The 69,507-nt window shown below is 49.4% G+C and overlaps 3 protein-coding genes across 6 annotated transcripts; all 3 read left to right on the top strand.

The window, feature by feature from the left end:
• Positions 1 to 1,572: 1,572 nt before the first annotated feature.
• Positions 1,573 to 24,257, top strand: LOC138112999 (cystathionine beta-synthase-like protein). 4 transcript variants are annotated; one of them, XM_069021017.1, is made up of 18 exons: positions 1,573 to 1,720; positions 7,318 to 7,448; positions 8,186 to 8,367; positions 8,610 to 8,716; positions 9,461 to 9,595; positions 12,113 to 12,192; positions 12,643 to 12,777; positions 13,297 to 13,366; positions 14,934 to 15,025; positions 15,856 to 15,981; positions 16,688 to 16,772; positions 16,969 to 17,074; positions 17,846 to 17,920; positions 18,626 to 18,760; positions 19,690 to 19,798; positions 20,106 to 20,135; positions 22,348 to 22,432; positions 23,726 to 24,257. In XM_069021017.1, exons 2-18 carry the CDS (start codon positions 7,407 to 7,409, stop codon positions 23,833 to 23,835), a joined length of 1,704 nt encoding a protein of 567 aa, XP_068877118.1. In that variant the 5' UTR covers positions 1,573 to 1,720; positions 7,318 to 7,406; the 3' UTR covers positions 23,836 to 24,257. The 4 variants fall into 4 exon arrangements, with proteins under 4 accessions (XP_068877118.1, XP_068876955.1, XP_068876872.1 ...); XM_069020854.1 differs by having other exon boundaries at positions 8,183 to 8,367; XM_069020771.1 differs by having other exon boundaries at positions 8,156 to 8,367.
• Positions 24,258 to 32,921: 8,664 nt separating this feature from the next.
• LOC138112952 (cystathionine beta-synthase-like) lies at positions 32,922 to 55,843 on the top strand. Its single transcript, XM_069020640.1, is given in 18 exon segments — positions 32,922 to 33,018; positions 33,769 to 34,381; positions 34,384 to 34,418; positions 36,384 to 36,529; positions 39,317 to 39,423; positions 41,383 to 41,517; positions 42,564 to 42,643; positions 43,845 to 43,976; positions 44,910 to 44,979; positions 46,507 to 46,598; positions 47,855 to 47,980; positions 48,964 to 49,048; positions 50,617 to 50,722; positions 51,253 to 51,324; positions 52,510 to 52,644; positions 53,189 to 53,297; positions 53,662 to 53,746; positions 55,573 to 55,843. Coding segments are annotated over 17 exon segments (1,755 nt in total). The 5' UTR covers positions 32,922 to 33,018; positions 33,769 to 34,239; the 3' UTR covers positions 55,671 to 55,843.
• A 3,039-nt stretch (positions 55,844 to 58,882) lies between these two features.
• On the top strand, positions 58,883 to 61,195 carry LOC138104479 (fibulin-2-like). The gene is made up of 2 exons (XM_069003779.1): positions 58,883 to 58,939; positions 60,685 to 61,195. The coding sequence occupies exon 2, from the start codon at positions 60,689 to 60,691 to the stop codon at positions 61,193 to 61,195; it is 507 nt and encodes a 168-aa protein (XP_068859880.1). The 5' UTR covers positions 58,883 to 58,939; positions 60,685 to 60,688.
• The last annotated feature ends 8,312 nt before the right edge of the window (positions 61,196 to 69,507 follow it).

The raw sequence follows: 69,507 nt of genomic DNA, 5'->3' as shown, positions 1-69,507 counted from the left end.
GAGTAACTCATTGTCAACTTCTCAGACACCATCAGAATGGCCTTAGGCTGAAGAGGGGTAGGTCTGAATAGATATTAGGAAGAAATTTTTCCCTGTGAGGGTGGTGAGGATGTGGCACAGGTTTCCTGAAGGTGTGGATGCCCCATTCCTGGACGTGTTCAAGGCCAAGCTGGATGGGATTTAGAGCAACCTGGGATAGGGGAAGGTGTCCATGCCCATGGCAGGGGAGTGGAACGAGATGAGCTTTAAGGTCCCTTCCGACCCAAACCATTCCATGATTCACCAGGCCTTGGGATGCCTTGGGATGGGCATTTTTAGGGCTACCTGCACCTCTCTCCCCTGTTGCTGACCTGGGCAAGCTGAGATGCCTGGGCAATGCCTGCGCAACCCCAAGGCCCTTTTAGGGGGAGCAGCTGACTGCTGCCCCAGCATGAAGCCCCTCACAGACCCCTCAGATGCAGTGGGTATTTGCCCCCCCAACCAGACAAGCAGCCCCTACCACAGGAGGCCACTGGCAGCCACATGTGTGTCCCCACTATGGCCACTGCCCATGGGGACATGAGTAAAACACCTTCAAAGGTGCCCCGGCAGAGCCCTTTCTCCAGGGTCACAGGATCAATTAGGTTGGAAAATACCTCTGAGATCATTGAGTCCAGCCTTTGACTGAACACCACCACATCAACCAGACCATGGCACTGAGTGACACATCCAGTCTCTTCAGGGGTGGTGACTCCACCACGCCCCCGGGGCAGACCATTCCAATGCCTAATCCCCTATTCTGTGAAGAACTTCTTCCTAATGTCCAGCCTAAACCTCCCCTGGTGCAGCTTGAGGCCATTTTCTCTTGTCCTCTTGCTGTTTGCCTGTGAGAAGAGGCTGATTCCCACTTGGCTACAACCTCCTCTCAGGTAGTTGTAGACAGTGATAAGGTCATCCCTGAGCCTCCTTTTTTCCAGGCTAAACACCCCCATCTCCCTCAGCCTCTCCAGAGTCTTCAACAGCTCCGTTACCCTTCTCTGGACACGCTTCTTGAATGTCCTCCCTGAACCGAGGCGACCAGAACTGGACACAGTGTCTGAAGGCCCTGTGGGTAAACCCTGGGTGTTCCCTCGGGTTTCCCTCAGCGATCCGGCCGGACATCGCCGGACATCGCCGGACATCGCCGGACATCCCCGGACATCGCCGGACATCGCCGGACATCGACAGACATTGCCGGACATTGCTGGACATCGCCGGACATCGCCGGACATTGCCGGACATCGCCGGACATCCCCGGACATCGCCGGACATCGCCGGACATCGCCAGACATCGCCGGACATCGACAGACATCGCCGGACATCGCCGGACATCGCCGAACATTGCCGGACATCGCCGAACATTGCCGGACATCGCCGGACATCCCCGGGCGCTCCGGCCCCGGGGCCGCGCACCGCGCTCCCATTGGCTGGCTCGGAGTCGCCAACGCCCCCGCGCTGACCAATCAGCGCTCGCCGCGCCGCTCCCGCCCCCCGGGGGCCGGGGCGGGGCCGGGGCGGGGCCGGCGGCTCGCGGCTCCTCTTAAACCCCGCGCGTCCTGCGCATCTTCATCCTCCTTCTGCTCCTCACCATCCTCACCATCCTCACCATCCTCACAATCCTCACAATCCTCACAGTCCTCACAGTCACCGCCCCCACCATCCCCACAGCGGCGGTGTCCTGGGCAGCGTCCGGATCGCGCAGGTGAGGTGGAGACCGTAGCGGAGGGGAGGGCGGGGGCCGCCGCATCCTGATGGCCGCAGGTTGCATCATCCACGGGAGCGGGATGTAGCGGGGGGGGGAGAGGGCTGGGGCCGGCCGTGCCCCACATCCCAGAGGGCATGGAGGATGGAGGGCTGCGGACTGGAGCCGATTGCCCGCAGAGACCGTGGAGTCTCCCTTGGTGAAGATATTCCAGAACCGTCTGGATGCGATCCCGTGCCACGTGCTCCGGGATGGCTCTGCTTGCGCAGATGCCGTTTCGACCAGATGCCGTACGGTCTCTTCCCTCCTGACCCATTCTGTGACTGGTGGTGCCACACAGCTGGGCTTCTGTTTTGGTTCTGTAGTGAAGGGAAAAGTCGGCTGCGGATAAGGGGAGCCCCGGAGCCGGCCCTGGGAGGTGCTGGCTCTGCTGGGGATGCCCAGGACGGGCCGGAGGGTGCCTGGGAGCGCCACCTCTGAGCCCAGAGGAGAGATGGGCTCTCTGCTTTTCGTACAGGTTCACCAGATGACTTTGTTCCTTTCGGGTTTCTTTTGGGATTTGGCACCGGCTCTCCAGCTGGTCTTGGCTTGTTGCCCATTGTTCTCGTGGGTGCCATGAGGTTCACCTGCAAGGTTTTTATTTGCAAGTCTGGCTAATGCACTGGACCATGAGGCTTATTTTTTACATTTGGTTTCATATACTACCCCTCCCCAATTAGGAAGGATCTGAAGTTGACTAGGACCTGAGGGCGCTCTTCAGTAGCAGTGTAAATAATGCTCCCGGTGTCCTGAACCAGCCACAACTTGAAAGACGAGTGATTCCTCTCCTGTTCCTGGTTGAGTATCTAGCCTGCTGTGTGTCTCTGTAATCCTAAATCCTTTGACCATGGAGGTTTTGGAGTGCTGGGCCCTGTTCCAGTGAAGTTGCTCACGCTGTTTGCCCTTGCCACGAGTCTGTGCTGATTTGAGGTGTGGGAGCCCCATGTTCTGCCAGGCTTGTGCTGTGGAAAGGCAGAAAAACACAGAGCACCGAGACAGGTGAAACCTGGGGATCTTATGTGAGAGAGGAGAGGAGTTTCCTGGGAAACTGGGACCTGCTCAGAACCTGGTGTTTCTTGGCAGGGGAATGGCTGTAGTGAGATCACCGCTGCTGAAGTGTGGTTTCGGTGCCAGTGCAGGCCCAGCATTGGGGCATTTGCACTCAGCATCCTTTTCCATGCCAGCTGGTGGCTCTTAGTATCCTGCCATACCCTCTGTGTGTGAGTTACCCAGCTTTCCTGAAGCCAGACTGTGCTTCTAACGAGGGTGGTGGCAGCCAGGGTCATGAGGGGCCTGTGGGCTCAGGGACATCACTGACCTGGTGCTGGCAGCATGGCAGCCTGCCAGGGTGGCTGGCGTGGGCTGGCCTCTGGCTACTGGCCTGTGGCCTGTGTGTGAGCAGTGCCGTGCTTGTGGCTGCTCTGGGGATCCTGCTAAAAGCTCCCTGGGTGCAGCCAGAGTGGCAGCTGGTCTTTCCCACAAAGCATGCACCAGCCAAAAAGCTGCTTTCGTGCCCAGCTCTCTGCCAGCCTTTATCAGAGGTCCCTGGGCTAACAGAAGCTGTGAAGCCTTGCAGGAGGCACCATAACGCTGGGCAAGGGGAGCTGTGCTTCTGCCTGTCAGAAGTTGAGAGCCGAGCTCCAGCTCCCTCTTTTTGTCATGCTGGTCAACTTGTTTAATCCGTGAGCCTCTGTCACCCTACCTGGAATCCACCTCTCCCTGTGCTTGGTGGGCTGGGCAGATCCAGAGCACTGTCCTGGCTGCAGTGTTGGTCCATCTCTGTGTGCTAAGAAGGGGGAGCTAGAAGCAGGGAAAGAAATACTTTGAAAGCTTCGGATTGCAACAGGTGAAAATGCAGAGAAAGCATTCTCCAGTCTTTTCTCTAATGCTGCTGTGCTCCTGAAGACATCAGTCTTCACTCAGAAGACTTTTCAGGTCAAGTCTAGACAGGGTTGGAGTGAACTTGGGAAATGGAGCCGTCAGAAGACACCTGTGTGAGGCACAGCTTCCCTTCCATGGGGGCACAGCAAACTGACCACTTGCCTGTTCTCCCTGGCTGATTTCTGAAGTAACAGTTGCCACAGCAGTGGGAGTTGCTTTGCTGCCAGAGTTTAATCTTTGCACTGTTACAGAGGTGGGGGCACTGAAGAACTGCCCCTTTCCTGTCAGGAAGTTCTGAGTGTGCCAGTCTGGCTTTTAAAGAGTGAGCATTGAGAGGATGTGCTTGTGCTCATCTGCTCTGTAGGAGAAAATGGAAATAACACTTTGGATTCTTGAAGGATCTCTTTCTAGAGCCAGATGTTAATTCATTCCCCTGTTACTTCAGGTCATTTGATATCTCCTGACACAGGAGAGATGGCTGCTCCTGAGGAAGGAGCAAGGACACACTCAGAAAAACCACAGAAGCAAAACAACCCAAATGTTTGACTCGCCCCTGAATCTGTTATAGCTGTGGTGTTCCCAAATGGGATGGGAACTGCTGCTTCTGGTTATCTACAAAGATCCTACAGCTCTGTAAGAACCTGTGGGTGAGCAGAACAACTCTTCTGCAGTGGTTTGTTTGTGGCTGCTTAACGTCATCAAGTTTCCCTTTCTCAGGCTGCAGCATGATGGAATTCTGTATCTCATCTCTCGCTGAGCAGTCACCCCTGGGGGCATCTCCCTCTGATTCAGCTCTTACAGCTGCCTTTGAGACAGCTTCGTCTGTGCTCCAGGCCAGACTCCAGTTAATTTGGTTGTTGCACACTGGGATGTTTAAATAGTACAGTACATTAGTGCTGATATTGTACACTGTAAACAGCCACGGAGACTGCAGCTCCTGACTCATCCGTGCAGTGAGTTCAGCTCAGGCTGCTTGGGGATTAATTTCACTCACTGGCCTTCAGTCCTGCTCTCTAGGAGCTGAGAAATAGTTTGGGTCTTGGGTTCCCTGTGGAGATGGCTCCAGGGATGTGAGCCTTGCCCACGAGACTTTCTGGATCTCGCACCTCTGAGTCCCTCTCCCCTGCATGACTTAGGCTTAAGTGCCTTTGTAAATTGTCCTTCTGATTAATTTTTTGTTTGTTTGTTTGTTTGTTTGCCCTGTGTGATCTGCAAATATAATGGCAGGAACTAGTCAGGCTTTTCTAGTTAGACTCTACCCACACTCCCAACTAGTTCTGGGAGTGTTCTCCTTTACAGGAAAATTACATTCAGGCTGGCAGGATTTCTTTCCTAACAATGGGCAGCTCTTCCTGCAGCTTATCTCCCTCAGCCTCTTCTGAGCAGCGTTCAGCTGCAGTTACAGCAGCAGAGTTGCCATCTTCCTGTCCTGTCTCTCCAGTCTTCATTCCCACAAAAAAAGGCTATTTTGGGTCTGTAGGCAGGATCAGGATGGGGATTTGGATATCCTAGACCACCTCTGCCTCCTGTTTTGCTGAGGTTGTGTCATCTAGGGCTGTAAGCAATGAATTATGTTGCTTAAGGTTAGTATTTGGTCACAGGATTTTTGTTGGCATTGCTTGTGTTTAGCTTTTTGTCCCTCTCCTCGTTTTTGTTCAGAGTTGAAGCCCCATTATTGAAGCTTTGATCAAACATCAAGTGCTGCTATTCTAAAAATATGAGAGAATCTCACAGCTTATTTGAAGTCAATAAATACAGCTTTTCCTCAGTTTCTGCTGTTCAAGAAGAGATGGGAGTTGCTGTTAGTAAATTATTAATTTTTTTTGCCTTACAGTAAAGGAGATGAGATGCTATTGCCTTGCCTTCTCCAGAGGGAATCCTCCAAAAGGCAGCTTTTTAGAGCCACGTTAATTTCTTTCCTGCCATCAATACAAGGAACGAGTACTGAAAACCTCTTAAATTTTTTTTCTGCAATGAATTATTCCTTCTTTTGTCTCAGGTTTTGGACACTCTTGAAAGACACTGAGAGCTGGTGTTTTAAAGCTTTTAGAGGTTTTGTTCTCCTATTTTATGATAACTTGGAACAAAGTCTGCTGTTTCCTGTCTCTAAGCCCTTGCTGCTTTCCTCCTGCATTTTGAAATGATTTGATCCTTTGGCAGCAAGGCCCCCTTTTCAGCTGGACTTTGTCAATATTGTCAGTGTTACCTGTGGCAGAGGCAGTGTCTGTGTCCAGTGTTTCATGCCAGCTGTCTGAGGGACCATGTACCTCATAGGAAACCTTGAAACTCCTCCAGTATTTTTCCTTTAACCAAAAAAAATCCCCACTGATACTCTGAACTGTGAACCAGGAACCTCCCAGAAAGAGAAATGAGGGCTGGGTTTGCTCTGGAGCTGGAAGCAAGCTGATTTCTGGTAGCAAAGACTGGTTGGTGTTAGATTCTGTGTATTCAGGGGATCTTTGCTTTTTTAGACTGGTGTGTCTCAGTCTAACCCTGGTCAGTAGTCTGTGACAGGTTATAGTCCACCTTGGCTCTTGGGCATGTATTAACCTGATTGAATAGAATTGTATCATTTTGGTGGCATGGAAATCTTTGTATCTTGAAGGAAAATTATTTCAAGTCTTAGTCTGGAAAGTTGATCCTTTCAGAGTTCTTTTTTTCCCCCAAGGAGAGCAATTTAAGTGCTTTAGGTATTTTCTTTAAACCAGCATGCAGGAAGGGCATTGGTGTGCCTGAGGCAGCAGTGGTCAGTGGTCCGTGTTAACTTGCAGGATCAAATACTGAAGGTCACTGATGCTATGATTCAGAGTTTTCCCAGTTTTCTCACCAGACCATCAGCTCTGTGAGACCCAAGTGTGTGTTTTGTGTGCATCTGTCAGGAGGATGAGGCCAAGGACCCTTTCCAGCATAATTCAGTAATGGAAAGAGCTGAACCTTGCTGCAAAACAGTGGTGAAGAAAACAAATATTAGGGAAAAAAACCCCCCCATGCTTTCCAAAACTTCAGCCAGATTTTTGTCTTTAATAGAAAGGAAGGAGACAGGCTCTGTGAACAACTGGTAGGAGAAGTGAACTTACTGTTTTGTATTTACTAATTTCTGGGGCAAAAAGCTGCTAGAAGCATGAACTGTTTGCTGTGTGTGTTATATCCAGCATCACTGTAGCTGTGCATGCAACACTAATTAATTTTGGGTAGGAACTTGTGAGATTTTGTTCTCCTCGAGGGTGGAGAGGCCTCTGTTCCTGGATAAAGCCTTTCCTAAAGTTGTGTACAGGGTTTTTTGGGGACAGCACCAAAGCCCTTTTGCCCTTTGTGTCTCTAGGACTGTATTTCCTGTGAACTGAAGTATTTCCTATTACTTCTTGTGGCTTTCAAGCTTCTGGAGTTGCAGAAGGTCCGATAAAAGATGTTTTGTGCTTACTTTTCTGGCTCTGAGCTGTGGAGGACGTGGCAGAGGGAAGATTAGGTAATGCAGGAAGGACGGGGTCAGGGGACCCTCCATCAACCTTGCACAATACCTCTGCTGCATGTTTTATTTTTAATCCTGTTTATACAAGTTGTCTTCACTTTTGCAGCTCCTTTTTTTTCCCCCTGTGAAAAAGATGTGTGTGGCTTTGCCCCTGAGACAGGGTTTCCTGACAGGTGTTTTTTTTTGTTCTAACTTGCACGATCTGCAGCTCTGAAGGGGATTCCAGTCTCGTGAGCCGCAGTACTTGTTCTCCTGAAGAAAGTCCAGTTTCCTGTGCCACCACCTCCACCAAAAACCATGGAGAAGTTTGTCTCAGAAAGGCCTGTTCCTCTGTCTAAGGTACTCCCGGGTCTTTGGGGAATACTGGTTGCCCATCTTTGCATCACCAGGATTTGGGAGAGCCCTGTCTGTTTCCAGGGAGATTTCTAGGTTGTTTCGCTGAAATTCTGTGGAGGCAAGGGATTAATAAATAAAAATAAATAAAACAAACTGAAGGGATTAATCCTGGGAGCACTGGAGTGAAAGTGCAGGCCGAGCAAGGGGAGGAACTTCCAGAAGCTCTTTGGCTGGAGAACTTTTCACAGAAGGGCCAAGACCAGGTTTCAAGGCCAGGCTGGATGGGGCTCTGAGGTGTTGTTGAAATCTTTCTGGAAGAGTTCTCCCTGACCACCAGTAGCAATGCAGAGTCTTCTGGCACATCTAATTAGTCACCAAGCAGTCTTACTGCATTCCAGTCTTCTTGGAATGGGGAGATTTTGTTTCAGAGAGCTTTTGGTGTGGGAGGGGTGTCTCCCATGAGAATAGTCCTGGATTTTTGGTATCTGTGGAGGCTTGTTGCACTGAGCACATGTGTTTAAATTATCTCTGTGCAGGGCACTGTGGTGAGCTTTTGCTCCCAAACTTGCACTGCAAGATTCTCGTGTTGGTGATAAGGATTTGGCAAACCAAGATGATGCTGAAACACTTTGCCATCCTCACAGTACTATGGAAACATCAACTCCTTTATTTTTATTTTTTCCTCTTCTCTTCCTTCTCCCTCCCCCAAGAATGAAATCCTTACTCTTCCTTCCCAGAAGAAGCCAGATACAAACTCATGCCCTCATGCACCTGCCAAGTATTTTGTCTCTGGTGGGGTGGACTCCGAGAACTGCAAGGCCAATGAGAAGGAAAGGCAGTGGATCCGCCCTGATACACCCAGCAAATGCACCTGGAAGCTTGGGAAACCCCTCTCTGCCTCCCCCCATCACCATGCCACCCTGTAAGTGTTATTTTATTTGCTGTTTTTCAGCACGAATCCAGGTCTGATTAATCCTTGCTTTAGATCAAGGACTTGATGTTGTGAGTTTGTAACCAGTGGATATTCTTTTAAACTGAAATAACTAAAATAACCAGCCTGCTAAAGGAGAAAGCTGGTTGAAATAAAAAGCACCAGAAATGCTGTGTGGTTGTTGTTGTGTGACCCTTCTGTGGATACTCTGGCTTTGTTTGTGTTTGTACCAGGCCAGAGCCTCCGAAGATCCTGCCAAACATCCTGAATAAAGTTGGCAACACACCTTTGGTGCGGATCAACAAGATTGGGAAGCACTTTGGGCTCAAGTGTGAACTCTGTGAGTTGCTGCAGGCAGAGAACAAGCTAACTAACACTGTTTCAGAAGCTTGGGCAGCTCTGGTTAGTAATGTTATATAACCTGGCCACAGGAGTGCAGGTAATTGACAAGAAATGGTGAGAAAAAAATCCTGGCATTCATTGGCAGATTTTCAGGTTTTTAGGATTTGGTTATCTAAAACATCTGTCACCTTGTACCTCATGAGAACAATTTCTGCAGCTTTTCCCTTTTTTTTCCGAGAAAGCAAAATGTTTTTCATAGAAAATAATTTTTTAAATGTAAAGAAGTTGTGTGAAGTTTTGGACTGCTTCTCCTATTCAGAGTATTCAGCAGTGTGTGCACAATGCAGCTCTGCAGTTATCACTAAGGATAACTGAAAATGATTAAAGGGGTGAAACTGTCAGTGAATAATTTTTTTGTTTGTTTGGGGTTTTAAACCCAACCATACTGGAGGCATCTGGAGCTGTGGTCAGAGTCCTGAAAGGTGGTGTCCAACACCACTGAAGGGATTAATGCTGGGAGTACTGGAGTGAAAGTGCAGGCTGAGCATGGGGAGAAACTTCCAATTTGATCAAACGTTTTTTGGCCTGAGAACTTACCAGGAGAGGGGCAAGACCAGGTTCAAATCCAGGCTGGATGGGGCTGGGAGCAACCTGGTCTGGTGGAAGGTGTCCGTGCCCATGGCAGGGGTGGAGCTGGATGAGCTTTGAAGCCCCTTCCAGCCCTGGTGGTTTGTGTTTGCAGTGGCCAAGTGTGAGTACTTCAACGCCGGGGGCAGCGTGAAGGACCGCATCAGCCTCAGGATGGTGGAGGATGCTGAGAGGGCTGGGATCCTGAAGCCTGGGGACACCATCATAGAGCCAACCTCTGGGAACACAGGTAGGGGATGGAGAGACTCAGGAGAGTGTGGGGGCAGTGCTGTGGTGGTTCTCCTGGAAAAGGCAGGTTGGAGATCGGAGCCTGTGCCAGGAGGAAAGGGGATCTCTCCGTGCCTGCAGGGAGCAGTGCCTCTCCCATCTCACACAAGGAACAATTCTGCAGTGTCCTCTGCTGACCAGAGAAGCTGGGAAGACGTTATCCTAAATTACAGAGCCTCTTTGCTTTGAAAGAGGTGCTAGGCCAGACTCACTAGAGTCCTTAGGAATTCAAGTCTGACTGAAATTTTTGTGGAAAAAAGCACCCAAAAGACTGGTGTGGATCTGGGTCTTCCTCTTTTTTCTGTTGGGGGAGTCCCATGGTCCTTCTGTCAGGTGAGGTGGGCCTGGTTTTAGGAGCAGCCATGCTGGTGCAGCTGAGATGGGGGATGAGCTCCATCCCCACAGCACTGCCTGACAGAGCCCCTGGATTGTCAGCAGGTTCCACCTGGGTCCACATTTCCTCCTTGGAGGGCTGGAGGAAGAACAGTCCCCGTAAGTCAGGGCAGAGCATCTGATGATCTGAGCAGTCTGGAGCTCCTGTGTCAAAGCTGTTGTAGTTGTGTTAAGCTGCTCTGCCAGTGGGGAGTCAAACACACCTGGAATGTTCCCCCTTGAGCCAAATATAAAACACATAACACAGTTAAATATAAATAGTTACATATAACATACACTGCCTCCTCTGAGGAGGTTCATGGGGTGGGCTACAAGCTGCCCTCCTGCTTGATGTGTTCTGGAGAGGTGTCTGATCCTGTTCCTAAACTCTTTCCTGGGTTTCCACCCACTGCTGCTTCCTGATAGACACAGACCAGGCAGATCTTTATTTTGTTCTTTGTTACTGGAGGGACTGGGGTGATGAGCTGCTCTGTGACCAGTTCCCCAGCTTGCAGCAGAAAACTAGGAAGTCACATCTGTTGCTGTTTGCTCAGCAGTTGCTGGGGGGATGGATCAGGGGATTCTAGGGGCATTCAGGGCAGCTGAAGCCTTTGGACCTCCTGCCTGAACAATAGCTTGGAGTGGAAAATATCCATGTGTGTTTCATTCCTCCTGTGTCCAAGGTCATACCATGACATCCCCCTCTCTGGGTCAGTACCTGATAAATGATTCTCCTTGCCACAGAATCCAAAAAGACAGAAGTGAACGAGATACAGGACAATAACTTCTGAAAGCTGATTTTTTTTTTTTTTTGGTCATATAAGAGCAAAGATCAGAGCACATAGCAACCTGAGAGAATTGGCTTTTGTTCTCTACTGCTCAGAGCTTACTGAGTATGTTGAATGTGAGAGCTAATGTGTTATATCTTTATCCTCTCTCAGCCAAAGTCCTGTTTTGATGTTTGCTGCATTTCCAGGTCAGTAGCAGAAAGTACAAAGTATTAGAGTTCAGGTCTCAAAATCCTTTCTTCATCACAACCATAGGGAAGATCTGGATGACTTCTCTTCAGCCTTTGGCTTCAATGAGGCTGTTGCTGTCTTATTTATTTTGGTATTTGGGCATCCATATTTATCTATAATATACTAAGAAAAGTTGTTTCCCTTCCTAATATATTAAACACTACTTGAATTGTTTGAGGTGTGAGTTATGCTTCTCCTACAGGAACAGTTAAAGATTATTAGGGTGGTGGTTTTTTTCTCCCCTAGACAATCCACATAAAAATATACAAACAGAGCCAGCTTTGAACAGTCAAGTCTCTGTGTAGTTGAGCTGCGTGTGTTGGTCCTGTGCTGGTGCCTAGAACAGCAGGGGAGCTGCAGCCTGACCTCACACACCTCTCAGCCAACCTGATCAGCTCAGCCTGTCCAGCAGAAAGGTGATCTGATAGCAGGTGTAAGCTTCTCTTCCACACTTCTCAGCTCAGCTTTTCAGGAGCAGGAAGTGACCAGCTGGAAGGCAGGAATCAGGCTGGAGGTGCAGATTTTCAGAGTAGAAATGAGATGTCTGTCTCCAACAGCCAGGGTGCTCCACTGTGGTAGCAAGCTGACACAGTGCATTAGAACCTCAACCACAAACAGCATCTAAATAATTTCTTTTTAGACAGGACTTAGTTTCAGCACATTGCAAATAGGGATTTATGCAGAAGTGAGTCAATAGAGGCTCTACAGATCTTTTGACAGAATCAAAGTAATTCCTCCAGTCTCCTCCGGCTTAAAGCACATTCCTTTCCCAAGTTACTTCTGGAAAAATGAAGTGGGTGAGACAGGAGGAAGGTGATGTGCCTGTGGTAAAGCCAGCAGTTTGCACATGCCAAGTTTCCCCACCCTTGGCTAAACTTTCTCTTTGCTGTGAACCTCAGACGAGTATCAGCATCTGTAAACCCAGTTCTCCCCAACAGGCAGAAACATTCCCTTTGCCACCCCTCTGGAGACACTCTATTCAAGCCTCTGGTGAAAATGTGATGAAAGCCAGGGCGTGCCAAAGCTGGCACTGTGGGTTTTGTGCTGTGCTGCTGCTCACTGAGGGCTCTGCGTGCCTTTGCTTGCAGGGATCGGGCTGGCCTTGGCGGCGGCAGTGAAGGGTTACCGCTGCATCATCGTCATGCCAGAGAAGATGAGCATGGAGAAGGTCAGAGCTGCCTCTGTTTTCAAGAATTTAAAAGTAAACATGTTTGCACTCGCAGAGTTCCTGGTGCAGATGGGTGCTGGGGCTTCAGCAACAAAGGTGCAGGCTCTTGGCCAGGCAAAACTCTGCCAAGGAGCTGTTGCCAGTGCTCGCAGAAATCCAGGCTAGCTAGCCATGGATAGAAAATGGCTTTAAGACCCATCCCCACAGTACTGCCACTTTGAAAACTCCCATAACTGTTTTAAATACAGATGTCAAGACAACCTGAGGTTTGCCTGGCGCACCGAAGTGGTTACCTGTGCCCTGTGTTAGCTGTTAGCTGCTGGGCAGAGGGTGAAGGAAGGCAGGGCTGAAGCTTTGAATGTTCTGCAAATATTCTGGGCTCGGGGCTGAGTGTGAAGGGAGCCTGTTGAGGGGGTTTTGGAGTTTTGTGACCACCTTTATTTGCTGCAGGTGGATGTCCTGAGAGCTCTGGGTGCTGAGATTGTGAGGACCCCAACTACTGCCAGATTTGATTCTCCTGAATCTCACGTAGGAGTGGCCTGGAGGCTGAAGAATGAAATCCCCAACGCACACATCCTAGACCAGGTAAGAGCCAAGGTGTCAGAAGTGCAGGTGCGGCATGGAGGAGTCTCTGTAGTGTCCTGGGATGTCTGTTCAGCACTCTCCATGTGTCTCTGGAGGAAAAGATGCCCCAAATCTGGAGCTGGAGCTGAGCAATCGCTGGACTGTAGGAAAGGAAGTTTTTACAGTCACTAGAGAGCAGCAACGAGCTGGTGTTTGCCAGAACTACAACACTTATGGTGTCTATTTCCACTGAGCTGGCAATCCTGTGAGAAAGAATGGACACAGGGGTCATGTTGCTAAGAGTAGCTGTCCCACAGACAGGACTGATTTTGGCACGGGAGGGTGCTGGCACCTTCGGACTGCGCTTAGATTAGGTCACTTATGGGGCCTGGCTCCAGATAATACACAATGCAACAGTCAGCAAAGAGTATGTTTAGGTGTTCTGGGGCTTGGGGATTGTTTGAAATGTTTCTGAACTGCCTCAAAATGTGATTTTTGTATTTCTGGTCTACTTCATGGCTGATCTGTCTTTCAATTTAGTACCGCAATGCCAGCAACCCCCTGACTCACTATGACACCACAGCTGAGGAGATCCTGCAGCAGTGTGATGGTAGGTCTGCTCTGCTGCTAAACCCCCCTTCAACAAGCTCCTGGTAGTGCCCTGTTGTTCTGTGCTTGGGGAATGAGAGCTGGGCTGGATGAGAAATGCAGAGATTTTGATAAAGCCAACCCCATACATATCCTGTGTGTCATTAGAGAATTACCATATTTCAGTAGTCACAGTCGTGATTTTTTTTTTCCCATTAAAGAAGAATTCTTTGGTTTTTAGATTCCCCTGCTTGTGATGAGATGGAGAAAGCAGTGCTTAAGTGACCTTAGAAAAAGCTTCATAGGTAGACTGGCATGGAATAGGGTCATTCTTCTCTGATCACAGATAGAGAAATAGCTGGTTTAACATTCCCAGAGCAAGCACTCCAATACACTGGAAGCATCTTCACTTTGGAGTCCCCAGGGGCACAAACTGCTCTGTGTCACAGCTGTCACCAGCAGGACCCTCTGGCACTGCAGGGCTCTCTTCAGTGTTGGCTCTGGGCAGCTGAGCACCAGAAGGGGCTGAGCTGTGGCAGCAGAGCTTCAGCTGGGCTCATTCCTCAGCTCAGGAGCTGGTTTGAGAGCTGTTGGAGACATTCCATGTGATGCTGCAGCCACGTGGGCATTTCCATAGGGGATAGAAGGGATTCATACAGAAGGCTGCAGACCTGCCCTATTAAGCAGTACATTTTCTGATTGGACCCCTGATAAGAAATGCAGCTATTAAATTCATTCTCATTGAGGTGAAGACCATGTGAAAGGTTCTCTTCCCTCCTAAATCGCTAGCTTTTCAGAGGATTTGGCTTGTCTTTCTGTGCCAAACTTAAGAGTTAAAGTGAGTACACTTTTACAAGCTGCCATCCCACAGACTGAGAGTCCAGATGAGTTCCAGATTTAGGCTTCTTATTTCTATTTACTTCCCCTGACAGGCCAGGCACTGTTCAGCTACCCCTGTTTGGTGGGGTGTTATTCTTTTGGCTGGTAGGCAATTGATTTTGTGTGTGAATTGATGACCTTTTAAAAACCGATTCTTTTTTTTTTTTAATTAACAAAGCTGTCGTGTGGATGCACCAGAGAAGCTGTAGGTGGTGACAGAGGGATGAACTGTCACATCCACACTCAAACAGTCCTTTTCACATGAAAATGAGGGAGTAGTTGTGTTAGCATTTCTCTCCAGGGATGCCTATCCCATGCTCTTGGCACTCACTCAGTTAATTAACAAACATAATGGGCTGCTCAGTTTAACTTAGAGAATGAATTGTCTGTATCAGCAAATACAGTAACAGGAAAACTGCAGCTGTCAGCTCTGTGGCCACCTCCAGCTGTGTCCAAAGTGCCACAGACTGGTGCCTTGCCAGGCCTCTGGGTGGACATTTCAAAACCCTTGTTGGAGAAAATGATGATTGAGCAAATGCAGTTTCAAGGTAGGTCTCACAACAGCTCCTGGGAAGCAAAGAGCCCTGTTGTGCCCTTTTCAGCCACCCTTGTGCATTTCTGTTGAAGGAAGTCCATCCTTAGGTGTAAGTGAGCTTTCAATCCATCATTCTGTTGGAGATTTCACACTTCTCTCCCACCCCCTTAAACAGGAAAGGTGGACATGGTGGTGGCCACGGCTGGCACAGGAGGTACCATCACTGGCATCTCCAGGAAGCTGAAGGAGAAGTGTCCAGGATGCAAAGTAAGTGACAAGCCCACTGCTTTTCTCTTTAGTGTCTCCTCAAACTGCCCCACTTGGCACATCCCGCTCCTTGTAAGCCTGCCCTGGGTCTCTGTGGGAAGCTCTTGGGTGTTCTCAATCAGTTAGAATGTCGTTCTGGCTGCAGAGAGGGTTTCAGAGTGTCTGACATCATCGTGCTCTGCTCCCACTGGTGACCAGAGTTCAGGTTTGGCTCAGCAGATGAGCAATGACCCTCAGATGCTTCCATGGGGTGTCTGGGAAACTTCCTTCTCTGGTGTGTGCTCTGCAGCCTTGAGTTTCCTCCCTGGCTGTGCCTTCCCCAACTGCTCTGGAGCTGCTGAGGTTCTGCCCAGTGGAATTGTCTCTGCACACACCAGCCTGTGTGTTTTCCTGTGTGATGTGATAGATTTCCTCACAGAACTTGTGATCCTGCTTCAATCATGAGTGTTTTCCTATGCAGGCATGGAGTGATAAGGAAAATAAAACTGATCTGCTTGCACTTTACACAAAATGAGTTGTCTGTAATGATGACATGTGAATGAGGACAGCCCTGTCTCAGGGAAGCCCTGTTTTCTGTTAAACCAAGTAAAACTCATGTAGAACAAGTGGTCCACAGCCTGAGGAGATGGGATGGGTTTCCAAGGGGTCAGAAGCAGCAAAGCATTTTGCTCCTAGGGGAGGTGAATGTTGCCAGGAGGAAATCAACAGGAGACCAGGTTGCTGTCACTTGGCTGTGTGCTACCAGCATCTGTGACAAAGCCAGTGCTCACAGGGGCTGTGCTCTCCAAAGCTGTGTGTCTCGGTGGCCTGAGTGGAAACTGCTTCTCCAGATTATAGGTGTGGATCCTGAAGGCTCCATCCTCGCTGAACCAGAAGAACTGAACAAGACTGACAGGACAATGTATGAAGTGGAAGGAATTGGATATGATTTTGTCCCCACAGTGTTGGATAGATCTGTAAGTCACACTGCTTGGTTTACTGCCCTTTGCCCTCTGCTGGGATGCAGGAGTGAGGTTAAAGGCAGAGGAAAAACTTGGGAAAGTATTTCTTTGAGCTGAAATGGAAGGGCTAGCAGGCAGAACTATTCCATTCCTGTTCTTTCCATCAGCAAAAACAGCCCTTGAAAGGCTTCTGAACTGGCTGCATTTGTTTTACAGTGCCAGGTCAAAATGCTGCAAGTCGGTAACGTTTTCCTAGAACACACACTTATGCTTAAAAAAACCCCAAAACACACCCGAAAAAACCAATCATGAAACACACACAATAAAAACAAACAAACAAAAAACCCAACAACTAAGCAATAAAGAAATCCCCTCCAACAAAGCATCCCAACCCGTTGTGGACAAAGTGGTGTGACTGCGTCCTGAGCAGATCCTGTGTCCCTGGGAAGCCCTCCAAGAGGGGAGGAAGCTGATGCTGTCTGAGGCTGACTCACAGCAGCCTGCTCTCACAGCAGGGTGCCAATAAGGAGCCCCTTGTGCTGATGTGATCATCTTACCTTGGCAAAAAACCCCACTTGGCATTTGGAGGAGGATGGAAACCCAGGCTCACCAGGGCAGCTGTTCCCTCAAAGAGCTGGGGCTGAATTCACACTGGTTGTGTGGTTGCCCTGTCCCTCCTCATTCAAACAGAGCTTTGTTTGTGTCTCCTGCCCCTCCCCAGACTGTGGACCAGTGGTACAAGAGCAATGATGAGGAGTCGTTTGCGTTAGCACGGATGCTGATCCGCGAGGAGGGACTGCTGTGTGGTAAGAGCAGGCGGGACCCCTCTGGCTTTCTCTGAGTAGTCCTTGGGTGGCTGAAGCCTTGTGCAGATCACAGAGACCTCGTTCCACTTCAGAACTTGTCTTCCTTGCTCTGGGCTCCTCTGTTCTCCCTGCTCCTCTCTTTTGATCGTTGTCATTTTGGGGTTTTACAGTTTGGCCCCTGTGTGTGTTGTGGCAGGTGGCAGCTCGGGCAGTGCCATGTCTGTAGCTGTGAAGGCAGCCAAGGAGCTGAAGGAGGGTCAGCGCTGTGTTGTCATCTTACCTGACTCCATCAGGAACTACATGTAAGGACCTGCTGGTTTTCCCTCTGGGAAAGGGGTGAGGCAGACCCTCAGACCTCCTTACAGACCTCCTTGTAACACCCAGGTATCCCAGCAAGGAATGTCTTTGGGGCACAAGTTCTGAGCTATCTAAAAAGCATCTGACATGGAGCAGGGATGATCTTTTCCCTTTTAAAGTTGAGCTCTGATTTCAGTAGATAATCATCAGTGGTTAGCATCTTTCACAGCAAAGGCTTTGCATTCACTGTGTCATTTGTGGGGGATCACTGGTTATCCCAGTTCCTGGAAGGGTCCCTGTGCCCAAACAGCAGGACCCAGCACTCCTGCAGCCCAGCAGCCACGCTCAGGGTGAGTTTGCAGGTGGCAGCCCCCAGGCTTTGAGCTGTGCTGAGAAGTTTTTCTCCAACCACACTGAAACATATCCCAAAACATGGTATTTTTAGCTGAGTTTCCTGACTTCTGCTGCGTCCAGCTCAATATTAGACAGACAGAAGCTGCAGACAGACCTTGCCTGGCACATCCCCATTCCAGGCTTTGTCTCTATCGTATTCCAAGGGGCTGATGGAGTTGGAGCTTTGTTTCCTATGGGATTCCTTTTTCTTCCCATGAGCATTTCTTCCCCATGTCCCTGGCTGGTAAGCTTGGATGGCAAATGATGGCTATTTCCAGCTACACTTTAGCTGTTGGCAACAGTGAGCTGTGAACAGTTGCCTCTGTTTGCTGTCAGATGTTCAGCCCCTGCTAATGAGATTTTCACTTCCTGGTGCTCTGCAGGTCCAAGTTCTTGAGTGACAAATGGATGATTCAGAAAGGATTCATGAAAGAAGAAGACCTTGGCAGCAAACCTTGGTAAGCCTGTCAGATCCATTTGGATCTCCATGAGTTTACTCAATCGAGTTTATGGCAGTTGCTAATTTAAAGCTCATTTCAATTTACATTTCTTCTTTGATTTAGCTGATCTTCCATGCTATTGTCTTGATGTATAATTGCAGCTATTAATCAAATCTGCTCTAATTAGCTGACATCCTTCCTTGAGTTGTATGGCAGCAGAAGAAAACTTAGTACTTAAAGATTGTTTTTTTTAATGAAGAGCGTTATATCTGAAATAAAAGAAAAGGTAGTCTGCAAAGAATCCTTTCAAAATCAGAGTTCCTGAGTGCAAAGCACTGCAAGTCTACATAGGTGGGAGGGAATCTTCCCTAAATTGTTGCCTGTAATGACTGTAAATAGGTCTTCGAGTAGGAGCACAAAATTTCTGTGTAAGATATAAATAATGGAATTGAGGTTAGTGCTCTCCAGTAACTATCTGTAATCACAGAAAGCAGATGAAATGAGGAAAAGGGTTGTGATTTTCAAGCCTTCTCACACTTCAGTGACTTTCTGATATTGGGGATAAAACTTGAGAGCCCCGAAGCTTTATTGACTCTGACTGAATCCTGACTCTTCCTTGCAGCCTTTTGTCATTCCTGTGGTGCTGGAGGCCACTGTGCATGGAGGACTGGTTCTGTTCTCTCCAAAAGACTTGCATGGGTTTGTTTTTCATTCCATCCCCAGGTGGTGGAACATCAGTATTCAGGAGCTGAGCCTCTCTGCCCCCCTGACCGTGCTTCCAACTGTTACCTGTGCAAAGACTGTGGAAATCCTCCGGGAGAAGGGATTCGACCAGGTACCAGTTGTTGATGAATCTGGGTATGTCCACATATATCACTCTTCATCCATATGTATCACTTCCCTTGCCAGCTCTTCGGGGATGTCTTTTAAAAGCTTGCTGGAAGTATAATTGCCTTCTCCCTGATCCTTTTTCATTTATTAACGCAGCTCGGAAATGTTGCCTTGAACACACCAATGCTGGACTGTGTGTTTTCATCAGATTGTCCTGCCCTTCACACAATTCTAATGATTATTTTGATGTGCTTACTCAGTGTGTCTCTGCAGGATAATTTGATTTCTTTTAATAATAATACCAGTTTAACGTAACAAAGCAAAAATTCCTATTTCAAACAGCCAACCCTGAATGTGCCCACCTCTATCAGAGCTTTCACAGAGTTTCTTCAGCACACTGTGTTACAGGGCAGTGCTGCAGTGACCCCTAGAAACCAGGGTGTCCCCAGCAAGCTGGGATGTGCCTTACCACCCTGCAGGTCTCCTGCAGACAGGCTGAGTATTGAAGAGTTGCTCAGTTGTGCCGACCTGAGGGATGAATTGTTGTAGATCCTCGTAGGAAAAAGGGAGGTGAGCCAAACTGGGGTGAGCTTGTCTCTGGCTGTCACACCTTTCAAAAGGACAGATCAGAGTGGGGAAAAAGTTTGTGCTTTCCAAAAGCTCTCTGAGACTGCAGGTAGCCCTCTCCAGTTGCAAGGAGCAGAGATACAAAGAGCCTGGTGCTCAGAAGGACCCGCAGCACCTGCTGCCTTGTGTGTGTGTCTCCAGGACCTCTGAGAACTGTACTCTGTCTCCTGCAGACACACAGAACCCAAGTGTCCCATGGATAATGCTGCATTATTGCCATGAAGTAGCTGAACTGACTCCTGCAGGCTGGCTGACAGTGGGTGCTTTGTTCTACAGGAACACCTGAGGCTTTTGTGTTGTTTATCCCTACCTTCTCTCTCCTTCCCCAGGGTGATTCTGGGCATGGTTACCCTGGGTAACATGCTTTCCTCACTGCTTGTTGGAAAAGTTAAGCCTTTTGATGAAGTCAGAAAAGTAATCTACAAGCAATTCCAACAGGTAGGCAGGTATATTCTGCAGCGCCTGGTTCTCTGCTTGCAAGAACTAGAGTAAGTGTGCTAACACTACACAGGCTGGGTGAGCTTTACCTGGGCTGTTACTGAGCACAGAATTTTCTTTTAAAAAAACATGAAATGCTTGACTTCGTTTTCACTAGGCTTTAAGTTTCAACACTGCCCCAAAGTGGAGTAACTGCTGTGTTCTGGAAGTGTGTGTAATGCTTCTGCTCAACCTGTGAGCCACCCTGAGGCTGAGCAAGGGTGCTGGTTCCTTATGGACAAATGTAAATTTATTTTTTCCTCCCCAGACAGACAATCCAGCATCGTGGGGAAATGTGGTGCGTAACACAAACACTTAGTTCACGTTCTCCCTCACTTGGACACCTCGAGAGTTTCTGGGGCTGGTGGTGTGTGATGGTTTCTGTGGCTGCTCTGGTGCCAATTCTCTGCACTTCTGAGGTTGTGGCTCTTGCCATGGGCAGCTTGAAGGCTTCTTCAGTAAAGAACAGCTTAACCATTTCTTTTCACTTTATTTCTGATATTTTCTTGGTGGAGGTTGGAAGGGGAGTGGCACAAGCTGTGGTGCTGCTGACATGTTAACTAAAAGTGGTTATTTTTCCATTTGAATTGATGGGTTAGTGGAGAAACATGGTGGAATGCACATAACCTCAGAAGTATTGTGGATTTTGCTTTTTTTACTACTTTAGTCAAGGGGATTTGGCTTGTTCATGAGCAAAATTGGGAAAATGAATCATCTGTGTCACCAAAATGACTTCTGATAGCCTACATGGGATACCACAGCTGCATCAAATAAGAGGCTTAGCCTGTAAACCAGGGCAGAGGTACATTTTGGAAAGATGGATCTTTTGGCTTTTTTAGGTTGCTCAGAGAGGTTGTGGATTTCCCATCCCTGGAAGTGTTCAAGGCCAGGCTGGATGGGGCTCTGAACAACCTGGGACAGTGGAAGGTGTCCCTGCCCATGGCAGGGGGGTGGAACTGGGTGATCCTTAGGGTCCCTTCCACCCCAAACCATTCTGTGATTGTAAAACATGGGCAGCCTGCTTTGATAGGATCCCTGCAATTATTTTGGGACAGTCTCTTAGAATGGAAGCAGAGTGGTTATAGATTTTTTGAAAGTCCCTGGTACCATTGTGCTCTGGGGACTTGAAACACCAGTCAGAGGATAATTTGCCAACCCAAACAAGTGCTAGTGGAGGGAAGAGCTGTCCTCGTGGAGTCAGATGTTAGTTCCAGTGGTTTGGGTTCCCAGTCATGTGCAGTGTAGTACCTTGTGCATAGACTCATTGCTTTAAAGAATTAATAAGCTTAAAAAAAAAAGCCTAAGTGTGAGAAAACCTGTAGGCAAAATGTTTAAGGAGCTTGAATGAGCAGTAGGGAGACAGGTGAAAACTCCATGGGGGTTCTGTTAAATTTCCACTGAGCATCTCTAGGCATGTTTATGTCTTCATGGTTGTCCCAGTGCTGCTAAAGGCTGCTTGTCCTGGTTGTCCATAACCTGCCCAGTCCCTGAAAGCAGATTTGGGACTGGTGGGTGACTCCATGTGGCAGCAGATCCAGATTTCCCACCTCCTTCCTTTCCTGGCCCACAAGTTTAAGGATTGGTTCCTCACTCTGCACTACAGCTGGTCCCTTAAACACAGGCTGCTGGGAATCCTCTGACTCCCAGTATGGAAACAGAGTTCTGTGTTCCAGTGGAGCCCAACTGTTCATGCCATGGCATTTATTTCTCACAGAGTAAAGGCTTTTCGAATCTGCAGTGCAAGACTCTTCTTTAGTGTGAATTCCTTTAATAAAAGTATGGCAGAGGCTGGGTGTTGGGGAGAGTCACCTGGTTAATGGAGCTGTGGCTGCTTCTTCATATGTTAAATTATGTTTGAACAGTTTTAGACATTTTTTAAAATAATTGCAGTAGGTGATTGCTGAAGTGTTTTGCAAGTATCTGTTTTTTTGCAGAATTAACACAGGGTGCTTTCTTGTTCAGTCTTAGCAAACTTCACAAAAGATGAATTCTTAAATCCCATTTCCTTGATTTGCACCCAAATCCAGTGTTAGCTGAGCAATCTTTCACCCTTGGTTTTGTTTTTGGCTTGTTTAGTTTTTTTCTGCCTTTGCAGATCATACTCCTTTCCCCAGTGCTTTGCAGCCTGATTCACTCACTTTTTCACAATCCTTTTGGAATAAAAATCACCAAATATGAAGAGTTTTATGGTAACTTCTTTTGTTGAGACACATGGAACACTTGAGACCTTTTTTGATTCTTAGCATTTTTCAGATTTTCATTATATTCATTATATTTACAGAGTCAGAATGAATAACTTCATGTAGTGCTTCATTTTCTTGAAAATTAGAAACAAAGGAAACAGATCTTTTAAGTTGGCCTTAATTTGTTGGTGTTTTCTAACGCTTCAGGTGGTAGCAGCACACAAATGCTGATGTATTGATTTTAGTTCTGCATGAAGTGTGTGGGGATTATTGACCACTAAACATAGAAAGGACTGTTTTATTTGAGTTTTGTAACTCTCTCCTCAGATTAACCTGAAAGACAACTTGGGGAAACTCTCTCACATCCTGGAAATAGACCACTTTGCTCTGGTGGTTCATGAACAGATTCAATGTGAGTACAAAGTACTGCACCTTGTGAGAGCAAATTTGTGAGTGGTAACAAGAAGCAAGGGGAGTGTGAATGAGTAAATGAGCTCTGCAGTAGCAAAATCCTTTCTGTGTCAGACTATGTGCTACTCATTTTCATCCCTGGAAGTGTCCAAGGCCAGGCTGGACAGGGCTTGGAGCAACCTGGTCTACTGGAAGGTGTCCCTGCCTGTGGCAGGGGTTGGAATGGGATGATTTTTAAGATCCCTTCCAACCCAAGCCATTCTGTGATTAATTAGACTAAATAAATCTTCAAATCTGGGGTATATCACTCTTATATGTGAATAGTATTTCGTCCTGTTTCATCTTCCTTGCAGCAGACAGCTTGCAAAGTTACAAACACTGAGAAACAAGAGTCAAAACTATATTAAGTTGTGCCAGATAAATTTATCTTTAGCTTCTCAACTACAACTGGAAGAAGAAGAGCCATCAGATTTGGGGCTGCCTGATAATCTCCATAAGGATGTGCTCTTGGCTCTGAGCTAACTATTTATAAACCTAGAATCTCACTGGAAGCTTGCAGTGGAACAGAGATGGGTAAATAAAAAGCCCATGACAGTCCAGCTGACTGAAAAAACTGATTATAGAAGTAGACTAAATATCTCAGTACAGGCAGACTTTAGGAACAAGGAATTTAGACAATAAATAAAGGGCCAGAGGTCACGTTGCCACTTGAGTCCCAGGTCAAGGCTTAGGCTCACAATGAGAAAATCACTTGAACCTGTGCTCTCAATGCAGCACAGACTAAATGGATAGTAATTTTTTTGGATATAAATGGGGTATTGAGGTTTTTATACTGATTCTGTATTTGACAGGGATGCAGGAAGATAACCATCTTCCTGTGTCACATTTCCTCCTCAAAATGTGGTTCCATTGGGCTGTCCAAGTAGCTCCTGCTTCCAATGGGGTAATGCCACCTGCAGCTGTTTCAAGTAATTAATGTTTGAGGAAAATACACTTTATGGCAGAGGGCCTGGTTTGAATTTTTGTGTCAAGAAAAATAAATGCAGCAGACTCTTATCCTTCCTTCCATAATGTCTCAGTGTCCCTTTTGATGAGGAGCCTTTCTGAGCTGAAAATCCTTGTCACTTCCTCTGGGACTCTTGGCCAAGCTGCCTTTTGTGTTTCCCCTCTGTGTGCCAGGATCATGGAGCTGGGATGGCTCAGCCCCCACTTTTACAAACACTGCCACTGAAACCAAGCAGAAGGGGGTGTGTTTGTGCCTCCTGAAGGCAGAGCTGCCTTTTTCTCTGTGCAGATCACACGGATGGCTCCTCCAGCAAGCGGCAGATGGTGTTTGGCATCGTGACAGCCATCGACCTCCTGAACTTTGTAACCGCACGGGAGCGGGAGAGGAAATCCAGCTAAAGCCAAGCAGCAACGTGGAGCTTCTTCAACATTTTCCAATCTCCAACAAAGAATCAGGTTTATGTCTTAAGTAGAATGTGGTTTTTTTTGTTGGGTTTTTGTTTTTTTTGTTTTTTTTTTTAAATTCTGAAAATAAGCAGTTAGCTATCCTGGTGTCAGCTATCCAGCCAGTGTGTCCTGCTGTATTGCACAGCTGCTGGGACTTGTTTCTTAATCAGGTTAAGCAATATTTCTTGTCAAGACAATTTATTTTTTTACCTATATATATATATATATATGTATGTGTAAAAAATATTGCCTAAATTAACTGGTGTGTTCCTTATTTGTTATGTCTAAAGGCTGGCTTTCCAAAACGTTTCAGATTCATAAAATGTCTTGAAATAAAGAGTTACTGAAGCAGAGGCCCAAGAGAGCTCTGGAAAGTTCTGGATGGTCCCCCCCCCCCCCCCCCATTCAAGGGTGTTAAGTTAGATATTACCTGTGTGGAGACAAAATTGGGACTGGGGCATGGGGAGAAGAAAGGAGGGTTTCCCTTTTGGTGGCATCAGTGTAAAACAAGGAAAATCCTGAGGGATGGAGCTGAGAATTGCTCCAGCCATCTGCTCTGAGGAAAGCTAGTTTGAGTAGAAGCATGGCAGTGAAGTGACAAACATAAAGCAGTGACAGTGTTTTACACAGAGCACCAGCTTTCCCTGCCTTGACAGACCTATTTTTTTTTCCCAATCCTGTTAAGTAAGCACAAATGGAAAGATTTAAAAGGTAAGATCAAGCTCCTTGCCTGAAGGTTTTTTAAAATGATGCTGTTTCATCTATTACCTTCCTCTTCTCTCCCCACCCTCTTATTTATCTCAGAGTGCCTTTTTTTGGGTGCCTGTTTTAGAAGAGCCAAAGATAATCTGTCAAGAGCTGTAAATTCCAAGTCTCACTCAGGTACTCCTACCCTGAGAAAAGCCCTGCACTGGCCACCCCTTTGGATTAGGGTTATTGCTGAAGGAAAGTGACTCATCCTTACCTTACACTGTGGTTTACCAGTAAATTCATACACTGCTTTAAGATTTAAGACAACTTTTCCCAAGGCTCTGGAAAAAAAACTACTATGAAGTCTAAAAATATACAACTTCAATAATAATAATTGAAAGGTTCTAAAGGGTGATTGATGGTTTGGTTTTTCGTTTTTTTTTTTTAGTTTTTTTCCCATTTTGCTGTTCAGTGATTTCTCTCTCACTGTTGCCCCTCACTGCAGGAGCAACCCCAGCTTGGGTGCTCTGACCAGTGGAAAGGTGAACCTCTGTGAGTGCCAGATGTGTGCACCTGTGTGTTAAAACCCTCTGTTCAAATCTGTGGTAGCTTTTCTAGGCTGAACAGCTCTGTCCTACCTCAGTTGCTGCTTGGCAGAGCCTCCTAACTCATCTTTCAAACTGTATTTCTGAGCTGCTTCACAAGGTCATAAATGACTTCGCACAGTTAAGGGCAGGGTCCTTGATCCTGGTGCTTTTGACATCCTTGATGCTTCTTTGTGTCAGGAGTCTGTGAATGGTCAGTTGTACCCCTTGAGACATCAGTATTCCAGCTAAACTTCTAAACCCCTTTTCCAGTTACTTCAAATACTACTGTCAGATACTCTTCCATATCTTAATTTACAGGGAAAGCAGACTTCTTTCTTTGATTTACTTATTTTTACTACATCCTTTGATCCCCACACGTGCAAAAGGACCCATGTACTTCACTAGATGCTATGACCTGAAGTGTTTTCTGCCCTTGCAGATGTCACTGCTGCTAGGTTTTGGCATTACTGCTGCCTTTGAATATTTACTTTACTGGCTTTTATCTGATTTTTACTTTTTCCCCCTTTGCCATCTGGCCTTTGCTGACAGTAGCAGGGAGGGAGGTGCTTGAGTAGCTGAGGTTTGTCCTTTTCCCCTGTAAAAGCTCCGTGTCCTGACCTAACAGAATTCAGCAGGAAATACAAAAATGGTAGAAGGAGGTTCCCAAAGCTGCTTTCCAGAGCAGCACAAGAGAGGAGTTAAAGGTGGGGCAGCAAATTAGTCAGTTACAAAGAAGTGTGAGGCTTTTAATCTGTTTTTCTGGTACACTGTTCATACTAATCCCTGTTGTGCCATGAAAACTGGCAGCATTGTGGACTGAGACATAGGGGGTGGTTAGAAATGGTGGGGAAGAGGGGATGGGAGTCTAAAGCATTCCAAGTAAGTCAAAGGATCCAAAGAAATCACCTGCTCCCCTGTGGTTTGGGAAGAACAGGAGCAGTCTCCTATTCTGTGCTGGCACAGGGAGGAGAAGACAGCCACCAGCCCCTCTTATTCACAGCAGCACTGTGGTGAGACCAGAGGAATTGGGTAAACAAATGGAGTTGCTGCACAGCTGAAAAACTTTCCAGAGCTCTTTCCCGTGGCAGGGATGCAGGCAGCAAAGAGAAGGGGACAGGGAATCCAGAAGGGCTGAAGTTCCTCTGCAAAAGCTTGTAAGTGTGATGCTTTCTTTGCATGTCTGAGGACCTCACTGCTGGTCCTGGTTAGTTGTGGTAGGGCTGATTAAAACCGGGCTTATCTTGTTTCAAATGCTCTGAAGACCAAGAAGGACACTGCAGTTTGTTCAGTCCTTTACCTGAGCTCGAAGGCCAGAGTCTGAACAGAGCTGTATTTTTTTCTCTGAAGTGGGTGCCTGCATCTTCTGTTTACCTGTGCTGCTTATGCAAGCGGTGACTAAACCTGAAACCTATTTTGCACATGGATATTTTTATCAACAATTTATGCTGTATTTGTCACTGTCAGAGATTATCAGTCCTAATGTTAGCTCTGCAAAAATACTTTTTATTTGCTCACCTGAAGGCAACTATTCAGTGAAAGCTGTACAATATTTTGCAAGCAGTTACCAGGCAATGACTTAAGGATCATTTTCACATTGTCGTGTCCAGTGTTATTTCCCATTTCTTGTACAAGCTGTGGCTGACTCCAGAACTCTGGCTAGCAGGGATTCCTCTAAGCAGCTACACCAGTCTCATCTGCCCACCAAGCTCATTTCTGAAAACTTCTGTTTGCTCTTACAAATCGCACACAAGGCTCACTGTCAGGAGCTTGCTGATACTGCCCCTGTCATCCAACAGCTTTTCTTACTGTGTAGTGTCAACTAAGGGAAAGGGAAGACTTCTTATGCTTCAAGGAGTTGGGAAAAACCAACACTATGAGCTGTATTTATTGCACAGATGTTCACAAATGTACAATATGAAGAGTTCAATAAAAGCTGTTTGATTTCAGAATGGCTCTGGGTTGTTTTTTTTAATGCCAGGTCAAGTTTATAAGTGTGTGTTACACAAAGAAATTTGTGCAGAAGACCCCTCGCTCTCAGTGTGTGGCCTGTGAGACTGCAGTTCTTTCCATGTCTCCAGAGAGAGGCCAGTCCTGCCAGCATGAGCCCCTTGCTCTCATGCCAGGTGCTCAGGTACCTCCCCACACACACAGTGCTCTGTCCTCAGCTTCCTCTCCTTACCCCTGATCCAGCAGCAGGGGGTGACTTTATCTTGCACATCCTTCTCATGTGATACCTGAAATGCTGCCATTGCTGGCAGCAAGTGCAGATCCCTGCCTTTGCTTTCCCTTTTGGCAGTTCACTCAGAGGGGGAAAAAGGGATCCTACTGTCACAGCCCCAGGGGCAGAAGGCCAGCATCACTCCCGGGCATGGAGAGACCATTGCAGCAAAAGGCCAAAGGCTGCCCAGGCACAGAGAGCTGCAGGAAGTGTGAAGGATCAAGTTCCACCTTCCAGCAGGCTGAACACGGAGCTGGACAGCCTCAGAACTATCCTGGTGAGGTACATCAGGCTCTAAACCAGGCCCCTGCATTCAGCAGGTGCAGCCATTGAGAGATCAGGGCTCCTCAGCACCTTGTTAGCAGCAGCCTCCAGGCTGGGGCTGAGAGCAGGGCACTGCCCACACCCCGTTTTTGCAAGACCTCCTGACAGCTGAGTCACAGCCTAATGACAGCCCTGGGACCGAGCTGTCCCCAGCTGAGGAGCTGCCCCTCCTCGCGGGTCACCAGCAGGAAAATTACTGGGTACAATCAGCTGTGCTGGCTCTGCAGATAAAGGGAGGACTTCAGTCCAGAAAGCTGCCTTATGAAAGCAATAAATTCCCTTTGGGGAAGGAAAAAAATAAAAAATAAACACAACCACCAACCCACACTCATGTTGCTGATGGAAGTGCTGCTACCTTTTGTCACGTGCTGGAGGATGGTGGGTGAGGGTAGAGCCCACAGAATCTGACGTGGAGGGCAGGAGGAGCAGCCAACTCACCTGCCCCCACCCTGTCTTATGGAAAAATCCACCTCTAGTTAGAGGAAAAGCCAAGTGCTGTGTATACAGTGCAGGTTTCACTGCTATTTCAGGAGCTAAAAACACGCCATAGCTTCTCTCCCACCTGCTGAATCCCAGGCTTGGGGTGGCCAGCTGGGTTTGTGTGCCCAAACAAACAGGGCACGGGGGCTGTGGGCACCACCTGTGCCTGTAGTCCCTGTCACAGACACTGCATGTCCCTGGGGAAGCTGGAGAGCAGGCAATGTGCTGACTGATCCACAGCAAGACCCTCTTGGACACAGCAGGACACAGGAATGAGCTGATCTGCCCCATGGGATAAGCAGAGCAGGTCTGACCTGTGAAGGGTGGGAAACCCAGCGTGTTTGGAGTTGTTTGTGCCTTGGGTTCCTTCCTGTGTCCTGCCAGGAAAAGCCAGCAGGTCTGCACTGCCCTGGATGTCTCTGGAGCATCGCTCTCGCCACAGCCACCAGCAGCAGATGCACCATCAAAGGAGGCTCATCACATGCACAGCAAACTCCGTGGGTTGTACAAAGAAATGGTGACCTCTCCTGAAAGAGGTGGGTGTGAATGGCTGCTCCAAAGCAGTGACAAAAATGTAACTTTTCTAACCCATTCCTGCCTTGGCCTGTGACAGCTGGAATCATGTTTCAGCGGGCATCACTTTGCACTGCAGTAAGAATTCTACACTAAGTGTGCTTATCAGGTAAAAAAAAAACATGTTTAACAGCAAGTGACAGCCTCCTTTTCTCCCAGTTTACCCACATTATTCAGATAGCAGGCACCATCACCAGTATTCCAACTCACAGTCCCATACAGCTCAACCAGTGGCAGTTTTAACCTCATGCCCTCACAGCAAGATGGTTTTTCTCTGATGGCCAAAAATAAGCCAAGAACCAAGGAAAACCTGAATTATTTGCTAGGCCTTCCCAAAACATTGCTAACCCTTCTCCTGACATCCTCTCAAGCCCTGATGTGGAGCTTCAACTGCTTTGATAAAGCTGTTTTGAATATTAATTACATAGGAGGGAAAAACGTGGATTTCTTAGCCCTTGGTACAGCAGAATCAGGAACATTTTAATACAAGATTGTCTCCTCTAGGAGAAAAATTCACTGAGGAGGGATGACTGTGGTGATGGAAGGTCTCTCCTTGCAAGTGCCCAGCAGTAAAACCTGAGTGCTGCATCCCCACAGAATTACAGGATGCTTTGCGTTGGAAGGAACATTAAAGACCATCTTGTTCCAAACTCCTGCCTTGGGCAGGGACACCTTCCACTATCCCAGGTTTACCAAAGCCCCGTCCAACCTGGCCTTGGACACTTCCAGGGATGGGGCATCCACAGCTTCTCTGGGCAGCCTGTGCCAGGGCCTCACCACCCTCACAGGGAAGATGAGGTGAGTACTATTAAACTACCTCTGCAAGGAGTATTTTTGACACTGTTTTAAAAGCAGAGTCCCTCTCCCTGTGCATGAACTTTTGTGTCTCACCTTCTTGTGAAAGCTCAGAGCCATCCCAGTGTTCTCAGTCGTCTCTCCCCATTTTTTTGTCCAGCTGATTGCTCTCTCCTGTTGTTGCTTCCCAGCCTGGAAATGGTGATGTTTAGCCAGTGGAATCCTGCAGGTTAAATGCTGCAAGGCAGCTCTTCAGATAGAGGATGGGGCAGTGCAAGCCTGCTGGGGAATGGGCACCTGTGCCCTGTGCTGCTGTGTGTTTTTTAAACTTAGTAACACCAGCACTGCAGAACAGCAAGGTAAAATTAGATTTTATTATGTGTACAGGCTGTGAAATACCTGGTATTCCTGTGTGGGTGGAAGCATGACAAAGATGCCAGTGCAGACCCCAGCCATTCCCCTGCAGCCCAGCTCCTCCTCTGTGCTTAACCCAGGCACAGGCAAAGCAGGAAAACCCATGCCAAAATACCTGCTGTGCTCACCTGCTGGGGCAAAACCAGCTGTGTGCGTGACTGTGGGGCTGGGGATGCCAAAGAGCCCGACTGCACAGCAGCTCTGGGGATGGTGGTGGTGGGAAAATGTCATGGTTTAACCCCAGCCAGCAACTCAGCCCCACACAGCCATTCACTGTGGGATGAGGGAGAGACTCAGGAGGGTAAAACTGAGAAAACTCGTGGGCTGAGTTAAAGCAACAGGTAAAGCACCAGCTGTGTGCACAAGCAAAGCAAAACACGGAGTTCATTCCCCACTCCCCATGGCAGGCAGCTGTTCAGCCACCCCCCAGGACAGCAGGGCTCCACCACACCTCATGGTGACTCGGGAAGGCAAACACCATCATTCCTTCCTTCTCCCACACCTTTACATGCTGAGCACGGTGCCACATGGTCTGGAATATCCCTTGGGTCAGTTGGGGTCAGCTGTTCCTTGCAAATCCTCCAGCATGCCCAGCCCCCTGTCTGGTGGGGTGCATGTTCTTCTCCACGAGCCACACCACCTCCAGAGATGTCCCTGTTCCACCACGGCCTTACCCCTGGCTGCAGTTCCTCCAGGGCTGGACCTGCGCTGTGGTGGGCTCGAGCATGGCCACAAACTCTGAGGTGCTCCAGGGTGACCTCGTGCACAGCCACTGATCCCCTAGGTGCACCAAAAAGTCCCACACTGGGCACCAAAAAGACCTCTCATGGTTTAAACCCAGCCAGCAACTAAGCCTGAGCATTCTGGTCAGATGCAGTGAGCAGCTTTTACTTTGCCCCCCAAAAAGGGGAATTCTTTGTTTCAAAGTCCCCAAACTTACCATCTAAACCTTTTTTTTTTTCCTTTGAAGTATTTAATTTAAAAATGTATTTCTTTAAAGGAAGCATTTTATTTCAAAATTGTCTTCTGTCCCTCCATTAACCATCTAAATATTGTTTCCTTTCAGGTTGAAAAGATCCCCCTTCCTTGCAGTTTGGTCACTGAAGGGAAGAATCTTATTTTTGAGCACACGCTGCTGCAGGAGACAACCAGGAAGGGGTGGTTGGGTTATTCTGTAACTGCAATGCCCAGAAAACACAATTCTTGCTGGGGTTGGGGTTATTTGCAGCCTCTCCACAAGGGACCTGCATGTTCTCTGTCACATCAGATAGCCCACAAGAGTTTTCTGCGATGGATTACCTCTGGCAATGTTTTCCAGAGAGTTCATTTATTGCAAAAAGACCAAAGGTAAAGTCATCCCTGTGCTAATACCTACACCAGTCTTGTCTTCAAAAGTTTAATTCCAAAATAAGCATTCTGACAAGGCTTATTCTTGCCTGATCACCTCAGCAGTGGTGAAGTTTTTCCTTCACCCCTGTATTTTGGAGGAGCACAGCCCCAGCCCAGGCCAGGCGGCTCTGTGTGCTGCCCTGGCTCTGGGGAGGAGTGGGGAAAGGAGGGGCTGAAATTCTCATGGGCTCTTCCTTTTCAAGCAAAATCTGCATCCAGGTAATTTCCTGATCCCCAGCTGGTGCTCGGGAATCACCCTGGAGCAGAAGCTGTTCAGTGCTCTCAGCCAATTTAACAGTAAAGCAGTTTCATGAGAAGCTGGAGGCAGAGGTTTAGGCTGGAGGTGGCGCAGAGACTAATCCTAGGATCCCAGAGGACACAGAAAGTCCCCACCAGGCAGCACCTAATGCAATATGTCATTTCTGTCACCACCTGTGCCTGATTCAGCAAGGCCCATGCTGACACAGATGAGCTGGGTTTAAATTCCAGCACAAGACACAAAACCAGAACAGCAGCGGAATTCTAAAACCAGCACCAAATTGCTGGGGGAAGGGTTCAGAGCACTCCAGAAGATAAGTACTAATTAAAACAAACGATAAATTGCTTATCTTTTTTTTATACCCCAGTCACCTCCCCTCGCAGAGCAATCAGGTGCTGGGCACAGTGAGGTGTGGGGCAGGACCCAATCGCGTCCCTCCCGGAGCTCACGGGTGTCCACTGCCACCAGCAGATATAAACTGGGGCTGGGGCTCAGCTCAGGCACTCCGCTGACAGGTTGCAGGGGTGAGTATTGGCTTCTCTATTATCTCCTGGCAGACTCCTTGGGAAATGGGGACCCTCGGTGTCGTGGGGAGACTTGGAATTGGGCAGCCCCTGCAAAGACTGACTCTGACCTGGGGAGTAGCTGCGCTTTCAGGAAGTCCTGAATAAATCAGGCAAGCAGCAGGGAGGATTTGGCTTCACACTACGAGGTCAGTGGGGTGGTGGAGAGGGTCTTCTGGAGAGCTTGTACAGCTCCATCCTTGGAGGTTTTCAAGATCTAAGGAGGACAAAGCCCTGAGCAGCCTGGGCTGAACTTAGTGGTGCCTCAGCTCTGAGCAGGAGGCTGGACTGGGACCTCCCGAGGTCCCTTCCAGCCTGGGTCACTCCACCATTCTGTTAAACTGATGTTACATTTGTCTTGCTCAGTGACAGCAACGCCATTTCTTTAGAAAAAAACAAGAAAAAGGCATTTTGCTTCTAATGGGGAGAGCTGGCATGTACCTCTTTCTGCCTTGCTGAGTTCATCTAATTTTTCCCTCAGTTTACTTAATGAGCGTCTTGATTTTCTTCCCCTTGAAGTTATCAGAGCAGTCTGATAACCTGATAACTGCAATCTCCTATCTGCAAAGTGCTCTGTAAACATTAGCCTGTGCTCCTTGCCATGTATTTTCCTCAAGTGGCAGCAGCTGGGTGTTATCATTCCCAGTCTCTTGGCCTGCTTCCCAGCTCCAGTGGAGATTTCCATTTATCCTTTGCCCAGTCTTGTGCCCTCTCAAGATTCTCCATTCAGCAGCAGGTAACGGGGCTGTGGCAGGACACCTGCAGTGGGTCAGGTGTGTTTGGTGGCTGACCAGATCTTACCTGAGGCTTCAGCCAGGGACTGGGAGGAGTATTGGGACACAGGTAAGAGTTTTGGTGATCCACAGAGGATGTATCCATCCTTTGGTGCCCTTTCAGGCTATCTGCCATCTCATTTTGGGGGTTCTACACTTCAGGCAATTTTTAAGGTTACTTTCAGAGCCCCTGTGTGGGGTTTTGGACATATATGAATGTAAATATGAATCCAGACTCTGGGCACAGATATGCAGTGATTTGAGAGTGTTTTGCAAGTGGAAGGAGGACATCCATGCCATTCCTGCAGCACCAGGAATTACCCAGCCCTTGAGGAGAAACATGAGGAATTCTCCAGCAGAGACGAACATAGATGTTGACCTAGTCAAGGGTCAGCTCTTGTTTCTTTGTTCTCTGGGTGTCTGGCAAATAGGTCTGTAATTGCTTTGGGTGAGAGAACAAATGAACACCCCATTCTTGACTTCATTTTGCATCAGATGTCAGGGAAACTGAACACGGGGAGGAGAATGCAACCTTATTTTAGAAGGTGGGGAGCCATGAAGCCCTCCTGCACCAGGGCTGGAGGGGAGAGGGGGCTTGCGTGGTGAGGCCCTGCAGCCCCAATAATTTCACCCTCCTCCCTGTCTCTTTTCACCCCATCATGATTACAGTAGAGATGGGTATCACCAGGAAAAGGGGGGGGAAAAAATACACTCATAAAATCTATTTTGCCAGCATTTTGGGTGGTACCTGGTGGCCTCAGTTGTGAAAGCATGCTGACCACCTCTGGTGCACTGCAGGTTATCTCTCCATTACCCACAGGTGACTTTTGCTCCTTCCCAGCTAGTTCGTTAGGTAAACACAGATTTGCTTCGGGAGATACACTCAAGGCCAACACAAATCCTGGCTAGCAAGGAAATGAACCATTTTTATTCCTTTAATCCCTCCCAACGAGCAGCAGGTTTGTCAGTGGTGGGGAAGAGCACCGGGAAGCAAAGTTTGCCGGGAAAGATTTTGTCGGCTGCAGGATCCAAGGCATTTTGGAGCGACTGCCCTGTGCCCTCATGGCTTCCTGCTGCTTTCTCAGGCTGGGGATGGTGTCTGGAATAGAAAATGTGGCTCAGGGCCTAGAGGGGAGGTGGACCAGAGTTTCCTGTCTGCTTTAGTTGTGGGGCCAGGCTGCAACACGAGACTGTTGACCTCCATCTTCGGAGATGCTGCGGAGCCTCTGGATAAGGAGAAGGTTCAGCCACACACCACGGGCTGTTGCATCCCTGTGATGTTGCTGGAGTAATGGTGTGGTGTGTTTCTGTGTTCCAGAGACAGCCCAGCCCTCAGGGACCCAACCCCAGCCCCATCCTCCCAGCTGGCTTGGAAACCACTGGGGAATCACAGCACGGAGCTCGGGCTGTCCTGCCACGCTGCTGCAAAGAAACTCACGAGTGGAGAGCAGGAGAAGGATGGCAGAAATGGTAATTAAGGCTGCCCTAGGGCTCATATGTCAAGCCACAAATAATTCAGATAATCAGGACCCAGCCACAACAGCATGCTGGCCACTGTGAGTCACAGCCACTGCAGGGAGCCCGGGGACTCAGGAGGAGCAGGGCTGTGGCTTTATGGCCAGTGGGAAGATGATGCTCCCTAACTAAACTGGATTTCCCACATCCCTTCCACGTGGCAGCAGGTCTGGCCCTACTGCAGGCAGTTCTCTGTGTTTAGAAATGGGATGTTTCTTCTTCAAGCCACTGGTTTGGTTCTCTGGGGTCTCAAAACGACATCATAATTCTCAATCTGAAGTTAAACGCAGAAGAAAGGTCCAACATCATGTCATTGACCATTTCTGCTGCAGCAAAGGTAATGAAAGGGTTACACCAGCTCTAATTGCAAAATGCACCCCCACAGAGGTGTAGGGAGACAGGGCAGACAAGCAGCTTAACAGCAGCTTTCATCATCAACAGAAGTGAGACACAAGTCTCCATCCATGACCCTACAGAGCTGCAAGGTCCCTTTATTCAAAAATGGCTGAATCGAGGTAAGTTCATTCTGAGAACAAGCCAGAAGAGGAACTTCCAGGTGCCAAAAATCGTGTTTTTTCTCCATGCAGCTCGTTTCCTTAGCACAGACCGGTGGTGGATGGATTGCAGAGAAGATCAGAGCAGAGGGGGTCACACCAAATCTGCCTCTAACCCTTGTTTCTGCTATTGTTCCATAGCAGGAGCTGAGAATAAACTTTAATCCCAGACTCCTCCTTTTGTCTGTATATGAACCAGCAAAAGAGACAACAGCACAGCAAATTGCCTTCCTACAGAGCACTGATGCCATCAGGGCTTGTGTGCTTAAAATCTGCTACTGAACTCAACCTTTACAAACTTGTTTAATCCTTTTCTCACTCTACTTTTTACCTGCTCTGCCCCTGTAGTTGTTCCTGGTAATTCCATTCTGCCTCATTATTTGTTGCTTATTATTTGATGCACCTTCTCCAGCTCCCCCAGGATTTGCAGCCTGCTCTCAGCACCACCCCCTTGTCTCATGTCCAGCCTGATGAATCCTCCTCTCTTTAAGCTGTTTTACTGTGGGAGTTGCTCAGTGGCCCCAAGCACCTCTGCTGCCCTTTGCTGTTTTATTTCTGTTGGTTCTTTTGTCTCAGTTTTAATACACTTGGATGCCAGAGTAGAGGTGACCTCTGAGTCCCACCACCACCATAAAAGTATTTTCCAACTACTCCTGGGTGGATTTACCTGCAGGTTCCTCACTGCTGGGGTGAGAAACGCTGTTCTTGACCAAATAATTAAATTAGGAACATAACATTTTCTAGTGGAGGGGATGATTTTGAGATGGAAGATATAGTGGAGAAGATGCCCAGACGATGTAGGGGGTCTAGCATATCACTCCAGAAGAGCAATTTTATCATGGAATCAAGCAATTGTTAAGGTTGGAAAAGACATTTAAGGTTATCAGGTCCAACCATGAACCCACCACCACCATGTTCACCATTAGTCTATGTCCTCAAGTGCCACATCCACAAAAGTTTTGGACGCTTCCAGGGATGGTGACTACACCACTTCCCTGGGAATTCTGTTCAAATACTTTACAACCCTTCCTATGAAGTTTTTTCCTAATGGATACTCTAAGTTTTTTTCTAAGGTACAATCTCCCCTGGGGCAACTTGAGTCCATTTCCTCTTGTCACATCACTCACTCCCTGGGAGAAGGGACTGACACCCACCTCACCACAACATCCTTTCATCTGTTCATCTCCTTCCAACCTCCTTTCATCACTAAAACCCCCTTATCCACCTAGATCCATGTGGTTGAAATGCCAGCAGGATGCTCCTAGCCGCCTGGCCACTCTGCCTTCACACCCAAATGCCATTTTTTTTGCCTTCTGCCACTATTTTTCTCCCAGGTGTCTGTGTGACCCCTCTTTCCATCACATAGGAGCTGAGTAAGATGTGCCCCTTTGTGAATGGCAGTGGTGCAGGAAGCCAGGACAGCAGCACGTGGATCCTTCCCAACTTGCCCAGTAAGTGCACGTGGACAGCCACAACGCCTGCCAGCAAGTCTCCACACTCCTGTATTCCCTTGTAAGTAATTCCTCCGTGCTGCTTGTTTCAGAGTGCAGTTCAGCACCTTCTCCCAGAGGTGAAGTACTGCTGGTACACCAGGATGGTCATGGCCAGGAGCTGGTTGTTACGTTAACGATGGTTTATTTTCCAGGTGGCAAAACCAACTTAGTACCTCCCCTCCAAAAAGATCTTTCTCACTCCCTTTCATTCTGCAGAAAGGTGTGGCTGGCTCGAGTCTCAGCTCTGTGTTTTGCATCTGCTTGTTTGGGGCATCTCATTTTAGATGGCTGAGAGACATTCACAAAAATGGATTACAAGGGCCTGGGCTTTTAAATCGGTAGGAAATGGCCACAGTGCAGAGAAAAGTGCATGCTCTGAGCTGTTCCTGCCCTCACAGCAGCAGGTTCCCTCCCAGGGTGACGTGAGGGCCCAGACTAGACCTGACAAGAGGTGCTTTAATGACCCTTCAAACCAGACACAGCCAAGCTACTAAAGATAAGGCTGTCCCATAAATGTCAGGGGAACTGCAGACACGTCCCTGCAGTGCAGAGATGTAAAGCAGGAATCCAGCTCCAGCCAGTGAGGAACTGGAGCCCATGGGAGGTGCAGCACTGCTCTGCATGGTCGTGCCTGACCACATGCCAGGCAGGGCAAGGCCAGGGCACAGCCACCAGCATGTGGGTAGCCCAGAGTAGCCTCTGGGTCTGGCCCACGAAGGAGGGAGGAGTGGAATCCAGAGCCCTGGAGCTGATCCAGCAAGCTGTGCATCCAGGCACTCGCTCAGTGCAACCCCTGCAGCTGGCACCCAAGCATAGAATAGGTTCTTTTCAGTCAAAATGATTTTTTTTTTCCCCCTCAATTATCATTCTGAGCAGGATAACATTCTTGTTTTTTAACAATTTAGCATCAGGGTGCCATGGTGGTGCCAGTGGGTAGGCCATCCCACCCCCAGACAGGAGATGGAGAGATATTCCCCAACCCTGGGCATCAAACACTGTTCTGGGAATGGGGTCTGGCCGAGGAGGCTCTCACAGCACTGCTGGGGGAGGAGATGAAACATAACTCACTGTGTAGCAGGGAAGGAAATACACTGGGACACGTCACACCTTTGCAGCAGTGTGTGGAAGGGGGCAGTTTGGTTTCCCTGCTCTGGGTAAGCCACAGATGGCAGCCAACGTAGCAAAAATCTCTGGACTTCCTGAGATTCCCAGGTGAAATCTGATTGAGTTTTTGGGGCAGAAGCAGAAGGATAAGACAAGAGGCTATTTTAATCAAGAATATTAATGATTTAATTTTTTTTTCAGAGATACAGAGGCAGACTAGTTCTGATATCCCTTGAGCCAGTTCTGACCCACCATAACCTCAGCAGGAACCCCTTGCTTTGCCAGGACTGGTTTTCCCCTGGACACCTTAAGGAATAGCAAGCCATGACTAAAAGCTGGAATCTTAGGGGAAAACCATCCTTGTCCACTGTCCTGAACCGATACCAGCATCTGCAGGATGCAATCCAGATGTGTAATGCAGTAACACAGGTCACTCTCAAGAGAGCCAGGCTCTAGTGAAAGGAACTGGAGCCTCCCCGTGCCGTGGCTCAGCCCCACTGAAATCCCCAAGCGTTTCAATGGTTTTTGGATGGGCAGTGGCTGCAGCTGTGAGGGAAGTTCCTTTGTTGTGTTATTGCCTCACATTTGCAATGCCTCACTCAACGGAGGCTGCGGTGTCTCTGCAAACGCTTCCCACAGAGGGAGAGGTAACAGCACATCCCATCATTTCTGGGCTTGAGATGCAAGGAGGCTGGTTCCTCTTGGTAGTAAAGACCTTCACTGAACGCCTGTGCTCCTGCAGGGCAAAAGCTGGAGGGAGGGGTGTGAGGTCTCTAAGTAACCCAGCGTGTCACCCCTGCACCACACGGGCTTCCTGCCAGCACACAGCCACCTGCCTGCCCGTGACAGGAAACAGGAGAACTCCAGTTCAAGGGTCAAAGGATGATAGGAGGGGAGAGCTGTGCAAAGCAGAGCTGAGCAGTGAGGGAATGGGGGGGTGTCACTGGGAGAGAGACATGCAGGCTTGTGACCAGGGGCCATATGCTTGTGATCTTCATCAGTCTCTCCCCTCTGTCTTTGAAAGAGCTTAAGGACATGAATTCCCTGGCTGGATGGCAGGATGTTTTGGGCAAACATGTCTTTTCCAGGTTGCATTTGCTGTGATGTGGTTCTTGGCTTCTGCTGGAGTCTGACAGCGACTGGTAAATCCAGGCAGCTGGATTTCACTGATCACAGAGCTGCGTGCAATTGTTTGCAAAAAAACCTCCAGAACCCTCTGTGGTTTGGGCCTCTCCAATGACTTGGAGCCCTCCTTGCAAATTTGGGAGTCCTGGCCAGCAACACTTGGCCCAGAGGCAGCTGGAAATGTGGGAAGCAGAGGTGGGGCTGGGTGGCATGGAGGAAAGAGGAGGAGCCTTGTGCTCCTGGTTTGCTCACCCACAACGTGAAATCCAAAGGCTTGCCAGCATCTTCTCATTTACTCTAGACCTGGCCTAGGGCCTTGCAGAACAAGGCATTTCAGAACAACCCTTAAAATTAATCAGCTTATTATTTATGTAAAAGAGCTAACAACTCATGATGGAAAGCCGTAACTAACTCCTGGTGCCACTAATTGTTGATGGGGACTTTTTCTCTTGGAGTTGGGGTGTCTTTTGGTGGCCTTGATAAAGTTGCTGAAACCTCACTCAGATTTTCTCTTGGTTCACGCTGCATAACAGTAGCTTTGATTTGACTTCTTTTTTTTTTTTCTGCATTGTTTCAGGACAGAAGAAAAGAAGATCTTGCCCAATATCCTAAAGAAAATTGGCTGCACCCCAATGGTCCGAATTAACAAGATTGGGAAGTCCTATGGGCTCAAGTGTGAGCTCTGTGAGTGTCCCCTTCCCAGCAGGTTTTTGCATGCCACGAGGTGAGGGTGAGGGGTGGTGCTAGAGGGGGGCTTCAGAAGAGGCTCTGTGAGAGGAAGCACAGACGGGGAGGGCCAGATGTGGCTCGTGCTGGGCTCTCCTGCTTATCAGGCTACACTACAGTCATTTCTTGGACCAAACAGGAGGTTTCAAGCAGTGGTGAGCAGGGGGGTAGTGGTAGAGAGGCATCTCTCCTCCCAGATAACAGCAGCATAAGCTCAGAGCAGAGCTGGGCTAAATTTGGAGATGGATCCAAGTCCTCTCCCCTAGGAGATGTTAACATAGCACTGGTGCTGTCTCGAGGAAGGGTTGGTTTTACACTGGTCCCCTACAATCACAAGGATGACAAAACGAGATCTGTGCATGTGGACTTTTCAGTCTCCTTTCCTATAATTTCTAACCCTAATAATTAATTTAATCCAAACTGGGCAGAAAGGCAGATTCTCAGAGGCAGAAAGTGCCATGGGTGTCACACAGCTGAGTAAGGAGAGACTTGCTGAGCACTCACCCTTAATGAAAGGGCCCAGCAGAACCTCGTGGTCCTGTCTGGCAGCTGGGAATCCACAGGGCAGCCAGGCCCCACTGAGCACGGGGCACATGGAGCGTGCTGGGCTCTCCCACCAGATCCTGTCTCAGGACCTGGGATCTTTGGGCCACCAGCCCGCCCTGCAACCTCTACACTGCGCTGCCCCACACTGCCCCGAGGGGACGGTAGGAGACCATGGAAGGGAGCTGGTGGAGGTGGGAAGACAGATGTGCAGTGCCTGGTCCACCTCTGGAGCAGCGTGTCGCTTGGAGGATGTCTGGCTGGGGCAGGGGCTTTAGGTGCGGGGAAAGCCGGGCAGATCCCATTTTCTGGGATGGTGTCTCCCTCCCCTGGCACAGGAGGGAAAGGAGAGCAGAACAGGCAGGGCAGCTACACGGTCCTGTCTGAGGGATGTGTCAGCACCGAGCCTCTTCCCAAGCAAACACAGGAATACTTGCAGCACAGCTGCCTCAAGGAAGCAGCTACAGCTGGATGGGATTGCCTGCTATTTTCTGTGCCTCCAGGGACCCCTGTGCCTCCAGGGATCCCCGTGCAGCTGAAGTTGTGGCACTGTGCATTATAAAATGTAATGACGAGCACAAGATTTCTTTTCCCATTCGGGCTGCTCAGGTATTGGGCTGATTTCTCAGCCTCAGGCAGCTGTCTCTGTTAGGATGAAGTGAATGACCCCTGGAAGTTCCCATTTCTCCCTGTTGTCTGTAAAACAGAGCTCAGTAGCACCAGTTCAGTTGCAGATGTTCATCAAAGCCTTGGTAACGAGAATCCTGTGGTGTGGAGGCCCTGATTAGGACCAAGATGTGCCTTGCAATTTGAACGTGCCTTGGAAAGTTACTCGGTTTGTTGCTAGCTCTGTGAAAAAAATTGTAATTTTGTCTGACACTTGAAAATGTTCTTTCTGTTGTTTGTTTTTTTCTTTATGGCACCCCAGTCAGGACTACGGATCACTCCTGCAAAAGGTGACCTCTTAGATATCTATTAAAAACTTCAGTGCCCCAGGATAGACAGCGAGACCTTGCTGCTAGCCCTGACACTGCCTTGCCCACAGAAGAGTCCTCCAGGCAAGGCACAAGGAGTGTTGTGCCGGTGCGAGACCTCCCACCTTGCAATGACTATGTCCTGTTGATTTTAAACCCATCCTGGGCTGACCAGGTTGACTTCAAACCCATCCAGGGTGGAGGAAATTTGGGAGAAAGAAGGACTCTGCGCAGGTTATGCTGACGGATAATCCCAGAAAAGCAGATGGTGGATGCATTCCCCTGAGCAAAGGACCGTCCTGCAGAGGAGGAATAGGTGTCCTAGAACTGCAGTGAGGCCTGGGGGAGCAAGGAGCTGGTGCCTGATGGAGGCACCTCTCCCCTTTCTTTCCCTTTCCAGTGGCCAAGTGCGAGTACTTCAACGCCGGGGGCAGCGTGAAGGATCGCATCAGCCTCAGGATGGTGGAGGATGCTGAGAGGGCTGGGATCATCAAACCAGGAGACACCCTGATTGAACCCACTTCAGGAAACACAGGTGGGAAGGGCAGGGGTGCCCTGGGTACTGGGCAGGGTGGTGCTTCTGAGGAGCAGGGATTTTGAGGAGCTCTTGCACTTGCAGTTACAAGGTCGGCTCTGGCTCCAGCCGTCCCTCAGCTCCCCTCCTGGTGGCCATGGGCATCCTGGGATGCTGGCATGCCTCCTTGCTGAAATTCCTGAGGGTCCTGCGAGGGTCCCACACCTGCACAGGTGTGCCTGGAAGATCCCCTTATGGCAAAGCAGACAGCATCAGGAGCTGGGGCAACCCTGGGTGTTTTCAGGCTGGGAAGCTTTTGAATTCTCAGAGGTTCCCAGAAACCATTCCCCCGATGGGTTGGAAGAGAAATCACATTATTTTTGCCCTTGTCACTGTAACTTTTCACCCCACCATATTATGTCACCCCAGCCACCACCAGACATGAGGTGAGGGCATCTGTGGTCCCCCAGAGCTGTGTCCCAGGTGGATCACGCTGGCTTCCTGCCTGCCCAGGGCAGCTGGAATGGCACCAGGCTCCCTACAGCCCCTGGCAGTGACACACTGCTCCTTCCTGCTGCCTCACCTTCCTGCCCTAGTTGGGAGCAGCTGGTTCCATCCATCACCCTGGTGAAATCGGAGCAGAGGTGCCCTTTGCCTGCAGGGTGACAAGTGCAGCGTCCTGTGTGTCCGTCCCCCCACAACTGACAGTGCTTGAGGGGGAGGGGAAGGCACTCCTGAAGCAAAATCACCTCTCTCCTGTGTTTCCAAAAACACAGGAGAAGGCCTGAACCTCGATGAGGGAAGGGAAGCCCTGCCATTCTCCCTGTGCCACCCTGGTACACTCCTGCGAGCAGGAGGGATGCTGCAGCTCCACCTGCCTGTCAGCACATCCTCCCACACTTCCTGGTGCTCTCAGCACATCCCAGGAGGCTCATGGAGGTTGCCCTCACCTGTGGCTTGTCAGAGAGCATTTCATGGCTCCATTCAGGAACGTAGGAAGCGACGCACGTCGGTCGCTCTTGCCAAACGCTGTTGTCAACCAACTCCCTTTGCTCCCCACCACGCAGGGATTGGGCTGGCACTGGTGGCTGCACTGAAGGGTTACCGCTGCATCATCGTTTTGCCCGAGAAAATGAGCATGGAGAAGGTCAGAGCTCTGTATGGTTTTACCCTACAACTGGGAAACATCTCCTTCCCCCTCTCTCTCTCTGCCTCTCCCTTCCTGGAGCCCTCTCCTTTAAAGGCCATCGAGCCTTGCACACCCACTGCCACAGCTGCTATTTAGAAAGTGCCTCTTGAGGGGGAAAAAAGCAGCCTGTGATGGCCTGGTGACTGTCTGGTGTCAGAAGTGCAGCTGGGGTGGGGGGATAGCCAAACACGGTGTGTGGCTGCAGAGAAATGGAGCAGGATCTGCTGCATGTGAGGGGACAGAAGGAGAGGCAGGCAGGTGCCAGGGCTCTCCTGCCAGTCCTGCTCGCTTCCCCTCTGACATCTGACGGGTCACTTGGCCTCACTATGTCTTTATGGTTTCCTTTAACCTGGAGACATTTAGAGTTGCCTGAGCTGCTTTTTCAAGGTGGTGGAAGTGAATTCACTTGCACGAGAGCTGATGATCAGGTAAAATCATCATTCTGGAGATGGCAGAAACCCCTCCTTGGCAAGCCAAGGGCTTCACAGACTGCTTAGCTGAACTCATGCCAGTGAAGCCAGACCTGGACCCTGACCTGGCTAAAGAATGATCCCTTCTCCAAAGTGTCACCCTCATTTCAACCTAAATCTCACTTAAGCTCAGTCTGGATCAGATGCCACCTCCAGCTGCCATGGGATTCATCTCCAGGTGCCCTGACACTCCCTCTGTCTCACTGACAGTCACACCTCCCAGAGGAGACACCCTAGGGCCGGTTTGCTCCTTCCCTGTGCTTGGTGAGAGAAGAGAAGGGACTGTGGGCAAAAACAGCTTTCTGATCTCCCCTTTGCATGCTGGGGCTCAGATCCCAGCACACAGGAGACACTGTTCCCTATCCAGTTCCCCCTGTGCCCTTTTCCCCTGGCACCAAGGAGCAGCACAGTGTCACCTCCCTCTGCCCTGTCCCCAGCCTGCCCTCCAAGTAGGACAGGGCAAAAGGCCAGGTTTGAATCCATGTGCCAGCTTCAGGCAGGAGGTCCTGGGGTGCCAGGAGCATGTCAGAGATAGCACAGTCCCGAATTGGGCATTGTATCTCCAAATGATAAATGTCTCCTGCATGCAAAGCTGCTCTGGTATCTGGTGCTGCCCTGAGCCTGCAGGTTCGGGTTACCACCCCTGGGGGGGATCAGTTGTGTTGCATCTCCTCTTTTCCCTCCCAAAGGTCAATATTTTGAAGGCACTGGGTACTGAAATCGTGAGGACCCCGTGCACCCGCTTTGATGCCCCCGAGTCCAACATTCGTGTTGCCTGGAAGCTGAAAAGTGAAATCCCAAACTCTCACATCCTGGATCAGGTAAACGCAGTCCCTCCACTGACTTTTTCCCAACACAGTTTATAGGGTGTTCTCCAAGTGTGCCTGTGCTTGGGGGCTTCATTCAAACTGGAACCAGAGGCAGATTTAGTCAGTGTTTTATGGCATTTGAAACTTAATCACTCCTCTGCAAAGTACAGGGGGACAGAAACAAAATAAGGGACGCTTCCAAACCTGAGACACTTCTGCCAAAGCCTGGATGTGGGCAAGGCTCGGTTTTCTTGCACAATTCAAAGATTCCTTAAATTGTTTCAGATTTAACTTTGACCTGAAAAAAAAACCCCACTTTTATGCCTAGCTAGCAGCCTTTGTTCTGCCTCAAAAATAGAGCTCATGCTGTAAAGGGCAAACCCTGGTGACTCATGCCAGAGGTTCCTGCAGTGCTGGGTCTTGCACAGGAGGGCACTTGGTCTGACTGCTGAGTAAGGACCCCCTGAACTGCAGGAAAGTCAGGGAAGCTCTTTCCTTCTAAGAAAAAAGGGCATTAAAGACTGAATGAGCTTTTCAGAAGCAGCCTGGTCCATGGGTGTGAACATGGGGAGCACAAATATCAGTGTTGCAAAATCCCTCTGTGCATGAGAGCTCATGATCAGGACAGCTACTCCAGCCCATAGTTCCCAGCCTCCAAACCATCCCCACACCTAATGGGCACCAAGTGCTGGAGAGTCACTGTTCGTGGGCACGTTTAACCTTCCAGTGTGGAAAAACCCCAAGTGTGCATGGAAATCTGTCCCAAAGGGACAAGCAGGAGCAATACCTGTGACCTGTTCTGGTGGGGTGGCAGATTCCCCCTCAGCAGGGAGAGGAGGGGGCAGCTGCATGTTTTGGGTACAGCTCTGTCAGGAGCTATTGCTGGTTTGGTATTTGACCTGCTCTTCACACGGTACTCCTGCTGTTCTCTGTTGGAATAAACAGTACCGAAATCCGAGCAACCCCCTGGCTCATTACGACACCACGGCTGAGGAGATCCTGGAGCAGTGTGAAGGTACCGTCTGTGCTGTTGCCTCTACGTGCAGAGGGCTGTAACCCTCTCTGAGAGGCTTAATTTACATCATTTACTGACCTGAAAGTCTAGAAACAGCCCAAAGGGCCTCTGTAGGGGCAGGCAGTATTATCTTAATAACACTGACACGCAGGGTGTAGCAAGCTCTCCTAATCCACTCCAGATACACCTCAGCCTGCAGGGCTTCCCGGCTGTCCCCTCCCATTGCAAAAGCCTGGGGGAGGAGACCAGAGGCTTGAGAAATTCAGGCTGTACCTAAAGGGGAAAGAACATGTCTCTTGGTGGCCACAACACCTCTGTGACCTGCCAGCTGGGAACACAAGATGCCCCACGAGGCCTTCCAAGGGAATATAAATCCACCAGGGCATGGCAGGCTGCATCTGATCCAGCACGCTCATTTGCAAATCAAAACAGACTCAAACTTCACAAACTGGTGACATTGGAAGTGAGGGCTGGGGGAGGATAAAGGACTATCCCAGTGCATGTCTGTGCAGATAGGAGTGAAATTTATTGCCAGTTGTGGGAGCTCTGTAAAATGAGAACAGGACTCGAGGGTTTTAACCAGAGAGCAGTTATCAGAGCAGTGAAGCAGTCAGGTGTCAACAGGAACAAGAGTCCCAGCCTTCTCTCCACTACAGTGCTAGGATTTGCTCCAGCTGGCTGCCAGCCGTGGATTGCAGGTCCCCTTTTCCCAATGCAGCTACAGCATCAGGTTTTGAAGGTCAGGCTCCAATTCTGCTCCTACCAGTCCTAAATCTGTATAGTTTCAGCAATGCCAGTGGGGCTACATCTGACAAAGGCAGGTGCCAGGGCAGAGCTCAGCCATCCCTCCACTGTGGATGCCAACACAGGCTGAAAAGTTGTCCCTGTTAGTGATAGTCACATGTGTGATGTGCTTTGACCTGGTGTGGTTTGAAAGGGCTGGGTGTGCTGAGATTATTCCCTCCACTTTAAGCCACAGAATCACAGAATGTCCTGAGTTGGAGGGGACACGAAAGGATCATCAAAGTCCAGCTTCTGGTCCTTCACAGAACACCCAAAAAGTCACACCATGTGTCCACGAGTGTTGTCCAAACACTCCCTGAGCTCTGTCAGGCTGATGCTGTGACCACTGCCCTGGGGAGCCTGTTCCAGGGCCCAACCACCCTCTGGGTGAAGAACCTTTTCCTGATATCCAACCTAAACCTTCCTGACACAGCTTCATGCTGTTCCCTCTGCTCAGTAGATGCCAAAGATGCAGAAATCATGGAGTGCTGCAGTGGGAGATCTGGAGGTCGCCTTCATCTCCCTGCTCTGAGGCAGGATCAGCGGCGCTCAGGTCCTGCAAGCTCATCCAAACTCCTCCACGGGACCAGGCTTTGGCCACCAGCATGGCCTCTGCCTGACCTTCCCTCACATGGGGTTCTGGTGGACACAGGCTCCGCACCTGCACAGGGGCCTGAATAAAGGGGAGATCGTGCTGGGAGCTGTGCTGAGTCCCTGAAAGCCTCTCTCTCTCCTGACCCACAGGCAAGGTCCACATGGTGGTGATTGGGTCTGGCACAGGAGGCACCATCACTGGTGTCGCCAGGAAGCTGAAGGAGAAGTGCCCGGAGTGCAAGGTAAGGCAGGAGGCAGGACTGCCAGGCTTTTCATGGGATCACAGAATGGTTTGGGTTGGAAGGGGCATTAAAGGTCATCCCATTCCACCCTCCTGCTATGGGCAGGGACACCTTCCACCAGACCAGGTTGCTCAGAGCTGGCCTTGAACTCTTCCAGGGACGGGGCATCCACAACTTCTCTGGGCAACCTGTGCCGGGGCCTCACCACCCTTACAATAAGGAATTCCTTCCTAATATCCAATCTAAATCTACCCTCCTTCAGCTCAAAGCCATTTCCCCTTGTCCCGTCACTGCGTGTCATCTGCTGCCTAACCCCACAGCTCACCTGAGGGAGCAGTTGTTGTCTCCACCTATTTGTTTGTTCACAGCAATCGTGGCTTTTGTTGGAAGCAATTTGGTGATGCTTAGGTTGACCTAGACCCATCCAGGTGCCTTAGAGACCAAATTTTCCACAGCCCTACTAAAATCTCCCCCTGCCTGGTGCCTTGCCCTGTGCAGGACACTATGGGGAGCACACACTGCAAATGCTTCTCTGCCACTGCCAAACCCTCCATGCTTTAGGGTTGACATCAGTCACAATGCTCCTCCTGCAGAGCTCGTGCTTCAAGGCAGACTGGAGGCATGACAGTCACTGCTTCTCTGGTCTGGTCAGTGTGTGAGTGATCCCAGACCCACCAGAGAGGTGTGGACGCACCGCTGGAGGACTGGGATGTGAGGTTGCCTCCCTGGCTGTGTGCAGCTGCGCGTAGAGCAGCGTCACCATCCCTTCTTAACCTGCGTGCTGAGGGAGGCAACCTCAGGCCAGACACAAAGCTGTAGATAACCAGGGAAGTGTCACCATCAGCCAGCACAACTAGATCCAGAAAGGATGTCTGTATCCATGGGTTTCCACAGGTTGGAGCTCGCTGGCTGGCTTCACCCTAGAGCAGATTAAGGAGCATTGGCAGTGTCCTAAGGGTTGGGAAGTGGCAGGCTCTGCCAAAGGGGTGATGACAAACACCTTGAGAGTGATAACATTTTAAGCCACCAGTCACTTCTGCAACAGCTGAAGACTACCTAGGATCTATTTAAAAAGACAGTGAAAAACAGCACCCTTTTATCCTGGAAGCTCTCCATGCTGTCAGTGGTTAGGAATATTAATGAATGTTATGGGAAGGAAAATGCTGGTAAGGGTGTGGGTAATTTTTCCTTTGAGTTTTGTGTTTGGCTGTTTCTGGATTCCTATTTTGGTTTGACAAAATGTCCTTCCCTCAAAGATCATTGGCGTGGACCCTGATGGCTCCATCGTGGCTCTGCCCAGTGAGATGAACACGACCAACACCACAACCATCGAGGTGGAGGGCATTGGGCACGACTTCATCCCCACTGTCCTCGACAGATCAGTGAGTTACCACACAAAGAGGGGCCTCTGCCTTATCTCTGGCTTTGCATCCAGCCTTCTCCCCAGCCCAGAGGTGTGGTGGCCCTGACACATCTTCCCAGTGCACTACAAGCCGTGGTGGTGGGATTGGGACCCCAGAAGGGAGCATCTCTCTGAGTAAACTCTGGTTGTAACTGGCCCACAAGGAGCAAGTAAACAGAGGAGAAAATCAGGCATATAACACAGTGTGAGCCTCCTCTGCTCAACCTCACCAGCATTCAGAGCGTGCCCCTTTGGCTGTGATCACACAGATGTCTGCGCTGAGGCTGCTCCTCATCACACTGCTGTTTCCTGAGCCTTCTCTGCCTCAGGCACCACACACAGCAGAAATCCTGCACCATGCAGAGGCTGGAAGACAAGATCCAAGCCCTGTAGGACAGCAGATCGTGAACCTCATAGCTCTTGTTGTCAAGCTCCCTCTCAGTGTGTCAGCTGCCACCAGGCACAGAGCTTTAAATCCCTAACACAGGCTGCCTGTGTTGCCCTGGGCTCATTCTAGAAAGGTCCCTCACAGCCTCAGACCCAAGATCCTTTCTGCTTCCAGGTGTTAACTTCATCCCTGCTGTCAGCACATGCCTGTAGAGCTGTCACCTGTAAGATCCCAGGCTGATTCTTGTAGCTGGATCTCATTTTGGCAAAATCTCAACCATTAGTATAGTCTGGCCTGGGACATCGTGAACACCACTCCCTCTTCCGCATCCTGACTATGGACCTGTCAGGCATCCCTCACTCCCCAAGGAAAGGGTACTGGCTGGAAGGGTGTGGGTGTCTACAAGCAACAAACACCCTCCAGAGCATGGATGCCCTGACAAAAGCTTTCCACAAGTGTGGCAGGCAGCTCAGAGCTGCCAGATGTTGTGGGCATCAGCACCATGGTGTGCCTCAGAGGGTCGGGGTAGCCTGAAATGACATTGCCAAGACTCATCCTCCTTGCTTTCCTTTCAGGTGGTCGATCAGTGGTACAAAAGCAACGACAGAGACTCGTTCCTCATGTCCCGCAGGCTGATCAGAGAGGAGGGGTTATTGTGTGGTAAGCACCAGCCACAAGATCTTGTTCTCTTAACAAGCCCTCTGAACCTCATCCTTTTGGGACCAAAACGCTCCAGGGTAGGTGCCCTCTGTATTTTGTGTCTGCTGGGTCAGCAGGGCTGAAAGGCTGAGCCTCGGGCTGTGCATAGGTCACTGCAGACTTCAGAGGTGTGTCCCTGAGTCTGGTCTGGGGTCTGACTCACTGGCCACAGTAATTATAGAAGCAATAATTCTCCTCTTACTGGAGCACTTTTGCAGTGGAACTGGATCTTCAGGCAGTGTAGAGTTACACAGGCTGGAGGGAGGATTAGTGGGGCTTGGGGCAGGACAGGTGGGCTCTGCCAACAGCTCTGCGAGGCCGTGCTCGGTGTCACTGACACACCAGAGGTGCCAGGTTTGGACCAGGAGGGTTTGAAAGTGAAGAAAGTGTGAGATGTTCTTACTGAGTATTTCTCCCTGTGCCAACAAGCTGTAAGTGATCCCACTGGCTTCCCAAAATGAACAAGTGCCCTCACACAAACCCTGCCTGTACCCTAAGAGCCTCCACACAGCATCAGCGTGCTTTCTGCCTTCCCTGACACCAAGCAGACAGACACAGGTTTGCATCCAGGACCAGACACTACGTAGGCTTGTAGTTACATCTGATAAAAGCCCTGAGCACTCATATCCAGGGAGTTTTGGAAAAGATCAGGCTATATATATGTAATGAAACACTTAAATGTTGATTTAACCTAGCAGGCACGGAGTCACTGTTTCAACAGAAACCACTTGTTTGAACTCAACCATAATTTTTGAACAGCTTCGTGTTCCCTGAACTGCATCTTTCAGGGCCGTTCCCTCGTTTGTTTGAAAAATGTGACCCAGGGATAATTAACCTGCTGTAAAATACGTGCTGCCTCGAATGCAGTGTGTAATTGGCACACAGATAGTGGAATGTGTTTGACTTCCAGTACTCAGACTAGTGGTGGAAGAATTGCCTCTGTAAAGCAGGGGCCTGCTCTCCCTACGTGCAGCAAACCACACGCGTGCACACAGACACGGGGAGGGCTTAAGTCTTCTCATCACGTTGGCCTGGTATTCCAAGCATGAATGTAATGTTCATGGGTTTTTTGGTCTTTACAGTGCATTTAAAGCCAATCTTTTGGCTGCCAAGTATGTCAGCCAGAAGCTCTAGAACTGGTATGGTCTTCTGCTCATGCAAAGGGAGGATGCGGTGTGGGCAGCGTGTTCTGAATGTGCCTGCATGGGACCTTCCAGCCCTTGGTCTGCCCACAGAGTCACCACAAGAAGTGGTTCATGAAGTTCATGAGGTGACTTTTATGCTGCCTCAGATACCCAAGAGCCACCATATGAACCAGTCCCATCAATCCCTACCTCTGCCTGATCCTAAAGCCTACAAGGCTTCAGGATTGATTGTCCTCCCATCCCACAGTCCCAAGCCACCACCATCCCATGAGGTGCCACCTCTGTACCCTTAGCTGGGGCAGCCTGTGCTCCCCACACCAGGACGGTGGCCCTGCTCCCTGGGCAGCCCTGACACTTGTCTCCCTCTCCTTGGTACCCATCCAGGTGGCAGCTCGGGCAGTGCCATGTCCGTGGCTGTGAGAGCTGCCAAGGAGCTGAAGGAAGGTCAGCGCTGCGTGGTCATCCTGCCTGACTCCGTCCGGAACTACATGTGAGTGTCCTGCTTCCTCCCCTGCTTTCCAGCATCAGGGTGGGAGCTCCCATGGCCTTCTGTGACATGAGCTGAACCCAGATGCTCGGGGTTCTGGAGAACCACCCCAACAGATCTGATAGCAAAGCACACAGAGTGAGCCCAGAGCTGGGAGTCTCCGTCGGGCAGATCACAGGAAAAAAGCAAAATAAACAACAGGGAGAAACAGCACATCACCGTGGCAATCATCAGGGGCTGGGTGTTGGGACACTTGGGGTTTATTTCCTCTTGTCACTGACTTACTGCACAGAGCAGGACTCAGCCAAGCTGCACTTTCTGAACGTGCATGCCTAAAGTTAGGAAGGCAAATAGCTGGCGTGCTTCGAAGAGTTACTGAGCACCCAATGCTCCTGTTGCCCTTAAAAGGGGCTGAGAGCAGCCAGCTGCAAAATCATGGGAGCCCTGGGGGCAGTGCTGTGGTCTGGTGCATGAAACAAAGCACGACTTCTTCTGGAAGCCTCACACACTCGCTCTTTGTTGGTGATTTCCAGGTCCAAATTTGTGAACGATAAGTGGATGATAAAAAATGGGTTCCTAAATGAAGTCCAGGAGCACAAGCCTTGGTAAGACAGACTCTGCTGGGATAAACTGTGCTGAGGGAATCAGCTTTCTGAGTCTGGAAATCATTATCTTCAAAGGAAAGGGTTCTCTTTTAGTGTTTAGAAAAAACACAGTTAAGTCCAGACCCCTCTGGGGAGGCTGTAATATCAGCTCCTCTCTTTTGAGTGGTTATCTCTCAGCTCTCCAATCAAAGTCTGTAAAGGAGCCATTTCTGTCCCAAAGTAGCTGATCCGCTCCCACATGGCAGCCCAGGCCACTTAAACCCCCTGAAAACCTCCCTCTACTCCACATCTGATGTTCAAAGGACCATCAGGCTGCTGGGGAGGTGGGTCCCTATCGTAGCAAGCCCCTGTTTAAACATCTCTGCAGATCTTTTCAGGCAGGGGACAGGAAATTTTCACCTTCCAGAGCTGCTGGCCACAAAAGATAACCAACTCTGCTGTTCCATGGACACCAGGGGGAAAGAGTCCCCTCAAGGCAGGGACTCACAGGCAAAGTGCTGATGCCAGTTGATGTGTGGCTGGGCAAATCCCAGTTGTTTAGAAAAGCTCTTAGTTTCACTTCAAAGACAGCGGGTATTACCAATATCACATGCTCCTTTACCAAAGGTTATTGTAAAATATTTCCTAAAAACTTAGCACATCTTTTCAAGGCCTCTTATGTCTGGTTAGAGTTGCTCTTGGCCCTTCCAGGCTCTAGCATTGCCCTGCCTTTTCTGCAAGGACGCAGGTCTGAGATGTTTGAGAGGTTCTTGTGTTCCCCCACAAACAAGTTCAGCTTGTCCCTCATAAGTCACACGAGCATCTCTGCCAGGCTCTCTCCTGCAGGAGCTGCAAATACTGCCTTGTGAGGACCAAGGATACAGACCAAAGGAGTAGAACTGGTAGGTCACCCATTTATGAGCTTGAAGTGAAGCCCTCAGAAGCCTCCTTGGATTCAGGGCCGCTCAGCACCTTGCCAGCTGCTGGTCTCAGCCCTGCCTCTGGAGTTGCATGAACACTGGGCGTAGGGAAAGCTTGGCTTCAGCAAGACCTGGCCATGGTGGCATTTCTGCTTTGGGCTTAGGAGTGGGGCTGGCTTCTCAGGCAGACAGAATATCCCTCATCTCCTCTGGCCTTGCCCCCCTGCTCAAGGCCACAGCTGTGCAGCAGAGCCACAGCTCGGTGCTGCCATTTGTCTTTCAACAGGTGGTGGAACATGAAGGTGCAGAAACTGAATCTCTCGGCCCCTCTCATTCTCCTCCCAGAAGTCAGCTGTCAAAAGGCAATTGAGATCCTCCAGGAGAAGGGATATGACCAAGCTCCTGTTGTTGCTGAGTCAGGGTAACTATTTTTGCTCCCTACAGAGACGGGCATTCACACAGAAAAATCTGATGAAGCTAAAGTCCCATTTACTGATTCAGAGTAGGGGCTCTTGTGTTGGACTCTGATGCGTATTTTTAAAAAGACCTTCTGTCTCCTTGTGAAGATTCATCAATAAAACTCCTGTAAACGAGCCTGTTAAAGCCCAATCCAGTGCCCACCAAACTCAGAAGATGCTGGATCAGTGCACAGGCAAGGGAGCCCAGAGGAGCGGTGAGGGCTTGGGGGAAACCCACACAAATAAGCAACTGGGGAACCCACGGGTTTTCCTGCTCCCAGCTGCTGAGTCCTGGACTGCAATAGCACATTTTAACTACTGTGAAACCAACAGCTTGGTGAGGACAAAGACTTTCTTGTCCTGTTCAAGTGAGGAGAAACCTGGTGCCTCCCATTGACTGCAGCAGCAATTTAGTCACTGACTTCAACCAGAGCAGTTCAGCCCCTACATAAAATGTGTGTTCTACCTCAGGTCTGACCATCTGGAAAACTCCCTGTTCCCTTACAGGCATATTTTGGGAATGGTGACCCTCAGCAACACCCTCACCTCCGTGCTGGATGGAAGCGCGGAGTTCTCAGACCCTGTCACGAAGGTCACCTACGACCAGTTCTCCAAGGTACCACTGAGGCTGGGGCTGGTGTCAGCCTCTGTCTGGGGACAGGGAAAGAGGAGAGGTGCACCACCACCACCCTGGGATGTGAGGGGAGCTGGGAGAAGAGGTCGGTGAGAAGGCAGAGAGAGGTGGGGAGGGCGATGGTGACATCTTGGAGATGAAAGTAAGAACAAGCACCTGTAAAAACTCTGCTGAGCCAGCAGGGTTCAGATATGGGAGCCTTCACACCAGGAGCCAAGTGTGGGAATGTCCACCCCCAATCCTATGCTGACAGGGGATTTCATCCACTTGGGGAATCAGCACAAATCAGAGCCCAGCCTTTGCCAGGTCAAGTAAAATGTTAAATGTCACTTTTTGTCCTGTTTAGATCGGCCTGGAGGACAGCCTTGGGAAGCTTTCCTGCATCCTGGAGAACGACCACTTTGCTATTGTTGTACACGAGCAAATGCAGTGTAGGTATCTGCAGGGACTCCCCACAGGCTTGGCACAAATGTTTGAGAGGGGAAAGGGAAATTCTCAAGCTGAGCGTGGCAGGTGTCAGTGCAGCTGCTGCACCTGTGCAGCCCCCGAGCCTCTGCAGGAGGGATTTTGCTCTGCAAAGCCCTGGAACTGCCCACTCTTCCCCCATGTCTCTTCCTGACACCCCAGGGATGAGGGGAGGGGGGCAAAGCAAGCAAGGAGGAAATTAGGGATCTCTGTAGACTTCTGTAGCCCAGGGGCAAGGTTGGAAGGAGCATTTGGCCACATTAGGTAAACCCTGGGTGGAATTCAGGCATGTAAGTAGAGAAAGCTGAGACAAATTGGGTCAGGCTGTGAGCAAGCCCTGGGGCATGGGGCATCGGGGGCACTGATGTGTGAGTCTTACCTGGGCCATGGCTGGGTGTAGGGATGCTCTGCCAGTCTGGGGGCACCATTAAAGCAGGTTTGGTTTATTCTCAACCCACTGCACAGCCACCTTCCCCATGGTGCAGCAAACCAACCCAGCAGAATCCCCTGCAGCAGCACCAGGGCTGCTGACACATCAGGGGCAGCAGGGATCACCCCTTGTTCCTCCTCTGACCCAAAAAAGGTGTGGTGGCAGGTGCTGCTCAGCAAATCTGACCTGACACACCCTTCCAGCACAGTTACACCAAAAGTCTTTTAGAAGTACAGATTTGACCTTGGCTGGGAAAAGTGAACAACATGAAAAAGCAGTCAGAAGACCCATGTTTTAGGTCTTGTGAATTAGAGCTGAAGGGTGTAATTATGCTGATTGGATGGGATTACACACTGAGCATGCAAAGCATCCCTCAGGTGAGCAGGGGGTGACACTGCCAGCAAGGGGCTGCCTGCTCAACTTAGGGCCTCCAAAACCCACCATGCCCAAACATCCCAAACCTTTGTCTCCAGGGCCTGCTTCCCCGAAGCCCCATCAGCTCCAAAGCTTGCAAGTCCATCCATGTTCCCACAGCAGGTTGCAAACAAAAACCTGCCACTCAAAATCACCTTTGATGCACACTTCCAATTCAGTCACCAAAATTAATGCCAGGCAGAGTTTCCTTTCTCAGCTAGGTTATCATAAAATAAGGAACATCTCTTTTGTGTCACATTTTGATATAAATTAAAAGGTATCAGCAAATTAAGTGGCACCCACCAAAAAATAGCAGCCAGCTGTCTGCAGCACCTCTTGCTCTGATTTTCAAACAACACTCACCTTCTTTTCCAGAGCTGCTGTTTTAATGCTGTCACAGTTACCCTCTTATTTATTACTTTCTTCCCACACCTTTGGAGCTTGCATTTTATCTTGTGTTTGGACTCTGGTGGCTAGTTTTATTTTTATTTAAGAAAACATTTATCAGACAGTTAAAACAATTATTGAAGTGCTGTTTCATTAATGGTGGTGTAGGATGTTATGAGAACAGAGTAGAAAAGTGCCTCACTGCTGCTTTTAGAGAGTCTCATTAGTTTGCTCTAAAAAGTTTTGTGGTGATAGGAGCAGGACTGGAACAGAGGTTGGCTAAAAACAACTGGGAAATTAAGCTTCCTGCTCTGGGAAAGGTGCATTATTTGCAGCAAAAACCTCTCTGGTGTGATCACAGCAACCTGACTGAGGCTCCATCAGTCTTTTCTGTGGAGGTAGAGCTCAGACAGACACTGTCCCTGTTAAGGTTTTCTTTTAATAAATGAACAGCAGCAGCCTCTGCACGGCTGGAAGATGGTGGTGGTGAGGGGGCTGGTGGGGGTGGGATGTTCTTTTGTATTTTTTTTGCCACTAAGCTGGAATTTTCTGTGCTTCCAGTCAGTGGAAATGGCAGCTCCCTCATGAAGCAGATGGTGTTTGGCGTGGTCACAGCCGTGGACCTCCTCACCTTTGTCAGCAGGAACAACAAGAAGTAGCAGAGCAGCTCAGCTGCCCCCACCTCCTCCGGCAGGTCCAGGTGTGGCCCTGAGCCCAAACCACCTGGACAAGGGAGCCTCTGGCCCAGTCCAGCCAATAGTTTCTCACAATGCCTAGATGAAAATTGTAATGTATAATATTTGTCTGCCAAATGTCACCCACAGTATCACTAAAGAGGAGATAACTAAAGCAACTGTGTTTAATAGCCATGTGTGGTTACACCGAGCTTCCCAGGGCTGGGCAGGGAATGTGAGGAGGTGAGGATGGCAAGGGGATGGTTGTTACTGCCCAGATTTAGGCAGGAGGAGGTTGGGTGTGTTTGCCAGCTGCAGGTTCCTGTGCACTGCCCGTGCTGCAGCTGCTGAGGGTTATCCTGGTCCCTCTGGGCCAGACCCCATCTCTGCCACAAGAGGAGAAGGGCTGGGGGCAAGTCACGTCATGGCTGCACCCTTGTGCCCCTCTCCACCCACCCCAGGCAGGGCTGCAGGTACCCCCAGGAGCCATTCCTCCTCATCCCTGGCTATGTTTGGCTCCAAGGCGGCAGCGGGAGAGGTCTGACAAGGAGGGCGGAACCAGGGGGACACAGAGCCCTGGAATGTGGAAGGTGTCAGCAGGAGGGGTGGGAAGGAAAAGCCAAAGGCTGTGATGAGCACAGGGGATGAGGTCCTGGGGCTGGTGGTGAATGGTCACCCCTGTGGTGGCAGCTGGGCTTTGGAAAGCACCCTCCTCACCTCTGGGGGAGTTGGTGGCACCGGGTGTCTCATGCGTGGTCCCACGAGAGGGGACAGTGAAGGGAAGCCTGAGAAGCAAAGGCTCGTTCATGGTACAGTGACTGGGAGAGGGGGTATGGCTTCATCCCTGAGTATGTGTCCTGAGAGCTCCCTGTCAAGGGGTGGAGGGGAAGACAAGGCTCTGTCCTAATTTTGCATCAGGCCATTGTGTTTCAGGAACTGATAATGAAGGTCAGAAGAGCCATTTGCCATGGCTGCCAAAAACATAAATGAAAGCAAATGTCAAAAGGGAGCTGTGGCACCAAACTGAAGTGCCAGTGAAACCCAGTTTGGGGGAGTTGCTCTCAAAAGATCCAGAGAGGTTTCCAATCTTTCTATAAATTTCAGGAGCTGCTGCAAGACAGCAACAACCAATTTCAATTGCAGTTTGCTGCTAAGTGGCCATTCCATATTCCCAATCTAACCTAGTTTGTATGAGACTTTTATTAAGTTATAGAATGCTGAAGTATTTCTATTTAGGAGAAGTGTCTCTGTTGTTTCCTGAGTGACACGAGCTATTACCAGATTTTCTGAGAGTTTTTGCTCGAGCAATAACCATCTTTGTCCAGAAAAACAAAAACTGATTAGTTCAAACCCATCGTATCATATTTATTTTAGCAATTCTGTTGCAAAGTGAAGGGTGTCAGTCCATGCATGTATTCCAAACTCACATGAGTAAGTCTAAAAGTGCCCCATAACTCCACGAAGCCCAGGACTGAGTCAGAATCTGGATCAGCCTGGCTGTTATGGATCAGCTCAAAGCCCAGCGCTTCCAGCAGCAGCAGCAGGAGGGCTGCAGGGCAGTGGCTGCCAGCTGCAGACAGGCTCCAGGACAGGCAGATGCACTCCTGCAAAGGTCAAGTAACTGCTGAGTATTAACCTCGAATATTTACAACTGCTTCTGTATGTTAGCTATGAGTGTGGGAGCTGATAAAGCTGGGTGTGAGCTCCAGATCTTTCAGGATTACTCCACCTGGGCTGGATCCAGGCTCACCAAGGCACTCCCAGGCCCCTTCCCCTGTCCCTGGGGGCTGCTCTTTGCAGGCACGTCCGACAGTGGCATTGCCCTGCCCAGGGATGTTGGTGTTGTGTCCTCTGTCCTTTGCCAGGCTGTGACCCTGGGGATGCAAACACAGCACTGCCCCACCCGCACTGGCAGTGAGAGGGACTGGCTGGAGGCATCCTGCCTGCTGTGTCTCTGCAGTGGAAAAGGCCTCTGGAAGCAAGGGAGGAGGTTTCATTTGACTTGTCTGCAGAAATCCCTGCAGGACCTATAAACACGTGCCCGTACACAGCAGCATCAGTGGCAGGAGCAGCGTGGCCGAGTGTCCCTTCTCCACACATCCCTGGGGCTGCCCTCTGACCCTCTCTGGATAAATGGTCTTTTGAGTTCCTTCCCCTACCACTGAGGCCTTGTCAATATTTTATGTATCCAGTGAGAGGCAGCTGCCCAACTCTCAGTGCTCTTGAGCTCTGCATCCCATGTATCTCCCAGAGGGATGGGGGTTTCCAGGCTTCAGGAGGTGGGTGAAGGCCAGGCAGCATCCCAGCCCACTGTCCTGAGTGCAGTGCCCAGCCCACTGTCCTGAGTGCAGTGCCCAGCTCCAGGGCTCCCTCGACCTGCAGCTCCAGCCCGTGCTCCTCTCCCAACACCTCCCGGGAAGTGTGACCAGGGAAGTGTGTGCTCCCAAAACCCTCTCTGCTTTCCAGTCCCATCTGCTGCAAGAGGCCTCTGCTCTTCATCCCTCTGCTCTGCAAGGCTGGGGGGCACATTTCCAATGAGCTCATGAGTACATCAGGGTAAGACCTTTCCACACCAGGCACCAAATGGCCCAGGGGGGAAGCTCAGGCTGCCCGTGCTGGTCAGGGCACATGAAACTCGTGCACCCCTTCTCTGCTGAGATCCATGGCCTTAGCTCCCTTAATCCAGAGGAAAACAAACCCCAAGTGCTTTAAAGGATGCATGTCAAGCACGGGAGGGCTGCCTGTGCTGGGGAGCTCTGTGGACACAAGGACGTGTGCTCTGAGAAGGTCCATGAGCACCACTGGCTCCTGCATTTTGGGGTGCATCACCCCAGAGCAGGCTGCATTTCACCTGTGCTGCCTTGCCAGAGCTTTTAACTCACTTTGCTCTCCCTGTGGACCCCGGCCCCCCTGTCCCCAGCAGTCTGTGAAGCACAGGGGGCTGCTGATGCTTCAGAAACCCTGGTGAGGTCCGCACAGAGCGGCGTGGGGAGGGAGGACGGACCTGCAGACGCTGGGACACGCCGGATTAGTCTGCGCTCAGACTAAACCAACACCACGAGCAAGATAAGCATCTTGCTGGCCCTGCCCAGCACCTTGGAGGATTCCCCGCCTCCCCTTTCCCCCTGCCAGGGTTTCGCCGTGGAGCCACATAAATAGAGGTGCCGGGCGGGCTGCGGGGCAAGAGCGGGGACGCTTCCCAAGGTCCTGCACCGCATCCCAGCGCCCGTCCCGCCTGCCCGGCCACCCTGCAGGTAACCTGGGAACCGCGGGGACTCGGCACGGGGCAGGGCCAGCCTGGATCCCCAGAAGTGAGGGGGAGGATGAACATTTCCCTAGGAAGTAGCGGGAGGCTGTTGATGCTGCCGCTGCTCAATGACAGACCCGTGGTGTTGGAAATTTGCTGGAAATTTGCTCTGTTGAAGGTGCCCAATTCCATTGCTGGGTGGGGTCAGATGTTTTGGCGATGGATGGGACTGATGAGGTTGGGGTGTGAGAAACCTTCGACTTAATGATGTTTAGTGGTGGTGAGCTGCTCTGCCTGCGTGGGGCAGCCAGGAGGGAGCTCTTGGCTTGGGGATGGGGGATCCTTTCCAGCAGCAGCTTTTCCATGGGGAGCGTGTCTGGGCTCCGTGCTGCTTGGCACAGCCATCAGTCCTCTGGGAATGACAGTAAAATAACCTCTAGATTAAAAAGTGTGACTCAAAGGAAGGGGCAGAACACCTCCAGCAAAGATACAGCAGGTGTAAGTAAATTAAACTGGCAAGAATTTGCTTTAAAACCAGAAAAGCTTTGAAGTCTTTGTTTTTTTCAAATTGATAACGGATAGAGTCTGTGCTTTCAAGTTTTTTCTTTATGGTTATGCAATCTGCAAATATTTTTGTTTAAAGAGATATGAAGAAATAACTGCGAGGAGTTGCACATCCTCAAGAGCAGGAAATTTGGGCTATCAAATGGTGATGATATAAATGTAATCAAAGGTGGCACTGGGGCAATGGGAGAAGAGACCAGACCTGGAAGGACCCAGTGCAGGAAGGAAGAAGGTGTATTTAATACAGCAGGATGTAAAGGCACTCAGACAGAGGGAAGGGATCCAAAAGTGCACTTAAAGGAAATGCTGGGTCTTGAAAAGCTGAAAAAAAGAGGAGTCCTCAGCCTTTAAACAGAAAAAAGCTTCAGCATGGGCTGCCAGGTGCTGTGCATCCAAGGTGTGAGTGGAGAAGGAGAAGGGAGCAGGCACAGGGAGGGAATTTCATGCCAGGAATGACTCTCTGAAAACAGGCTGGCCAAAAAAATGGAGAAGGCAGAGTCCCACAGGAGTGCCCAACATTGGAAACATCTTCCTTAAGAGAAAAAGGTTTTTCCAGTTGAAATAAAGATGGGGTGACCCCCCTGGCTTCCTTTGAAGGAGTGAGGTGGCTGGAAAGGGCAGGCAGTGAGTGGCACAGCAGGACAGGCTGGGAGCCAACACCCAGACCTGGTGCCTGGAGCAGCCAGGTCCCAGCTGCAGGACAGGCCACCAAAGGAGACAGTACTTTTTTGAGCTCTTCTTCTGTCCATGCCTGAAGGCCTTCTAGGAGCAATTAATCAGTCATTTAAATGTAAATTATTAGCATCAATATGAGGGTGAACAAGTCCCATAGGGCAACCACGCCAAAGCTTAGTGAGCGCTGCAATGTGGACTTTGCTCACTGGTGCCCCACGTTGCAGCCATCTGAACACCCAGGGGTGGAAGACACTGTGGTCGAGCCAGGATGAGCTTTTGGGGACGAGAGATTCTGTTTTAGAGCAAACCCCCATGGTGCCAGCCAGCTGTGGGTGATCCAAACTCCAGCTGCGGGCATGTCAAGGAGATGGGGCTGCATCCTTTTCACTTTAAACCAGATATGGCTGCATCCCCTTCGCTTTAAACCATGGAGAGGCCAGCCCAGCCGCTGGGGGTTCAATGTGCCCATGCCCAGTGTCACACCTGCTCCTACCTCCCCCTTTTTTCCCCCAGAATCATGGCCCTCACCAGCGCCCTGCGCCTGTCGCTCGCCTGCCTCCTGCTCTGCAGCGCGGCCCCAAAACCCACCTGTGACCCCAGCGCCTGCACCCCGTGCCCCGAGGAGGACCCGGAGGGGACAACCACCCCCACTGCTGCTGGCTGCTGTCCCCCGTGCCCCCCGCCCTGCGCCTGCCCGCCCTACCTGGAGAGCGACTGCGAGATGCAGGGCTTCGCCAGCGGCCGCGTCCCCGCCGGCCGCTCCTTCTACATCGACTTCGCCCGCAAGCTGTGCACCTGCCACCCTGCTGGGGACATCACCTGCGCCCCGCTGTGCCCCCCCCTGCCCCCGGCCTGCCGCGCCGTGGGCAGCCCGGTGGCCGACGGCTGTCCCCGCTGCGTCTGCTACGACGAGGAGGAGGTGGCAGTGCCCGCCGGCAGCGTCGCCACCCGCGGCTCCCAAATCTGCACCTGCCCTGTCCATGGAGGGCAGCTGCAGTGCAGAGCTCCGGGAAGCGAGGAGTGAAGCTCTCTCTCCGCCCTGCTGGCTGAGGGCAGGGGAGCCCCTCTGGCTTCCTGCACCCTGGGGCATCCTCGCTGAGAAGCCTCAAAGTGTCCTCGAGGACTCGGGGGTTGGTAGGGCCGTGCCACGGAGCGCTGGGGAGATGCCACGTTCTCTGTCATTTGTAGGCCAGGGCAGAGAGGCTGTAGGGGGTGAGCTTGCTTGGTTGTGAGGTTTGTTCCACAGGGCTTAGGCTGACTGCTGCTGGCATGTAACTGGGGCAAACGCAGCTGTTTATTTATTTGGAAGATGATTCTGCTTTTGTACGTGTTTGTGTTTATATAGGCTGTTTGTATTAAACTCGCTGGATAAACTTCCTCCCAGGAGACAGGCTTTTGCTTCCTGTAATTCCGTCGGGTTCCAAGTGGTGGGACCAAGGTCAGAAGGCTCGCTGACACCTTCTCTCCAACCTTTTCAGGAGGTGGGAGGGGTAGGTGGGTTGGCACAGGGCTGTGTTCTTAGGAGGCAAAGCCCTCTCCCGTCTCCATCCTCTGGAGCAAAGCCTTGACTCATGAGGATGGGGGCAGTCAAGGCTCAGAGCTCCACAGCCACCTTGATGTTACCCAGGGCTCACCCCACTGTCAGTCCCAGCTGTGTCCCAGTTCAGCAGACACAGGATACAGGAGAACTGCATCTTCTGAGTGCTTTGACATGTATAAATATACACATACACATAAATATATCTACGTATAGAAACCACAGCTTCATCAGGCTGAGTTATCAACACATGTTCATTGCTTAAGGATTGAATAAAATCAGTGTTACCAATGATCTCTTGAAGACTTTACTGATAAGGATACACATACTTTCCTCTTGTGGTACGTGGGCCACACAAGGCTCTCTCCAGCCACCTTGGCTCCAGGTATGACACATTAAATGTGTCCCCTGGATTGTTTTAATTTTCCTCTTTGCTGCTCTGTCTGATGCTGTTTGACTGCAAAAAAAACCCAAACCAGTGAGCAGATGGGATTCAGATGGAGAGTCAGGAAAGGGTTGGAGGAAGGAGGTGAATTTGGGTTTTGTGGTGCAGCAAGGGTCTCCATCAACTGGGGAGGGGACCTTAAGGATCATCCAGTTCCAACTCCCCCACCATGGGCAGGGGCACCTTCCACTATCCCAGGTTGCTCCAAGTCCCATCCAACCTGGCCTTGGACACTGCCAGGGATGGGGCAGCCACAGCTTCTCTGGGCACCCTGTGCCAGGGCCTCCCCACCCTCACAGGGAAGAATTTCTTCCATATTTCTTCCATAACCTAAATTTCCTCTTTTTCAGTTTGAAGCCATTCCCCCTTGTCCTGTCACTCCAGGCCCTTGGAAATAATCCCTCTCCATGTTTTTTGTAGGTCCCTTCAGGCACTGGAAGGCCACAATTAGGTCACCCCAAAGCCTTCTCTTCTCTGGGCTGAACAATCCCAATTCTCTCAGCCTTTCCTCACAGGAGAGCTGCTCCATGTTTCCATTGCAGGGAAGGAGGTTTGACCTGACAACACTTTCCCCTCTGCCCTTCCCCATTCAGTGTAAAAATCTTAGTTTTTAGTAAGGTTAAAGCTCACTGTCCACCTTCCAGACAGACACCAGACATCCCATGGCACCGTGCCTGCCAGCAGCTCAAGAAATTCTTCCCATTACAGGTTTCTGATTACGTACTGCCCAGGTATTTACAAACAGCTGAAGGAACCCACATCCTGTATGCCCTTGGCTCTCTTGTGTGCCTGCCAAGAATTTAAGGGGATCAGAACGAGTTTGCAAGCGCAGTGATGGGTTTTGCAAGCACAGGGATTATTCAGAGGGAGTCTCCCGACGGATTTGGAAAGACTCCTCACTGCCTGGGGAGGGTGGTGGGCTGCCGGGGTTGTTTGTCCTTTGTCACGCATCTTATCTGTCTCACTGCTCCCTGCTTTGTGTGACTGATAACCTCTGCGCAGGGGGGAATCACCGACAGATGGGCAGCCCCTGCATAATATTGGGTTTGTCTTCTCTATCCAGTGTCAGCACGGGGACAATGAAAGAGTTATTGTTCAAATATCTCTGCAAAAAGGTCCCTGTCGGCTCCTTTGCAAGCTGCTCCTTGGAGGTGGTGCAGAGTTTCTCTGCGCTGCCCCCTCCTCTGATGTGAAGATACCTTCTGTCTCCGGGATCTCTGTCTGCATTTCCTCACACTGAAAGCAGTAGCTGCATTATTTTACTTTCACCATGAACAGCACCAGCACGGGGAGAAAATTTAAAAAACCCGGAATGATCAGTCGTCAGAATTAATTTGCTTTAAATTTAATGTCCTGGAGTTTGGCACGCTTTGTTTGAATGGGTGTTGTCCTGGATTCTCCAGTATTAATCACCCTTGTGCTTGTCTACAGTTTGGATACAGAATTTGCTGGTATTATTTGTATTTTTCCAGGTCGGATTTTCCCCAGTCTGGGCAGGGGTGTAGCTTTGTGGCTGCTCCTTCACATGGGCACTGTCACTTTGCATCACAGCCAGGCATGTGTCTGCAGGGAAGGAGCTGTACATGTTTCTCAAGAGCAAAGCAACCCACAAACTCCTGTGCATCCCTAAATGAGCCCTGAAAACTGAAACAAAAGCTGAAATTTGCAGCTCCTAAAAAGAATTCATTTTGCATGTAGTGCAGTCAAATTTGAGGGGGGTTGTTTGTAAAAGGCCATTACTGATGTTTAGTTGTGGAAGGGACAGGGCCTTTCTTCATTGTGTTAATCATAAAATGGTTGATTTAAATAGAAGCATGCTTTGGCCCTCAGTCCTTTTAACGTGCCCTCTCAGTTCCTGCCTCACGAGGCTGTAAAACATTAAAATATTCACTAATGAAACCCATCAGGAGGCTTCCTTTGGGTACAGCTATGTCAGGAAGTTGAAGTGTTTGCCCAAGTCCTTCTACCTTTTCCAACAACCAGAAGTGAATTCCTTAGGTGTGGTTCACCCAACAGCTTTGGCACCCCAGACTACATTTGCAGAGCCCAGGTGTGGGGGGATGGCTGCCTGCCATTTGTTTTTCCCTAGGTATTATGCTCTTAAATGACCAGAAATCCTAATCCGTGGCAGGTTCTGCACTGGTGATTTCTGATCAGGGTGAGAACGATGTGACAGAGGTTTTCTAGAGGACCCTCTAATTCAGTTAGAATATACCCACTCGGTGTTGGTAAGGACTGAGTACATCTCCCTGGAAATAGTTTCTCTTTAAAACTCGGGGGAAGGCAGAGGGGTAGAATTTGACACTTCTGAATGTGTTCATTACAGGAAATTCTAAGCTGCCCTGACCTGCCGAAGGTGCAACACATTTATTAACCAGCAAATGGCACAAGGGTGGGAGCTACACACACAAGTGCATTTGGGTTTTCATGATTTAATAGGGAGGGGTTCTGCATGTTTCCCTGAAGTGTGCATGCTTTGTGAGGCAGAATATTGAAATACACATTTCTAAGCCTAAGATCCTTTATCGGTGCAATACATCATAAAAAAGCCTGTATGTGACAAAAGTGACACCCATTCATTTGGGAAAAATAATGTACAAATTGTTTTAAGGCCAAAGTGATTTCAACGGGACAAAAGGAGATGGCCTCAAGCTGTGCCAGGGGAGGTTCAGGGTGGACATCAGGAAGAATTCCTTCACAGAAAGGGTGGTCAAGTGTTGGAAGGGGCTGCCCAGGGAGGTGGTGGACTCCCCATCCCTGGAGGTGTCCAAGAAATGACTGGATATGGCACCCAGTGCTCTGGGCTGGGGACAAGGTGGGGTTTAGTGAAACCTCCATGATGTTGGAAGTTTTTTCAACTGAATTGGTTCTGTGATGCTGGTCTATGATTTAGCTTCAACAGTGTGCATCTGCACTAAAGACAGCTGTTTTTTAATCATTCTGATACTGCATCCATAGCAGCATCCACAGCTCAGTTCTCTAAGGCTGTTGGGCTTTTTCCAGCAGCTGGCTTTGAATCCTGGAGTGATTTGCAGAATCATTATTCATGGCTATTCACAGTTCAGAAGTTCAAGAGACACAAAAAAAGTCCGGGGTATGTAATCAAAGATTAATTGTTGCCAGTTTCCAAAGAAGGGAAGGGGGAAGGAAAAAAAAAAAACAACCTAGGATAAGAATAAAACCCCAGTTGTTTGAAAGCAGAATGGAGGATCTTAGAGGAAAATTAATATTTCTGTAGCTACTGAAACTGTCCCTGTGTGTACAAGTGAGTCAGGAACATTGTTTCCCCCCAGCATCTGAAAAGCTGGGAGAGCAGCACAGGCATTACCTAACAAATGCCAACCCAGTTCCTCAAAATCGCTGGAATTTTGCCATTCTGAGTTCCATTTGATGATGGTGCTTAAAATTTTCAAGAGCTTTCAGGTCTCTATCCAGCTACAGTACTGAGTTAAGAAACTTAATCAGAATCAGCCGTGCAAAATAGTCCTTTTGTGTATTAAAAAAAACCCCAAAACAACAGAAATATTCTCTCTCCTTCCTGGCCTTAACTGGGATCCTGCCCATGGAATCATATATACTGCTAAGTATCTTAGAAAAATCAGTACCTGCACAGTAATTGAATTTGTAATTATTGTAATTGCATATATCAGTAAGTCCCTTTGTCTTTTCTGTGTGCCAGGCCCTGCTGAGAGCAAGGAGTCTAAATCTTAAAGACCAAACAGGGCCATGAACTGAGCGAGGCAGAAATGCGAGGAAACGTAATTTGATGAAAGTTAAGAAATTAAGGAAAGTATCCATAGTTTGTAGCTCATAGTGAGAGGCTGCAGGAGGAGGGACAACATACCCCCCAAGATAAAAATGGTGCAGAAGTCAATCACTGGTTTCTTAATCACAGAATCATTAAGGTTGGAAAAATCCTCTGAGATTGAGTCCCAGCTGTACCTGATGCCCACCTTGTCCCCAGCCCAGAGCACTGAGTGCCACCTCCAGCCCTTCCTGGGACACCTCCAGGGATGGGCACTCCAAACCTCCCTGGGCAGCTCTTTCCAAGGCCTGACCTCCCTTTCCATGGGGAAATTCCTGCTGCTGTCCACCCTGAGCCTGCCCTGGCCCAGCCTGAGGCCGTTCCCTCTCCTCCTGTCCCTGTTCCCTGGCAGCAGAGCCCGACCCCCCCGGCTGCCCCCTCCTGTCAGGGACTTGTGCAGAGCCACAAGGTCCCCCCTGAGCCTCCTTTGCTCCAGGCTGAGCCCCTTTCCCAGCTCCCTCAGCCGCTCCTGGGGCTCCAGCCCCTTCCCAGCTCCCTTCCCTGCCCTGGACACGCTCCAGCCCCTCCAGGGCTCTCCTGCAGGAGCCAGAACTGGGCACAGCCCTCGAGGGGCCTCTCAGTGCCCAGCACAGAGGGACAATCCCTGCCCAATATGATCTGCATATTTCTTCATGACTACTAAAAACCTAACTTGAAAAATTCTTGGATCTTAGGAAAAAATTATCTAAATTAAGTTTTATTGCCACTGTCACATTTAGTATATGCATCAGTTTGTATTTAGGATTTAGGATCAACTTAACAAAAAATGTGCAAGGAATAATTTTCAGGAGTAGGTCCAAGGACCTCAGCTCCTGCCTTGTGCCAGTGGTGACACCAAAGTCCAGCAGAGAAGGTAAATACTCACAGATTTTCCCTGATTCCTTCACAAGCCCTGGATCACACCTCAGTTGCATCAGGAAGACAAACCAAGCTTCACCTGCAAAGGTCACATTGCTTTCAGATTTTAGGAGGGTATCTAAATGGTGATTTTTCATTTTGTGTTTTAAATACATGACAGATGTAATCCCACATACCTCACATACCTCACATATAAACCCTTGCATGGATTTATATATGGATAAATAAATAAATACCTAATATGTGTCCCAGCCTTATTGTTGGGGTTTTTTTTTTGCAGAATCCTCATTTCACACTGTATGTGTAGTTTATTTTTCCTTGTTTTAGCCTTGAGGATATTGCTCTGGTTTTTACAAAGAGTCCTTTAGGAGCAGCCCTAAGTTGCAGACTAAAGGACTTTGTAAACTGGTGCTCCACAAAAGCAAACCAGCTCACCAGTTATTTACAACTCATCTTCTGATTCCTGTAATGGCTTCTTGAAGAGAGGATTTATGTCTCAGGGGAATTTGAAACCATCCAACTAAAAATACTCTATATGGGACCTAATCTAGGTGATATAATAATGTAATCAGAATGGTTTGGGTTGGAATGGACCTTAAAGATCATCCAGTTCCAACATTGCCATGGGCAGGGACACCTTCCACCAGCCCAGGTTGCTCCAAGCCCCATCCAACCTGGCCTTGGACTCTTCCACAGATGGAGCATCCATAACCTCTCTGATCACCCTGTGCCAGGGGCTCACCACTGTCACAGGGAAGAATTTTTTCTAATATCCAGTCTTACCCTACTCTCTCAGTTTGAAGCCATTCTCCCTCGTCCTTTACAGGAGGGGGATTTGTTTGTTGTTTATTCATTTAAGATTAAGGAAAAAATTGCTCCCTGGCAGCAGTGGAGTTAAAATTATTCCCATTTATATTACCAGGAGTTACTGGCACTACTCTGAGACACTCTTCTAAGGTCAGACAAAGAAATGATAAATACTCCTTCGTCTAGAACACAAACTACTCAGTAATCCACAGATTAACCCTCTAAACACAAAATATGATCCAAAATCTGCCCTCTTCCCTTCTGGAGACACACATGGGTGTCACCATGCCAGACGCTGGGGAAGAGACAGCAGGAATAAATACTGCTCCAGCAGAAGTAAATCCAGGAGCACCCACGTCTGGTTTAATCTCTGCTGAGCAGGACTTGCATGCTGGATGAAAGGAGTTTGAGATTCTTGCTTGAAAAGAATGTTGTAATAAAGGAGCTGCTCATTTCCTGAAGATTTCTGATTTAGTAGAACATGGTAATTATAGAAATGCATTGCAATCTGGCTAAACAAGTTAACCCATGGGATTTGCAGAGAGGAAGTGTTTTCAGTAAGCCACTACCATATATGCTTGGAACCATTACTGGAAGTTTGATGTCCATGCCATTTTAATTAATAATTTTGAAACAACAACAACAAAAAACCCCACCCAAAGTCACAAGCATTATGGACTATTTACCTGCTAATTTTTTCTTTCATCGAAGCTGCTCCTGCATTACAAAAGTGTAATAAAAATCCCCACACTGGTAAGAACTAGTAAACATTTTTCTTCATTTGCATAAACAAGAAACCCCAAACAAATACAAAGGCCAAGGACTTTCCCTGGCCAAGAACTGGTTAAATAGTTTAATACTATGCTTAAGATTTCCTGAAAATGTATTTGTCTTTCAGCCAAACAATACTGTTAAAGCAATGTAAATGCTTTGCTTCCAAAATGTGCTTTTTCTGTTCACAGAGAGCAGCAGTGTAAAACTAAATCATCCATGAAGCACATTCTCATTTTTAATTTTATCCCTTGATAGATCAGTTGCTTCAAAATCCCTTAACAACCAAGGAAAGAAAAGTTACAGGGTTCACATTTTAAAGATTGTCGACTGTACGGACCCAGTGCTGCTAATCCATGGGCAGATCGTGGGCCTCTTCCATCACGACCTGAAACACTGGGTTCTATTCACACCAACTGTGAATCTTCATGGGTGTCTACAAGGTTGGAAAGGCCTTTCCCTGCCTTCTCACACCATGCTTTTCTCTGGCAAAACCAACTGTGACCACTCAGCAGGTCCTGAAGAACCAAGTCACAGAAAAGGAATGGATTTTCTATTTCCAGGTGACAGGAATGAACAAATCTCCTGATTTGGGCAATCACCGAAAAGCACATCAGTGCCAATTTCACTGCACTTTGCACTGGACCATCAGGGTACTGTAGGACTTGAAAATTAAACAACCCAGAAGGTCTTTGAAGGAGTTTAGCATGCCAAGGGCAGGGGAGGGAGGGAAGGAATCCACGCTGAGTTTGAGTCTGGCAAAATGAACCTGCTTTTGGCCTCAGCTCCAGAGTGAAGAGTGAAGTGTGTCCAGCTGATGGTTGGGTGGTTTGCACACCACAATTAAACGTGCATGTTCATGGATCTGCTGTTTTCAGGAGGTGGTGAGAGTTTGAATTTATTATTAGGAAACCAAAACATTTCACTTAATTGTTTAACATGCGAGATTTTCATGAGGGAACAAAGGTTAGTTACATTTCCAACAGGATTTCAAAACTACATTTTGCCTATTCAACTCTAAGCCAAATGTGAGGCTAAAATGTTGAAGAGACTAATCAAAGGAACAGAAGTCAGAAAGACAATAACAATACAGTACCTAAAAATGGGTAATTC

Source organism: Aphelocoma coerulescens, chromosome 1, assembly GCF_041296385.1.
Source record: "Aphelocoma coerulescens isolate FSJ_1873_10779 chromosome 1, UR_Acoe_1.0, whole genome shotgun sequence".
Taxonomy (NCBI): Eukaryota; Metazoa; Chordata; class Aves; order Passeriformes; family Corvidae; genus Aphelocoma; species Aphelocoma coerulescens.
This window is presented reverse-complemented; position numbering and strand designations above follow the sequence as displayed.

Bases quoted from the DNA above. Each gene is read 5' to 3' on its own strand.
- LOC138112999 (XM_069020771.1), top strand. From the start codon at position 7,407: ATGGAGAAGTTTGTCTCAGAAAGGCCTGTTCCTCTGTCTAAG. The intron at 8,368-8,609 runs GTAAGTGTTATT...TGTTTGTACCAG, and splicing joins CCCCATCACCATGCCACCCT to GCCAGAGCCTCCGAAGATCC. The intron at 16,773-16,968 runs GTAAGAGCAGGC...GTGTTGTGGCAG, and splicing joins CGAGGAGGGACTGCTGTGTG to GTGGCAGCTCGGGCAGTGCC.
- LOC138104479 (XM_069003779.1), top strand. From the start codon at position 60,689: ATGGCCCTCACCAGCGCCCTGCGCCTGTCGCTCGCCTGCCTCCTGCTC.